This window comes from Epinephelus lanceolatus, chromosome 4 (genome assembly GCF_041903045.1).
Source record: "Epinephelus lanceolatus isolate andai-2023 chromosome 4, ASM4190304v1, whole genome shotgun sequence".
Lineage (NCBI taxonomy): Eukaryota > Metazoa > Chordata > Actinopteri > Perciformes > Serranidae > Epinephelus > Epinephelus lanceolatus.
The window spans coordinates 26,203,346-26,275,434 of NC_135737.1; the positions used below are offsets into that span (position 1 = coordinate 26,203,346).

The following is a 72,089-nucleotide window of genomic DNA, read 5'->3' on the forward strand; positions in this document are numbered from 1 at the left end:
CTTTAAAGAACTGTTGGTGTTTTTTATATATAATTCAAAGTGAAAAGGCCACATGTTCCTTCATTTGCTCCTCTAACCCTTCTCCATTAATCATGATGCAAACAGTTTGAAACAGCATCTGTCACAGCTACACACTGCTGCCCCCTGCTTTTCACTGCTGCACAGGCCTCACTTCCCATTGTAGAAAAAAAGAAGAAGCTTTGAGTCTGTACATTATTTATACTGCAGCTTTTATGATTAATTTAGCTGTGGTTTGTTTTTATAGTTAAATACTAATTTCTTACAGCCTGTGTGAAACTGGAATGTGATGCTTAATTAAACACAGTAAAGCTGATAAACCTTACATGCTGGTAAGCTTTGAACCTGACTGTGGCTTCAGCCTTTCCTGCCAGCTTCACATGCATCCTTCTCTGTGTAGGTTATGTATATGCTCATGTTATACATTATTAATGACTTATTACTCCTTCTCTTGCAGCCTGCCCCTATGAGATCCTGAGATGAAATCACATGATGAGGGAGAGACACACCGATAAGCTATGAATGGGGGATGGCAGCCGGCTCAGACTGACTCAGGGACACACTCCTGCTTCTCTAGCGTACCTCACTACAGCTGCAGTCAAAGCGATGCAAGAGGAGATGACGAGAGGAGAGAGCATGGTGGAGGGAGGCAGGCAGGGCGGGGCTGCTGAGTGACAGCAGCAGGAGGCAGGAGAGTGAGGAAGCTGCTCAGCAGACGACCAAGAACCAGAGAGAGGAGGAGGAGGAGGAGGAGAGAGAGAGTCTATCCACAGGACGTGAGTGCCGGCAGCAGAGGAGGGGGGGGGGCTTCCAGACTGGATGGGCCCAGCGATGCCTTGATGGAGTATGGGCCAGGTTTTAGGATTCTCCCACTGCCGTGAGTCTGCTTTTGTTCTGCTGTTTCCATCTGTGTTTTCCTTGCAGGAGGTCTTCATATGTTTATCTCACTGTGCCATCGTTGTGTTCCAGCTCAGCATCTTTTTTTTTTTGCTAACTGCTATAAGCATCGTATGTGTTAGCTCAGCCCCTCTCCCCTCCCTGCCTGCTCTCCATTCCTCTCTCCTACCTTTAATAAACACATGGCTGAATGGACGGATGCGGTGCAAAGGGAGACCTATTCTGTTGTCGCTGCCTCCAGTTGATTTACAGATGTTTATGTGGTTATGTACGAGGAGGCTTTGCAGGCAGGCATGCCAAGAATCCAAGTTATTTCTTCCCTAAAAGCTTCTGCTAAGCTATCATATCTGTGTTTTATTTTATCTTTCTGTCACACCTGATATTCTTACAATAGAATTAAAGTAGTGTATGAGTATTTGCACATGTTCGTACATGCGTAGAAGAGAGCGTGGTGCATTCGTTGCTCTGCTTGGACTGATTTATTAGCTAATGTCATGCTGGCTGACTAGTGTAGTGAAGGCCTTTACTGCTGCCAGTTTAGCTCTGTGAGGACATAAGTCTGTATTCACTGACCTACAGTATGACGAGTGTCTGTGTTCTTGAATCACAGAAAGCAAAGTTCACTGTGCAAACTTTAAAATATGACTCATAACAAAGCACTGCAGTGTTTGTCGGGGCTTCTGTGGCATTAGTCATTTCATGTTCATGCACACTTGTGTTGAATGTTTGGAGAGGTAAACTGGTAAGATGAATGTGAGGTGGTTTAAGCAGAGGTATGGACTCGAGTTGCAATTTGACTTGGACGTAAACACCAATGACTCGTGACTTCCCAGGACTCGAGCCTTGAGTATGTTATTTAAATAGTGTGACACAAATTAATTGGTTTCCTTTAATTTCTTGAATCAACTACGACTATTCATTCCCAGTGAGTTGATACTTTATTCGCCACATCCATTTCGTTTGAACTGTTGTATAACTGAGCACCATTTGGAGCAAAAAAAAAATACCATAGATAACTTTGTTCACATGCAAAAACTACAGTGGACAACAAAAAACAAATTAGAGTATGCAAAATATCCGGTTGGAAATTACAGACACAACAACTTCCAACATACTTCAAACAACTTAGCTTTTGTATATTCAGTATACTGTTATTCTGTTGTTAAAAGAGCATTACATTTGGTGAGGAGCACATTATGACTTGTTTAGTACCCAAAACTCAAAGTTTAGGACCTGGGACTTGTTTCAGAACTCACCTGTCTTAGCTTAGGACTTGAGTGCCAAGACTTGCAAAACAATGACATGGTCCCACCTCTGGTTAACAGCATGTAAAAACAGTAACAACACATTTATATTTCTGACAGTCTTTTGCGACGACATGTTAAGATTTATGTAAAATTGTGTCTTTTCTCTTCCAGAGGAATATGGCTCTGTGGCATCCACTCCGGACTCAACTCCTCCATGCACCGATGGTATGAAGCAGACGTCTGACACACATTCTGTCTCACAATATTTATAAGAATGAGAGATTCCTACTTCCTGAATCCTTTTCTTTTGAACTTAACATTAGAGGAAAACATCTGAACATCTCTCTCACCTCTAAAACACCAGCGGGGGTAGACACAGAGATACAGTTTGATCACAGCCACATTTTGGAAAGGAGTGATGTTTATGCACTTATCAAAGAGGGTTTCATTCACTTTAGATGTCACACCTTTTTCTCCCAGGCATCAAATGACACACCTGGCTGCTTTCATCTGGCAGAGCTATTTATTAAAGGGAAAATCACTCTCTGTGATTGACACTAATATACACACTCTTAGCAGCAGTCTCTATAATTTAATAAACGGCTAAGTGTGTATTGTTTGTCTATATTTAGTCTCTCTCTGTGTTACAGTGACCACATTTTTTTATTTTTGTCTCCATTCAGGCGGAAACGAGGAGTCCGAGATGTGCGAGCTGCAGACAGCCAGGGAGTGGTCTGACGACGACGTGGGGGGAGATGGAGATCCAGATGATGACGAGGGACTGGCTTCATCCCCGTCCATTTGGGGCACGCCGCGCCAGCACTCCTACGAGCTGACTTTCTCTTACATCGCCATCGCCGAGGCCGAAGCGGTGGGAGCCTCGAGACACATCCGTGACAGACGCAGGGGCGGATCTCGGGGAAGTCGCACCCCTTTGATCCGCACGGACACCCTGGAAACGCTGCTGGACTCCCCCGATGTAGATTGGGACCCTCAGGCCTTTGTCAATCAAGAGGAAGAAGAGGAAGAAAGGAGAGAGCAAGGGAGGGCTGAGGCAGCAGAGAGGAGGGAGCAGCACAGACAAACTGAGACTATTACAATTCAGCCCTCTCCCCAAAATCTGGACCCAGAAACTCAGGAGAGAGACGCAGGAATCCAAAGAGAGGAGTCTCCGAGCAGTCTGACCCAGATTGCCCAGCATCCCTCCCAGTCTTCCCAGCATCAAAGCCCCTCACCGATACATCAGGGTGAGAATCAGGAATGTGTGAAGAGGTTGTTTTATTTTGTGTAATGGAAGACTGAAAGATGCAGTGTCTTTGAATGCTCGTGATGGCCCAGCATCATCTCCCAGCTTAAATCAAAGTTACAGAGTCAGATTGAGAGAGACCCCCCTCTCTCTGTCTCCAATCCACATCACATACCCAACAGCTCATCTGTTGCTTTGACAGGTACTTCAGAGGATGCTTCCCAGATTTACGTCTGGTTTTCACTTCACCAAATAATGGTGTGCAGAGTGATCGTCTGCTAATTCTTTCTAATTCCAATCTGCTGTCTGTGATAATGAATATCAGAAGCTGATTATAAAGTCTGACCTCTGAAGAATTTAAATGTCTTTTCTTGAGGCAGACTTGATGTGATGTGGCACAGAGGCAGACGTTATGACAAGACATTGGCATTTTATAATGTTTTTGTGAGAATGTGATAGATATTCAGGTCACATATCATCAGAGTGGTTATATTTTCCACTTCCTGTACCAGCCTTTGTCACACCAGGCATATGACGTGTGATTTTTGGAAAAGTTTACATTTATAAGAAGGCCACATTTTTTTTCAGTCCAGTTTTTCTTCATTCATTTTGACATGAAATGATTCGCTGATCAATATCAGGTGCAGACAGCTTTCATTTTAGGGTATTTTAGCTGTATAATGAGAATAAAACAAGCCCAATGTATTTATCACCAACCTTTTTAGAGTGACAGAATTTATTTGGACATATTATTTCACTCCTAAAAGGCACTTTTATTGTGTTGCTAGAAATGCTGACTGAGGCATCACCAGACTCTGAACATTTTATGGACAGTTTAATGTCTAAATTGCTCCACAGCAATATGTAGTTCTTTAAAATGGTGAAAATGTAAAACAAAACAAAAGATTTACAATATCAAATCAGCCAGAAACTGTCAGTCACCTGCTACAGACATGATGGATTGCCAGTAATAAGATGATTTTATTTCCCAGATTGCTATTTCCTGAAAAGTTTGTATAAAAGTTGTAAATATGGAAATACTGAGCTAAATCTGTAACCACAGCACAAATGTTTCAGTCCAAATACTGTGGCACACTGTGGATTTAAAAATGGAGTTTTGTCAGGTAGTTTTAGCTCAAGCTGAGCATGTGCAATGATGTCATCATGATAGTGACATCATCTTTTGTTTCCTGGCAGCAGCAGCCTCACCGACCCCCGAGCCAGAGTCTCCCGTCACCAGGGAGAGCATTTCAGTCAAGCTCCTTACATCTGTGCGACCCAGAGGCCCGGCGTCCTCGTCGCCAGCTGCTATTGGTCGAAACTCTCAGGAACAGCTGGTCAGCGATCACTGGTTTTCAGCACTTAACCTATCAGAGGACCCGACAGTATGCACTCACATAGCAGGTACAAGATTCACATCTGTGTCTGTCCTTCCTCCCTCCCTCCCTCCCTCCCACCTCTCTGTCTCTGTCTTGATGATGAGCAAGATCCTCTCCCTCAGCTCCTGAGTCGATACTTTAAATAAGGAAAATCTCAGATTTCGCTCTGGACCTCCGAGAGCAGGCAGACAAAGATAGACCCCCTCCCCCGGAAGTCCTGCCTGTTCATTGTGTCTCCATAGTAACCCTCTCCTGGGGATTGCGGGAATGATTGGCTAATTGTGGGGATGGCATTCTTGGCATTGGCTGACTTTTTGGACTCGCACACCAACACTGCTGATGTCAGAGTGTATCACTGTTTCACACACAAACACACACACACAAACACACACACACACACACACACACAGAAAAACATCAGGTGTGTGTCTTCATATGCAGATTTATGGGAATCTGTTGGTTATTTACGAGTGTTTGAGACACAGAAAGAGAAAGGTAGAAAGAGAAAGCAAGAGATAACGTCCTATCCTGCAGCATGGAGGTATTTTAAGTGGACAGTCAGTCAGGGGAGAGCTCAGTCTTATTTTAGTGGATGTGGAGGGGCGGTGAACCCTCGGACCGTTGATGAATGTGTGGTCAGGCTGATGACAGAGTTTAAGGTTTCCTGAATAAATAGCACACATGATGCATCTATTGAAGCCTCACATTGCTCCTGGTTTTATAACTATAACTTTAAGGGCTGCATATAAACCTGGATGCTTTTTTGGCACCTTCTCCAGCACTGAGTAACTGTCATATATAAAAAGCCTGCCAATTTCAGGACCCTTGTTATAAAGGTGAAGAGCTTGTGCAGCTGATTGTGTTTAGACAACATTAAACATTTGAAAAGCTGCTTTTATTAAGTGAAAAAGGTATGTAAAGTATCGAAAATAACTAAACCACTCAAAACATTTTAACATGCAGGATGGGAGGAGAACAAAACATGCATGATGATGTGTTGCAATGGTGATGACAATATTCTGGTATTGTCCAGTAATAGTCCAGATTGCCTGTGTTTTCTCCTTGTGTGAAGGAGCTATGTAATATTCAGTTGTAATCTCTGTCGTTGAGGACGGCAAAAAGTTGAACACAATGCCGTCCACTGTTACTGTTGCTGGTGTTCTCTGCTGGCATGCCCAATTTTACAATCCTGCTCTTGTCCACTAAAATGACATCCGGTTTGACATTGCCGTCAGTCTGATTCCGTGTGAATGCAGCATAAGTCTTGTCCAAATCAGACTGCTGAATCACTCTGCATCTCAAATAGATGAATCACACACTGACATGAAATTCTGTCAGATTATCAGGCTGTTTGTCATCAGGCATACTGACCTTCTCCTCAGAGATTTTACAATCAAACAAGATTTGTTTTTAACCACATTTACAATAATCAACTATGGAGTGAATTCATCCCCAGAAAATCATTGCGTCTATTTGTTATCTGTAGTGGCGGCACAGAAAGGTCTGGCTTGGTGACATAACAGAAAATAAACCCTGGTTCTCGTGTTACAGGTGTTAGATGACACATGAATATGAACACAACTCGATATAATTTTATCTGGGATCAAATGAATATCTTAAATTCCTTCTGCTTCAGAGTGAACTTTTGTACTAAGAAGGAAGATCCAGTGATTTTGAGAGTATCGTGTGATTGTCGTGAATCATCTCTTTCTGTGCGAAGCTCTTGGAGTCTTGATGGGAGGTGGGCGGTGCTGTGAACAAGATTATTTTTGGGCTGCCAGGCCTTTGGACTGCTGAGCGAGCAGGGGGTGGCCAAAAACAGCTCAGAGGAGCGAGGGGGACGCAGTGGGACACAGTGAGGGACAGAGGGTGTGAGAGAAGCACTGGAGCGGCAGCCAACATGGCCAGTAAAGGTGAGAACACAGGCTCGAAGCGAAATGAAGATAATTTGAGATCCTAGATGATGATTTTGCTTACAGTGTCAGCTGATAGGTATCTGCTGTAGATAGTGTTTCCTTTCAGAGGGAAGGCAGAGGATAGCGATAGTCTCAATTGTGAAGGGGTAGAAACCTTTTCTAGTCTTTAGTATTGGATTGTCTGTGACTGTGGTGTAGTGGTGTGAGGCTGGACTATCACGGGACTGAAGGTGGGATTTGAGCGGATTTCTTGCTTCTCTTTGATCATTTTACAAGCAGAGTCTCTGGAGGTGTGCTTGGCTTTTCACTGATGAGCTGTTCAGATGTAGCAGGGTAGTCTCCATATCAGAAGCCGTCATTTAAATTAGCAGTCACCATTCAAATGAGTGTAAACTGTCCTGTTGTGGTATGCTTTTGGCAGATAAGTTAATTTGCCAGCTGGGCACTCTTACATTTTAGTGTTTCCGCTTTAGGGTGAGGAGCTGGCACGAGCAGAGACACTTCAGTGTGTAGTACTACAGTGTGAGATTTCCTGGACACGTGGTTTAGGTGGCACGAACTGGGTCAAATACAAAGGATGTGGATGTTGAAATGAGATGACGTCAGGCTGCGTTGACATTAAGTATACGTGAGCCGTGTGATTTCTGCTCTAGTTGGTTAATTGATTGATTTCCTTTTATGCTTATTTATATAATAAGGGTCCCTTAGGATAAGTACACAAAGATAAATTCTGCTGGTTTGGGTTGCATGATTGTGGTTCAAATAATGTCCCATTTGATTGGAGGTAATTACTACTCATCGATTACTGAGTCATCGCGGCTGCTGACTCTACAGCTGCACATGAAGTCCACTTGAAGTATATTAATGCTGGTACAACAGGCTTAGTTGGGGTGAATTAATAGTGGCAGTATAAAGAATAAGGAAGCTTTAAGTCCCCCCAATGGCTCATTTATACTCCCTTTATGTACAGAAATAGATACATTTGTTACAAACCTTGTGATTGTCACCGCCCACATACCCATGCATCCTTTATGTTGGCATAGATGCATCCACTAGATGGCACTAGAGGGCGGAGTCAAAAGTTTCTGACAAAAGGATGTCGTAATAATGTACCTTTTAACAACATCAATGTGTTGTAGACGGTGGTGGTCTTTGAGGCCATTAAATATATTGCAACACACTGTATCGGAAATATTACTGATTTGTTTCATACCGCCACTTTTTAAATATCTTTGTTGTATCCTTCGGTCATGTCTTGCCTAAAGCATGCTATACTCTGTCCCTATATGTTAGCTTTCAGAAGACATCCACAAATATTGAGTAACAGAGGACAAAGGGCTCCGTCCTGTGTCTGTGTTTAGCATAAATGTGCCTTAAAGAAGCAGTTTACTGGCATCTAGTGGTGAGGACTATATATTGCAACCAGCTGAAACTTCTCCCATGTGCCAAGCATGATCTTCTGGTTAGGATTCCTTCAGTGGTCTTTGTTCAGGAGGTTTCTTTTCAGGAGATAATTAATTATCCACAGAGTTCTTCTCCTCTCCAAAACAAAAAACGGTCCAGGTGATTAAAACCAGTAAAAAAAAAAAAATCCGGAATAAAGCAGTTTCACGTTACAAATCAATCTTTCTCTGATGCTCATTGGCTCACCGAGACAGGCTGCTAGCCCAGCACCAGCTAATGTGTGCTTAACTTTTTTCTCTGATAACTTAAGATCCAGATGTTCAGGAGGTTTCCTCCTCTCCAAAACAAACTGACCCGGTCATTTAAACCAGTAAAGCAGTTTCACACTAAAAAAATCTCTTTTTCCGACCCTGTATGCTGCAGAGAGGCTGCTAACTACAGTGACTACTGCGAAAACGCAGATGTCCCTTTCTAGAGCCAGTGTTTGGTTTGTCTGTTCTGGGCTCCTGTTGAAACATGACAGTGCATCATGACAGACATGGACGAGGTTCTGTTCCCTATGTAGATGTACAGCTCGTTAAACGGCAACCCATCATAATGAGAATGTCATGCCTCCTGTAGTGCGGATGCATAGGTGCTTTCTATAGACATTGTCTTCAGAAGCTTTCAGTACTCCGGTATGAGTTTCTTTCTGTTGTTCTTATTTAATTAGTCGCCGTCTGTGCTGAGCAGCTCTGTCCCAGAATGACAGCGGCACAAACAAACATGTTGGACAGGTGTGTTCCAGGAGCATCATGGGTATTAATATTGTGCAGTGATGCTTATAAATAACCCACCTGCTGTCAGTGCACTCTATTCAAAGAGGCTTCCCTTTATTCTAATGCTGAGGCTTAGCGTTTCACTGAATGACAGGCACAAAGAGCCGTGCCTGTCTGACAGCGCTGCTGCACCGTAACACCAACCCTGTAATTACACATCACTGACACACTTTTGTGACGCATCACACATAAAGGTAAATTTATGTAAAGAGAAACATGTGTTGTTTGAAATCACGTATTCTACTGTACATACTGAAGTTGTCATGACTCTACAGACACCACAGTATCCAGAGCAGCTGTTGCTGGGTGACAAAGCGGGACACCAACAGGGTGTGGACAAGGGGGCTGCTGACTGCCTGATGTCTGTCAGCAGGTGCTGCGAAAGGCTGCATTTAAATTCTCCTCGAGCACTCGCTTCCCTCTTTCATCTGAGGGCTAAATTTAGCCGGAGCAGGAGCCGGAGCCTGATGTGTCCTCGAAGCTACTGTGTGTGTTCTCTCATGCTGGAGGCTGGAAATCCTTTTCTGCCTCATGGCCCCCGTGTTGTCCACTTCTCTAGCCTCTCTTCCACATCCTCCCCTCCTATCCCTGTGTCACGACTGCATCTTCCTGACACTTTTACTCTCAGTAGGCCCCTGAAAAATGAAAACATGTCTTGATGGGTCTAAGGGCTGGAAGATGATTGATGTTGCTGTCAGCTGCTCTGTTAAAACCAGGAAGGAAGCAGTAACTCACAATGATGTCAGCTGTGTGCAGCTAGAAAATATCTGTTTGAATTGTACAAACCAGCCATGTAAATACATTTCTATAAATTTAATCAGTCTATTCTATCAGTGTATTCTGCCTCAAAAGCTACCTGTACATTGTTTACATCACATCACCCTCTTCACCTTCCTGTCGTAACCTTTCTCTTCTCTTCCCCTTCATTTCACATCCTCCGCTCTCCTTGTCTTTCAGTAATGGACCTGATCTACTGGAAGGACACGGAGCGAACAGGCATGATCCTAACGGGCTTAGTGGTCGGCCTGCTGTCCCTGTTCCAGCTCAGCATCATCACCGTCATCTCCACAGTCTCACTGGCTGTCATGTGCTTCACCATCTCTGTGCGCATCTACTACCAAGTCCTCTACATCCTGAACTGGGGTGACGGAGAGCACCCCTTCAAGTAAGATGCTAGGCTTTTATTTATTCTTTAAGGTCAGTGGACATTTCATCCAGCTTCTCCAAAAAGAATAAAGAGAGTGGTCAAATTACACAACACACAGAGGCGGATTAACCCCATTCAGTCACAGTGCATGAGTGTTTTCCAAAACAAGCGCCTGAGTTGATTTGGCCCTGAGCCTATCCTCTCAAATTTTTATTTTCTTTCCTGGGTGAAGCAGACTTCCTGCATTCTAAAATTCACCTATAAAATACTGTGCTTACACCCAGTAAATAAATATTTAGTAGCTCCAGTTATGGTTATTAAATGGTGGGATACCAGGTTCAGGTAGTTAAGTCAGGCTCGTAGTAAAAAGCATCATGCTGTGTCATTGTGTGCTCTTACGCAAATATGTGTTTTACTGCATTTTTAACCTTCTTTTTATCAAAACTAAAGTATAAATGACAGTCATATATAATTTTTCAGAGACAATAGATACAATCCATCCCATCCCACCTAATCCCAGGGCATCCCAAACCAAAATAAATGAAATTAGATAAATAAGAACAACAATAATGATAATGGAAATAGCAAGTAATTTAACAAAAAGAAAATGAAAGCTGGAGAGTTACGTCCTGCATTAGGTGTCAGAAATAATAATTGAAAAATTTATGACAAGATTGTGTGTCACCGCATGCCATCACTGAGCATTTCACACTCATAGGTCATCAGGAAGGGATTTTAGTTTCGTTGAGGTAAGACATAACACTGTTCCAGGTGGAGTAAAATAATCCCTGGATGTCCTAAGTGTGTATTTAATCTTTTCAAGACTTAAGTGGAGCATAAGATCACTCATCCATCAAGACATGTTCTGTAGCTTAGGAGATTTCCAGTGCAACAGAATCCTTCTATAGGCATGGAAAGTGGTGAATAATAACAGTTTTCTGTATAGTTTTCTGTGATAAATAGCCAACATAAGCACTTTCACCAATTATGGATCAGTGATACCCCTTCCTAGGTATGATTTGACAGCTGCATAGATTATATTAATTATTAAAGCTCAGTGGTGAGTGGTGACAAAGCAAATTGAAAAGCTTTGACAGGGGGATATTTATATGTGGACTTGAAGGATTGCAGCCAAAGAACATGAAGCACAGGATGGATGATGTTTCTGTTTGTTTGTTTGTCAGTACGTCAGTAATGATTTTCAGCCTCCTTTATAATGCATCTCATATCTTCTGTTGTTGTCTCATTCTCTCTCAGGTCATACCTGGGCCTGGACATCAGTTTCAGTGGAGAGGAGGCTGATGGTTATATGCAGAAAGCCATCGTCATGGTTCTGTCTGCTCTCGACTCTCTGAAGGGACTCTTTTTTGTTAGAAACCTCGTTGAGTCCATCAAGGTGAGTTTAGCTGGCATATTAAGTTAGTCTTAAGTGTGTGTGTGTGTGTGTGTGTGTGTGTGCGGAATGTTCAGACTCTCATTAAAACTCCTAATAACCTGTCCTCAAAGATATGTCTCCCCCTGTTTGAACCTCTCCTCCTCATTAACCCAGACAGGTCAGTCTGACACTACGTTCTTTCATTTTTTCTCCATTATTTTTCATCATCCCAAGTGCCCTCCATCACTGGAGATGAGGGCATTACCATGCCACCCGCCTCTCTCATTATGCCAGCTCAGAGCTGAAGACCGCTCCTAAATTAGGGCAATATCACTGACGGCAACTGTCAGCCCCAATGACATATTTTTGGTAATCATGTGGAAAGCAATCGGTCCCTTTGGAAAAATCCTTTCAAATTAATTTGAATTGGTACTAACAGCATAAAAAAGAAGCAGTCTGCCTTGCCTTTCTCATCTGTGCTTTTTAACGGCCTCTGGGTAGGCTATGCCTCCCTCGCTGGCAGAGCCAAAGCACTGACTTTATCAACTCTACATGTAAACAAATCTGTCAGTATCACTTGTCATCACCTGAGGTATGTTGCCACAGTCTTTATACATTCTCGGCTTTTTACTTTGTTTCGTTGCAAATCTTTAAAGTGTGCTTAGATGACTTAGGGCCCTATTCAAATGATCTATAATAGATGGTCTAAAGTGTATGATGCAAGTGAGTTTGTGCGTCCACTGTTGCTAGTTTAATGGCACATAATTTAGGTGCAAAGTATGGCACAAGGTATGTTGTTGTTGTATTTAGTCCCTTAATTAATCATAGGGGTGTTTTAAACTTAACATGAATTCAGCCAATCAGTGGCAAATGGCCCTGTCTAGAGCCATTGTTTGGTTTGTCCATTCTGGGCTACTGTAGAAACAACATGGCGGACCCCATGGAAGAGGACCCACTCCATATGTAGATATAAACAGCTCATTCTATGGTAACAAAAACACAATTCTTCATGATTATACACTGATGAAAACATAATTATGGGTATTATATTCCATTCCTTCCAATCTGTCCGCCTAGATCCTACGCATTGGACCTTTGAGCCCTTACGCCCATGGCACACAGATGGGCGCAAGTACATTTGCTACTTAAACTCGTGGGCGCTGGCTGTGAAAGTGACGACTGTGTCAGTCTGAAACTAGCAGTGACAGTTGTGCTGCACTGTGCACCACTTTGCATCTGGTGTAAAGACAGGGCCCTTCAAGTTAAAGCATGGCAGCTAGTGATCATAGTATAGCTTGTTCCATCTGTGGTTCTACATGTCTACATGTTGAAGTCGACAAACGTAACGTCAAATTGAACAAAAGCTTTAAATGCAAACCCCATAGAAGGTATACAATGATGCCAAGTACATACACTGCCGTCACTATAGAAATATCTGTATCAATAGAAACCATATTTCTTCACATAAATGCTCTGTACATTAATTAGTACATTATAATATATACGTTTCATTTTAACTATGTGATCTATTTAATTGCCAGCTTTGTAATGGATAAGGATTCTGAGCATTTCTAGATTAAAAATAAGTGTTGTTTGAAGGTTTACTCCTGTTGATAATTATAAAAAAAATACTTTCTCAGTTGACAGTGTGAGTGGTAAAAAATCTTACAGGAAAACCTGCAAAGAAACCTTCCATAATAAATTAAAAAATGACAAATTACTTAATGTGACGTGACAAATTAGGACAAGTGCTACTGACACAGCATTCACTGCACATCATTGTTACAGTATGTTAAGTATGAAATGTCCATATAAATTATAGCACATCAAATGTCAGCAACCAGTTGAAATGGTCCCCGACATCATTATGTCATTTCAGTGATTAACAGCAGCAGTTTGTGACCAGACAGACTTTACACATTTGCAGTAAATGTTGAGTCAGTGTGAGCTGACTGAGCTCCCTAAGTCCCTGCACCTACCAGTCTCAACCCTGACCTGGCCGGTATGTGACATGACACACAGGAGGAGGTACGCAGAGACGCCCTGGGTTAAGCTGGATTCCCTTTCCATCTGAGACAGGGGTGTCCCATATCAGGGCAGCACTGGATCCCATACACAGTGCTGTGACACTGTGAGATATAAGGGGACACACAGAGACCCATATTGGGAGTCCCATACTTGGAGCACTTTCATTTCTTCATCAGGGAGAAAATGATGTCAGTATGGATCCTTCTGCAGGGAATTATGCCGTACTGAAGCATGATTTACTATCATGAATGGCATTTAAACTAACTTACCTTTCTCCTGATTGTAGTTCCTGGTTCTGATGTACCTTGTGACGTACCTGGGAGAGCTGTGCAATGGCCTTACTCTGCTCATCATCAGTAAGACACAGATATCACCATTTGAAATATAGAATCTATTAACAGGCTGTATGGCTGCTGTGTTAACTACTCTGCTTTTGTCTTCTTCCCTCTCCAGGTGTGATCGCTCTCTTTTCTCTGCCACTTTTCTACAGACAACGCCAGGTAATAACACTTAATTAATTCTTTATACTGTCTGTCACTTTATTTCATATCTAAACATGCATTTCTCGGTGTTTCTGTTATTTAACAGGAGCAGGTGGATGCGTTCATTGCAAAAATCCAGGCCAACATTGACAACGTCAAGGACACGTGAGTATGGCGTCACCTTCTGGCAAAATGTTGCCATCAACACTGGTATCTTGCTACTGAAGCAGTTACTGCTTGACTGCTTGACTGATCTTAAATGTTTATTATGCAGGATTGTCAGTTATGGTTTATAAAAACTCTTGCCAGTGAAAGTGAAAGGAAAAAGGCAACCCCGGATTCACTCTCATTCTGTGTTTTACCTGACTATATTTGTATTTTTTCATCTCTGTGTCTCTTGGATGCCTGCTGCTTACAGTCTGGCACCTGGTCGCTACCTTTTTATAAAGCCCCAACCTCACCTGAGTGCTGTGGAGGAACATGTCCATAAACATCCTGAACACAGACAATAAAAAAATACAGGCAGAGGGCAGAGTCTCTGCAGAAAAATACACCGCCACCCACTTTTGATGGTTCATAAGTGATGATTGAGAGGACTTACTGTATGAGTCTAATCTATACATTGTTTTCTAAGAAAATGCTGCATAATATATCTTTAAGGTTCTGTCCAGGATTAAGATACATGTGGGTTAAGTGTACTGTTAATGAAATTGATGTACACACAAGCCCTGTTTCCACCAAACACTTTCAGTTTAGTACCTTTGGAACCAAAATTAACCCTTCAGACATGGTACCTAGACCCCAGCATTTCCACTGCAAACAGTACCCTTAAATGTGGGTGGGGTTGTTGTCACTCACTGCTCCATCCTGCACTCACTGTATTTCCTCATTACTGGTGACACAGAGGGAAGTCTGCACCGCTGACATTTTCGGAACAAAATAGAACAGGCTGCAGTGAGAGTCTCTCTCTATGGGATATTTAAAAATAGCGGGTTTGTGCATTTAGTCCTTCTCAGGCAAGCTCAGGGGGTTAGTGTTGCCGGAGCCCACAGGAATAACGCTTCTTTTTCTCCAAATGAGGATTAGAATATATGCTGTCCCGGTTGACATAAACGCTTGAAGATCCACCCATTACTAAAGGTGTATGCCATATAAAAACTAAAGTGATGGTCAGAGTTGTCACAGTGAAATTAAAGGTGTGTTGATTGATTCACGTCATCAGCTCATGCACTGAGTAACATCACAAGTAAACATTCCATCTCAAAGGTTACAGGCAGTCGGCCCAGTGAATTCTTTTTTTCTCCGACTCCCAACTGCTGTGAGAGGCAGCAAAACATCCTTACCGTCTACAAATAAAACTCTTCACAGTATGAACAGTGGTTACATGAGCTTCAAAACCAGCCACAACTCAGCCCTGAGCAGAGTGACCGTCCGCTACTGACCAATCAACAGACTGCAGTGTTCACAGCTCCACCTTTTAGTACCAGATCTGTGTGCTAGGTACCCCAACAGAGGGGGGACCAAAAATGGGGACGTATGGAATGGTTCCATTGGTACCATCCACAACTTTTAAAAGTGGAAATGGAAAAAAAGTGTACCAAACTGAACTGTACTGTACTGCTCGGTGGAAACAGGGCTATAAGTACTTGGAGTCACAATGTAGGTACTACAGACCCTAAATTTGTTCACCTGTGTAAGTCTTACCTTCTGTTGTATTTCTCTTCCACAGCTTTCAAAGACTTGCCCATGGTGGTGGCCCTCCTCCTGACCCAACTCCTGGTGGCGCCAAACCCAAAACCCAGTAAACACTGATGGACAAGGACTTAAAGAAAAGCTCCCAGAGTTGCAGGCTGTCACTCAGATGTCTTACCCAGCAGTCTGTGCTCACGGCTCCAGAGAACGGAGCTCCAGAGACTGGGGAAGGGAAGGGAGGTTACTTAAACGGACAATGACGAGGATCACGCATGGTACTTTATACTCTTACTGTATCTAAGTTATGGGGGTTGGAGGTTGGGGATGGGGTTAAAACTTAAGGTGAAATCAAGGTGTATGAATCCTGGATGAGACTCTTGCTGCTGATGTCAGAGGCGGAAAGATTCAGTGACACAGCTTGTCGTATGTGACCATCCTTGGAAGTACTCACTGTTTTTAATATGTACCAATGACTCAAGAAGTGTCTTAGATTGTTGAGAGATGTAGTCCAAATGAGGTACTAAGACCAGGAGTGGGAAGTGCCCACACGACAGCTACTCGCCTGAGAAGAGGGAGGTCAGTTGTTGAGGTAAAAACAGGGGTCATCATTACTCATGGCAGCATCAAACTGGCAATTAAAGATGCATGTGTCAGCACATGTACTTTTTCTGATTGCGTAATCATCGTCATGACTGTATCTGTGTGTGTGTGCAAGGATGAGCGTGTGTGTGCGTGTGTATGTGTATGTGTGTGCACGTGTAATTCCTGACATACAGCTTGCTGAAATGAAAATGTTACCTACAAGCAATTAAAGTCACATTTCTTCTTCATTTTCCAAAACTTTGTTTCTTCTCACAAATATTCACATTCATTCACACTATTATTTTATTTATTTATTTTCCTGGTCATGTTTTCTCATGCTCACTGCACTGGGAAGTTGTGAAGTTGTAACATATATTCAGAGGGATAAAGATGGATTCTTCTGCTAAGTTCAACAATTAGGTTGTATCATAAACAGAGTGAAATTACTCGACAGGAAGTCCCCCACTGACAGTGCGTCAGAAGTACTTAAGGTATCAGTGTTAATGTTAGGATTGGTTGAACTGATGATACAAGATTTCAGATGGATATCCTCCCTGAGGAATGTGATTATTTTCAGCCTTGTGAAGAAACGTGGGAGTGAAATACAGCAGGTGCCTTTCTAACTGCAGGTTACAGTGCATGATCTGATCCACAGTATTTACACCCGCTGACAGCAGCTTCCAGCAACCTCTCCTCCCATTACCAACCACTTCTCATCACCTCACCATTGCCTTCCTGAGAATGGTGTTCTGTACGTGTACAATACTTGTGTGACGTGCACCATGACAAGGTATCTTATACAGAATTGTAAGCAGATCCATTTTAGGAATAATAAAATTATTCAGGATATGCTGCAGCTCCACGTTTCCCTTTAGCAGTTGCTTTCAAGACTCACCAAAATGTGTCTGTTACTCTGCCTTATTATTGCATCATTTACCTGTGTGCTGCAGTGAAAGCGCTGTTATGTTGATACATGATCCATTAAACCCAAACGTGATGGCCTGCCAGCCTCGGGCATCATGTGCTGCTTAGTGTTGGACCTGCAGTAGTTGCGTACACACACACACACACACGGGCCTTCTGTAGCAGTTCTTTGTACTAATACAAATAAAGTTGGAGATAGCAGTGAAACAACTTCCCTTATCGTGGCATATACAAAAAAATTCTGAGGTCTGTCTTGTCAAACTATATTAAAACAAAACTGATGTTACTATCGTCAAACTCACTAATAATTTGTAGATGAGTAGAACTGTCTCACTGAGTCTAGACCACCAGTTGTTTAGGTTTTTCTATTTACAGTGTGAATGAATGATGGATAAATACAAACAGGTCAGTGATTTCAGTTCATTTAAAAAGAAGTCAGAGTCAGCCATTACATGCATTATAGTAGTACACTGATTATTTTGTATTCTTGAAAATAACTACATTTCAACATTGGAAAAATAAACACTCTGGAAAAATAAACACAAGTGTATACTGTGACTTTTTTAGATAGCTTTGTATTATGTCAGAGACTGGACACAACACAAACGAAGACCTTGTGTTAGCTAAACAGTGGATATTATCGTATTAATGTAGAATTCCCAGCATTAAAGGTAAAGGGACTTTGACATCAGCAGGTCTTAAAAAAAAGTGAGACCAGAAAATGTACATTACGTAGTTACTAATTTCTAAATTATGCAGGTTATGGATGTTTCTGGAACTTGGTGCCCTGTATGTTTCTGATTAATTCATGTTTATCATACCTGCATGGGCATAGATGATGTACAGTTAAAGGGACAGTTCACCCCAAATAAAAAAACAAATGTATTTTTCCTCTTACCTATAGTGCTATTTGCCAATTTAGATCAGCGGTTCCCAACCGCTGGGTCGCAGTCCAAAAGTGGGTCGCGAATCCAATGTGAACAGACTGTAGGTGACTCACAAAGTGTCAAGGTTGTATTTTCGACACAGAGCTTTTATTTTGAAGTGCAGTGCCCTGATGTAGAGTGAGCAACTAATGGACAACTACTTGACAGAAACAGCAAATTAGCTTGACAATATGGCCAAATGCAAATATGATGCTGAATGTATTAAACTGTGTGAACCATGAACTAATGTGCGAGGAGAAATCCAGACCCTGTGGCACCACAACTTGAGTACCATCAAGTTCCTTTATATTCAAGAGAAGGCAGACATCTCAACAGCTGATATCTCCAACACTCTGCAACTCACACCAAAACAATCTACGCTGATTAACAGCACTACAGGTAAGAGGAAAAATATGTAGTTTTGATTTTAGGGTGAACTGTCCCTTTAAGATGTTGCTGCATATGCATTTACCTGTGAAATATGTGAAACTGTCTTGAGAACACCTTGATGTGTTCCACTCACCGCGTGTATATTCAGACATGTCAGTTTCTGTTTGCTGCTGCACCCAACCACAAGGAGGCGACACAAGCCAAGACATCACTTTCACTACATTTAACAAGGTTTCCAGTGTGTCTGACAGTTTGGGAGTGGGAAGCAAGATCACCTCATATCACCACTGGACAGTTTAAAAAACTACCCAATCAGAGGAAGAGTTTACGTTTAATTTGTCAGTTTCTTTTTCAGATATCCCCTGGGTGAACTATATTTTGGCTTTGAGTTGTGCATTCTGCAGTTACCACAGTGTGAGTCCACTGGTTGCTCCCTGTAGTTTCAACTGGCTACAAATGAATAAAGTAGGTCAGGTGGTGACTCTGAGTAGGTTTGAAATTTCAGACCTTTATGTGTCATGTTCAAAATGGACATCAAGGTTGGCCTCTGCCTTCTGGTGGGGACAAGTCTGAACATGCCTGCACAGGTTCAACCTCAGTGAGTTCATGGCAACTTCATAGTTAGTTGGACCTTGAAAATGACAGAGTTGGTTGTGCTGTGAAATATAGAGTAGCTGATTAAAGTAAGAAAAATAAAACAGAGTAAATTTGGAGTGTTTTTTTAATTCAATCCTTTTTTTCCGGTAGATTCATTTTTAAAAGAATACGAAAACTGTATTCAGACTCCTCAACCTCAACCTGTCTGTTCAGCCTTCTCTGCCGCTGGGAGGAGAAGTGGGTGGGATTAGTCAAATCAATCTGAAGATATAATGCCTTAGACCCGCCCTCGGATTGTAAAACTGCAGGCTGTAGTCCTGATGCTGACCTGACACAGTGGATTTGGCAGCGCTCAAGACAGGAGGCGAGGTTTTACGCACGAGTCCCGCTCGCGATTACAAGCAACTGACAAACCCGTAGTAGAGAAGGATTCCTGTTCTCATGGTGGGTGCCTCATCTGCCCGACGAGGAGAGCAAGGTGAAGTGCTGGCCAATTGAATGTTACCTTCAATCACCATGGATTACGGACGGACCATGGCCCCTCCGGTGCCCCCGCACAATCCCAAACAAATCCGGCCAGGACAGGCGCAGGAGCGGCTGCTGAAGTGCGTACTGCTCGGCGACGGAGCGGTGGGCAAAACCAGTCTGGTGGTCAGCTACACAACGAATGGCTACCCAACCAAATACGTCCCCACTGCATTTGATGATTTCTCAGGTAAAATCAAAATACTGCTGTTTATTATTTTGGAATATTTAATGCATTAAGGGTCCAAAAGACAGAAATGATATAGATGGGATACCTCCCCTCATTTTCCTAGATTAGAGGGTGGCACAGACACTGCTTGTTTAGCACAGATAATATATGAATGTATAACCTAAGTCCAATGAAAATTAGTGTGTTGAGATTTGAGCCTGAAGTCCAGTTGAGATCTCTAATAACATTTATTCCACCTGCCTGCCTGTCCCACTCAGTTTCACTGAACTCTTCTTCAACTTTGCATGTTCTTGTTTGACAGCATCCACCCTCCCTCCCCTTCTGTTTATTCCATTGTTATGATAGATGTGTTTCCAATAATCTGCCTTCCATATCAGTATTAATGCACACGAGTTATCCTCCCTGATGTAGCCAGGTTTCCATTTGGCACGGTTCCACTTTCCATACTGTCTCACTTGTCCCAGCAAGCTTTGTTTACTGCAAAATAGAGGGGAGAACACAATCCTTCAAAGGTGAAACCTGTTTTAAAGTGATCAGTGTCAGCATGAAAAAATACACCTGTGACCTGTTGATCACCTTCATGATCACGTCTTAAGATAGTTGCAGAAACTGTGTAAACCTTACTCTGTTAGGTGTATTATTATATTGTCCATGATGGACACAAGAGTATAAACTTGTGTTATTGATTAAAAAAAAATCACACAAACAAATGTTTATGCCTTTTTAGAACTAAGGAATGAATGCACGACATTGTATGCTGTAAATTTATTTGTAAACTTAATTTTTGTCATTAATCTTAGTCCATTTTCTGGCATTACACCGACGACCAATAAAACTAACAACTTGGCCAGCACACATCCTATAAAACACTCTATGAGAACACACACCGCCCTCAGACATACGCTGGCTCAACCCTCCCGTACAGAGCACAGAGCGTCTCTGGTTCAGGGGTTTTGTATTGCACAACTCTGCCTATTGTTGTCAGCCTTGACCCGCGAGCCCTCTCCTCTATACTGGAATGGGCACATCTGTTGCAGTGGCTCAGAGGCAGAGATTGTCTTTCGCCTCGGCCTGACAGAGAGTGATTGTGCACTTGGAGCCCCTAATAGTGATGTCATTTCTCGGTGCCCTGGAATCAGAGCGTCCCCTTGAAAGCTGACTTCTGAGCAGTTACGCAATGCCACAGGTGGCAGAGACACAGAGGATCGGGAGCCTGGGAGAGGGGACGATAAGAGGGAGTTTTGGTCCAGAAAAATCAAAGGAGTATCATATGTCAGGGATTAAGAAATGATTACACAATGGCAGCTCCCCTCTCACTTTCCTGTCTTTCTCTCCTCCCGCTCTTTCTCCTTGCTTTTGTAATGCTATGATGCCTGTCCTACATGAGTAGTTCCAGCAAACTCTTTGATCAGGTGGTATGACCGACCACACACTCCAGGCGTATTGTAAATGTTTCCATGTGCCTGCTGCTCTGCATTGTGCTCGCTCTCCTGAAAAGAATAAACGGCCCTATAATGAAACTGTAAGATGACTCATCCACTTTTCCAATCTGGAAATGAGGCTTATTGAAAGAGAGTCACTGAACAAACCCCCTATTAGAGAGCCTTGGAATGGCCTCTGTCAAAACATAGCAGAGAACAAAGCTCAAAGAGTGGTCCGAGCAACAGTAAAGTGTTATGATACGACAGTAACTGGCAGAGTGGGTGGGCGAGACAGAGCAGGCCGTCTGTGAGCGGGAAGAGCAGAGCAGGGGGTCTTTGTGTTTTCAACTGGCAGGCTTTTGTTTATTTCAGAGAAAATTCTGGTGGTTAGTTACGTCTTTGTGCGTGTGTGTGTGTGTGTGTGTGTGTTAACTTCTGAAGTGTCAGGTGGGGGCTTTATATCCCACACAGTCTTAAAGCCATGTTGACAGCTGTGACTTATTATCTCTGTCTGTCTGTTTCTGTGTCCACAGCTGTGGTTCAGGTGGATGGAAACCCAGTGAGACTACAATTGTGTGACACTGCAGGACAGGTGAGTTTTCTTCACACACTAACACATGTTGCACCACACCTTTGGCACACTGTCCAGATCATGCATTCATGCTACATACCTCTCAATTTTTGGTATACATAAATGTCACATTTAAGCCATGCTAGTGGCATCACTCTGTGGGTGGTAATGTCAGTGGGTCGGTCAGTCCAGACTGAAAGATCTCAGTTATAGTATGAGTTACAATGACATTTTGTACAGACATTCCTGGCCCCCAGAGGATGACACCATGCAGTTGACTTTCGTGATCCCGTAACGTTTTATTTAACGCCATCATTAGACCAGAATTTTAATCTGTCCATTACTTTGGACAAATCAGCCAAAGTCCATCAGCCTCAGCTGTACTTTAGTGCTAATGAGCAAATGCTTGCATGTTAACACACTGAAATCTGATTGTGAAACTGGTGAATATTATACCTGTTTAACATCATCATATAAGCCTAGTCATTGTGAGAATATTAGCATGCTGACATGCCTGAGTACAGCGTCACAAGGCTGCTAGCATGGCTGGTTGTTGTTATATTACTATTTATGAAATTTTTAAACTAATAAATAAGCACAAATGTAAAACATCCACCCCTTCCAGCTTCTCACATGTGAAGATTTGTTGCCTTTCTTGTTTTTACATCATTATAAATCAAACACCTTTTAAATGTGGGAGCTTTGATCTGATGAAATTAAGCAATAAGCTCCGAGAGGCTGATTTCAGAACAGCTAAGGTGTGTTGTTAGGCATGACGCAGAACGAGGGCACAGTGGGTTCCCTGGCTGCTCACACGTAAATCCCTGTAGGCTCTCTGTGTTCCTTTTGCTGCATATTTGTGGTTTCTTACGCATTCATCGGATGACAGCGCTGCGCATTTCTGACCGTTCTTGTCCTGGTGGATGATGATTGATTCGGGGTTCAGCTGGCGGATATCGTCTGTAGCGCTGCGCCCCGTATGACAACAGGTGACTAATTGGCACAGTAATACTGAAATTGTAATGCTGTCACTTTGAGTTCTCGGACGTTTTGAGGGTCATTTCCATGATTTCTTAGACATTTGATAGATTACACAAATAAAGACCAATTGAAAAATAAATCCAATACTTTTAGGCGTACTGTTTTTGTGGTCTGTCCATGTTGCTTTTACTTCACATTGGCCTCTTGCGTGTTATTTCAGATAGCTCATCTGTATAGAAATGGCAGAATTCCTGGGCTCTGCTGTCAGTCTTCATCTGGAATGAAATAACATTGCTCCATAGAGTAGGTATAGCTTTATGGTGCAGTGACAGGGTGCTGAGGGAGAAGAGAGAAGCCTGCAGGTTAAATTGGAGGTGATGATGCAAAAAAAAAAAACCAACAGAAAACTATCTCCTGTCTGTCTCCCTGTTGTTAAGGACACGGTGGTGCAGGGTGCTTGCCAGGCAAAAGTTATTGACTCCTTATTATGTTGATACTTAAGAGCAATCTTGGAAGGAACAGGTTGTGAAAGAGTGTTTTTATTTCCCTGGAGCATGGGTGGTTGTTTCATAATCAAACTCAAAAGAACCCTGCCCTGGAGCAGCATATTTGACATTCATAAATGCTGCGAGGGCACTGCCAGTGCTAAACACAATCAAAGACGACTTGGCTGTAAAGTGGAACGAGGCATTTGTACAAGCTCCTAATACATGTAAAACCTCACAGCATGTTGCAAGCTGCACACACGCACATATGCACACAGACACACACACACGCAGACAAGCTTGGGCAAATATGGGCAGATAAAAGACAGCAAACACTTACTGCACTTATGCAATTTCATAAGGGGGGCGTGCAAGCGCCAGAAACAGGTTGGGGTGTGCCAAAAAAAAAGAGACAAGAGAGAGGTAGAAAGTGAGTGAGAGCCCAGACAGAGAGAGAGAAACGGTCTGGAGAAAAATGATAACAGCTGCCACCAAAGCTGATAAACAAAGTTGCTCCTTACGCTGAGATGTTGATGTCTGTGTATTCTGCAGATGGACCTACGTCATCAGATCGCAAAGTACAGCCAAAGACTTGCATGGGAAACTCACATGTTGATAAGTGTCCACTGCAGTTGTTGAGCGTCAGATGTTAACTGTTTAAATTAGGGATTGTTTGTGCAGATTGGGTCGTGTTTTTAAAGCAGGAGGAGCCAGCACAGAGCATTGTGTAGGCGAAGAGGGATTAGGAGATGCATAGTGGAGAGCAGAGGGTTAAAAGAAAGAAGGAGAGGTGTGTAAAGTTCCTGGCAACATTAATCAGTGTATTCAAGGGTGTGGGAGGTCCTTAAAAGTCAAAGCTGTGTGTCTCCAAAGTGTTAATTTACTGTAGCTGATATAAATGAGTGAGCAGGGCTTGTGTAGACCTATACTGTTTATTAGCACAATATAAACACTGTTTAGACTGTTTTCTTATTGAGAGATTGTTGGCACACTTCCCATTATTCCCTTCCCCTATGTTGTATTACCAGTGAAGCATTAACTAAAAGTGCATTAACGTGTGGTCAGTCTGGGTGAGAAGTTAAATAATAATAATATCGTTATTTGTATAGCACCTTTTATACATAAAATGCAGCTTTACAGTATGGAGTTAAACAAAAAAAAAAAAAATCAAAAAACTGAAATAGATAAGTTCATAAAAATAGTAGTCGAAAAAGATAAACACACACCACATTAACAAAAGCCTGCCTGAACAGTTGGGTCTTCAATTGATTTTTAAAGACGTAGATAAAGCTTGCAGAGGGCCTTCCAAAGTCTTGGGCCACAGTAGCTAAAAGCAGTTTCTCCACTTGTTTTGTTGACTACTTCAAGGGCAGTTAAAATACCAGCATCAGAGGACCTAAAACTGCTTTCACGTTGCCACACAGTAACCGCCCTGACAACCGCCATGACAGGCAGGTGCTTCAGTAAACACTGGCAAAAGTGTAAACTAGCTTGTAGCTGCATACTTCAGCAAGACAATGGAAATAACTGAAGTTACCAAAGATTTCTATGTATTTGGACAATTAAACAGGCAGCTGTAGTTTGGTAGAAATGTTATCCCAGGTCCAGTTTTTCTTCTGGTTGTCAGTGTTGCTAGCACCGTAACTCTTGGTATTCAGACACCAACATTATCAGCTCCTCCATCTTGTCCTCCTTCTGCCTCCGCAGTGCACACTATTTGATCGGCCAAAGCCAGGTAGCAACTGCTAGAAGTTCAACACCACGAACTCTGTGTGGCAAAGCGAAATCTGAGCGCATTCACATTGGCAGCAATCACTTCATACCTCTACCTCCGTGTTTGAAACTGCTTCAACTCTCCACCTTCCCTTCATTAGAATAAGAAGACTATGAGTGACCATATGGCGATGTGAAAGCCCCGTAAGGGCTCTTGTAGGTTGATGAGGACTTTAAAGTCAGAATAGTAATAAGGTGCTATACCATTGAGAGCTTTGTATGTGAGTAAAAGGACCCTTTAGAGTCTGAAATGACACCAAGACACTTTTCTGGTGAGCCAGGTTCTTGCATTTATGCCCAAGGAGCAATATCTCTGTTTTATTGTTGTTAAGTTTTAACAGATTGTCACTCATCTATTGTTTTATTGAGGCCAAGCTAGCAGTCAGAGACAATAGACCATTTGGGTGTGTTGGCTAAACAGAAATGTATAATTGTGTGTCATCTGCGTAGCTGAAAATTTGTATTTAATTTGTTGATTATACAACCTAATGGAAACATAGAAGGTGGTTCAGTGTGACAACCAACCCAAAACGTTGATATCTGATGATCTGGCAAAGAGACTTAACAATTAACTATCTCTCTTCAGTGTTACACACAGCACCTTCAAGGGAAATGATTCATCATAAATTAAAGATTTTGGGACAAATTGAAATTGCAATTTCTGTTTCTGTCTCCACTAGGATGAGTTTGACAAACTCCGCCACTTCTGCTACAGCCGGACAGACGCCTTGCTGCTGTGCTTCAGCGTGGTCAGCCCGGCCTCCTTTCAAAATGTCTGGGAAAAGTGGGTCCCCGAGATCCGCCGGCGCTGCCCCCTCACACCCATCCTCCTTGTGGGCACACAGTGCGACCTGCGGCAGGATGTCAAAGTGCTGATCGAGCTGGCGAGGCGGAGGGAGAGGCCAGTGTTGGAGGAAGATGCCAGGGCGCTGGCGGAAAAAATTGGGGCAGTGACGTACATTGAGTGCTCGGCGCTGACGCAAAAGAATCTGAAGGAGGTGTTTGATGCGGCCATCGCTGTTGGGCTGAGGCAGTCTGACAGGAGGGTGAGGCGGGAGAGGAAGGTCCGCAGCACAGCCGATAAGATGAAGATGCTCTCAAAGTCGTGGTGGAAGAAGTACGTGTGTGTCCAGTAGGGAGGGAGGAGACTATTTTCCTGTGACTGATGATAAAACTGGAACTGCTGACTTGTTGGAGGGGACTGAGTTTGATGTAAGGTTTATTTCTATGTTCACCTGGACGACCCCATGTGTGGTGGCCAGAATGACATTAATTCAGTGGAGCAATAACTCAACAGTGGCAGCAAGTGCCTGCCTGCGCTGTAGAGTCATTGCAGAAAACATCTCAGAGAGGATGAAGCTGTGACCACTGTCTGCTCCTCAGAGCCAGTCTGAACTGTTAAATATGACTGTGACCAGCATATGACCAAAAATAATAGAGCTAATAAAGCTTTATGGCACGTGGACTGCGTATCATACTGGACACGTCCAAAGGAAATGTGAGCCAATTTGGAGGGGATGTGTTCAGACAGTGATGTAATGTACTAAAAGTGTACTCCTCCTATGTGTCTGATTTGATGGCCTTCTATAACAAAGTATATTATTTTATGTGCTCTACACTGTAATTCAGCCCCCAACACTTCTGATAGATTTATTTCACTGAAATCAGAACGCAGCGTTAATATAAACTAGCTTAAATCAAAGATGCAATAATTCTACTGTTAACAGCCAAAGCCAATCTTGCACCTTGTTTCCTAAATCAGAAGCAACTCCACTGAGTCAGATGTGTAACTGATCACGTTTATTTTAACTCATTCCCTTTTGGATTACAATCAAATGTAAATGAGTATAATTTTTTATTAAATCTATGAGTTCTTGGAGAATATTATAGTCCAACCATTCAGTTCTGTATTACTGCGAGCTTGTGCAGGGATTTCTCTAAACCAGCTTGTGTGTGTGCCACATTTTGAAGTGTTGATACAGCTGTCACACTGTTAATCGACCACACAGTTAGAGGTCTGTAAGCTCCTCACCAGCACACACCTGCTTCAGTAGATTGATGCCACTAAACATTAACAGAGTAAACTGAACGACCGTTGATGTCATAGTTTTCCGAAATTACAAGGTTGCAGCAATACATTGGGTGGTGCCACTGTACATTGCACTTATCACACACAGTCCAAACACATCACTGAAGTCTTGCCATGCAATGGCCTTTGGAGCAGTGGTGTGAATTAGATACGGAGCAGGTAAATGGCATCCGTGGTGCTTGAGATGTACTCAGTGTCTCTGAAACAGACGCAGCTGATCTGCATGTTCCCTGCACTACCCACTGGTTTGGATGATCTTTCTATGTTATTGCAGTCAGGGCCTTAAACAGATAATTATTGGTCTTTGGAGATCAGTATATTGGAGCTCTCTCCTCTTCTGAAATTATACAGTGAATGAGGTGAAATCACCAAAGAGACTGCTTCTATGTTTGCTTCTCATTTTTCAGAAGCCTGTCATTCAGCTCTGTCTATTTATCTGTTCCGTCTGGGCCAATAACTGATCAACAGCACTACAGAGCAGATGTATGAGATGTCATTATATGTCATTATGTATGTTACATAGTACTCATTTATGATGTTTGTAATGTCATCAGGATAAATCTGTGTATACATACAGTAAGGTGACTCAGTCATTGTCTGTGCTGTCCAACTCTAAATGGTACTTAACAGTATGAGTGTTTCAGTTGGTGTCTGATTTTTGACATAAGAGCAGTTTGTTGAGCTGTATGAGTGGAACAAAATAAAATGTGAAATATTTAACCTGCTTTCACTGTCGACTCTTCCATGGAGATATGTTATCTCTACTGTTGCACTGAAGAGAAAATTGTGATGATAAGAGTGGAGCACGGTTTGTTACACGCTTGCTTTCTGGGGTCGAAGGTTAGTATGTAACTATAAGTGTAGACACACCTCATTTGTTTTGCATGTGCTCCAGTAAGAAATTTGCCATCAGGAAATTGCCAAAAAGAAAAAGGGATCTGATTTAAATGCAGATATTTCCAACTAAAATGTAGGTTAATTTGTAATCACTAAATTTACAACATTTTACAAGTTTGAATGGTCCCGTGTAGGATTTAGAGTCATCTACTGGCAGTAAAGGTAAATAATATTCATAACTATGTTTTCATTAGCTTAACAGATAATAGTAATCGTTGTATTTTGTAACCTGAGTACGAGCTGTTTATAGGTACATATGGAACGAGTCATATTCCACGTAGTCTGCCATACTGTTCTACAAGTGATTCCCACACATTCATTTATGTGTGGTGGCCTGCCATGATAAAATCTGCTGCCATGTTTCTATTTTTTATTTTTAATTTTTTTGCGGGCTGGACTGTTCATTAGGGGGCTAATGGAATATATATATATATATATACCATTCGGTTATTTGTTGCACCACCCTCTCAGAGCACAGAGCATACTCTGGACACAGACAGAGCAGCAGAACACAAGGCGCAGTGAAAGTGAAACTTTGTTGCACTGGGTCTAAAAGTTTGCATTCACTCCCTCTGCAGCAGCTGCTCCTCTCATCCACTGATCCGATCAGCCCTGATTGGACAGAGTGATCAGTTATCCACCCCATGACTCAAAATTCTGCTGAGGAAAAAAAAGAAACTCATAAAGAGTTTCAAAATCACATCACGGCAGACCTATCAGCAATTATCTTATAATTGTCCAAGAATTAATATAATATTGTATTGTAAAGAAATTTGTGATGTACACATTGACACCCCAACCAATCAAACACTAGCTCTAGATAGGGCCATTTACACTTTCACTTCAGCCACTGTAGTTCTTACACACGCTTGGCACACGAGAAATTTTGAGCTCTGCATCCTCATTGCTAAATGCCACTAATCCTACACACTGGACCTTTAAGTGGAAAAACACTGTGAATGAAATTGTGCTATTATTAGCCTGAGGTTGACATCGAAAATCATTCACTATTAAATGTAGATTAGTTTATTTGATATTATGAGAAGGGAGAACATAGATCTCACACAACTACAATAATGTCAAGGATGGCCAGCACGCTTTTCTACTGTGGTCCTTGATCAATTATTCACTATGTAGTCCTCATATAGCATTAGGGCTGCGCTGAATAGTTTAATGCTTTGAAGCTTTAATGTTGGCATTCAAATTCTAAATCAACATTTAATCTGGTCTGGTGATTCTGTTTATACCAGGTTTTTCTGCACATTTACAGACAGGGCAAGGCTTACCAGTGAGGGCTCCCGACCCGGATATAGCCTAGTGCTAATAACACCATAAATTACATTTATTCATCAAAGAAAGTTGATTTAATGAAAAAAGACTTTTCACATTTTTAATCCTGTGAATCATATTCAAATTGAGGATTTTTTTCATTTGTTTTTTTGGTACAGCCCCATATAACATATTTGCTATTTTTACGGTTTGAATGTCTGTTACTGATTATTATACCCTATATAGTTGACTTGTATTATCTCATAATGCAACAGAAAAAGTGGAGTACAATTGAGGGCCTTTAACCATGAGCTAACTACCAACAAAAGTGCTGGACGAGTGACGACCTGAGTCATTTTTTAATTTTGCCATGTGATTCACTACATAGTCCCTTACATGCATAATTTCCTTTATAGTGAGTAGTAACCATGTCAGCCGCAGCCAGTCTCTAAAATTAACTTAAAACTACTAAGTTCCAAAGTTGGGAAAGAGTTAAATGTGACTTCAAAGATTTAACCTCAGAGGTTTTGTCGGCACCAAGACTTCTAACTATGCAGGATCAGATGATTATAATTGCCTGAAATAGGCCTTTTCTCCTATTCATAGCTATGTGTCTGCACCACAGTATACAACAATGGGCAGAGAAAGACAGCGAGGTAGGTATCTTGTACTTGTTTAGAAGCGCTAATGATAGGGTAGGCAGCTAAAAGAGAGTTTGTGTCGTCTGGCAGACTGCAGATGAGTATGTTGTCCAGCCTCACAGTGGGTGAATCTGAGGTAGAAGTGGTGCCAAGTGTTCTAATTATGATAGTCAGGATGGCTCCACTTTCCACCAATATTTTAGCAGGAAACCCAATTGTTGTGTTCTAGCGAGGCTGCCGTCTTGCGAAACGTCCTGTGATTTAGCACCGGCGCTTATGTGTTTGACGGTAATATCTACCTGTCTGCTGGAAGTACAAGTTATTGTCTGTGGTGGGAATATTGAGCTGTCAATCATGAAACTAACAGACAGGAAACACATCAGAGGTGAGGTTTACACGTCTCTTAAATTTCACTGTAAAATTGTTAGATTGTGTATCCATGTGTGGGTGTCTCTCAGACTGCTCCTCTTAATCCAAATTCCAAACAGTCCCTGAGGTAGAAAAGTGAATAAATACTCTTCTTCATAAAACAAGACAGCTCAGTTAAGCAAACATACGTGGGGGTATTTAACCATATGTAAGCGTAAAACACATCAAGGAGCCAACATCACCAAACCCTCAAAGACTATAGAACTGACAAAATATTATCATACAGTGGTAATCTGACTATTTGCACTGGAGCCATTTCATGGTCACGGGCGCACAAAGGCAACACTTTGTGGCTCAATTTGATGGTATTCACTGTGGGTTTAGTCCAACAGAGCTGCTCGGTTTCTCTCAGGGTGCAGCTGGAGTATCTGTCGTCGGTTTAAAGATAACTATATCTGCTTTTAGGAACAAGGCTGTATGCAGGATTGTAGAAATACTGAGGTAATGAGGGCAAATTCCTCAAGCACAACCTCACCCACCGAAGAAAGTTTTTGACTATCCTGTTGCTACCAACCAAACTCTGTCTAATCAATATTATCTAAATGATATCATGGTGGGGAATGTGATTGTTCAAATCCTGAGGGAATATTACAACATTTTGGGAAATATGCTTAATCAGTGTCTAGCCAAGAATTAGATCAATACCACTTTCATATCTGTGCAATTCAACATGAAGCTGGAGCCAGCAGCCAGTTATCTTAGCTTAGCATAAAGATTAGGAGAAATAGCTTGCTGGTAATAGGGCTGTACCTGATTAAGAATTTTGTGTTGGGTTGTTCAATATGAATATTCCACTATTCATTCCTTTTTCCACAGAGAGTTTGAGAGGTTCAGTGGGACATTAAGGGTGACAGCAACATTTACGTAACACGGTAAACAAACCAAGTTAGCCCTGCAGATAAACAAAAGCCAGACACTGTATCCTATCAAAGGTCCAGTGAATAGAATTAACTGGCATCCAGCAGTGAGGTTGAAGAGCTGAAATTTATCCTATGTCACAAGCATGTAGGAGAACTACAGTGATCAACGTGAAAATGCAAATGGCCCTATCTAAAGTCAGTGTTTGATTTGTCCCTTCTGGCCTACTGTAGAACAGTATGGCAGACTCTGTAGCCCTTTCTAGATAGGAATTGTGCAAATTTGCAGGAAAGCCCAATCGGTCTTTTTTCAGCATTGGCAGTATAAAAACAAAATCAAAAAAATTTTGTTTATACAGAATGCACCTTTTTCAGGGCAATGGGGGGCGTGAGCAAGGAGCTCAGTGGGTGAGGTAAACAGTGACGTGGGAGGGAAGCCGCGGCTGGTCAGTCCTTCGGCGATTCTCTCATAAGTCGGCCCGTCCTTCACCGTTCCTGTCATCTGACGGTTAATGGCCTCTTTGTTTGCAAGGGCAAGGAGGGCACGCAATTCCTTGTCTCCCCAGTTGCTCATCTTTACAGTGTCTGTCAGGTTTGCATTTCCCTCTTGCTACTAGCTGCTCACTAATTCCTGCTATCAGCTGTTTCCTGTTTATCCACCGCCAGTGGCTCATCATCAACAGCTCCTCCCACAAGTCTTCAACAGCCCCTCCCATTGCGGAAGGGCGCCTTGTTCTGTTTAAACTAAAAGGGTTCTGCCAATATGACTACCCTACGAGGCGGAAAATTGGGCACCTCGGATCAACCCAATCCGGCTCTGTGTGTCTAAACGCTCGCAGCTTGACGGCAAAATGGCCCAACATTCGTGGAAAATCTGGCAGTGTAAAAGGGGCTTGTGACAGATGACCCCCTCTGTACATAAATTTACACAGCTCATTCAAATGTAACAAAAACACAATAATTCTTAGTTTCAGGTGATTATACACCAATGAAAGTTAGTAGTTCTGAATATTATAAACCATTTCTACATTCAGATGCACCTAAATCTTACACACTGAACCTTCAAGTTGCTTTGAGCTGTAAAATCATGACTTCTAAGTAGAAGGCAGAAGATAATGTTATTTCAAAGCCTTTTCAGACAAAGCCTCTCTTTCTCCAAGCAGCTGCCTCCAGCTTACTCAGACTCACCTTGGGTCTGGGTCTGCAGCTGCCTGTACCCGAGAGCACTGAGTAGCTAAGGAGTGTTCACTCTGCAGCTACCAAACAGCCGGGACCGAACAATGCATTCTCATCCCAACTCGTCAAATTTTGGTATTTCATCAATGGAGTTTTACGTCTACATATTATGTGCTAGGTGTCCTGTATCTGTTGTTGACGTTCTGGGATGCCATGTCAATTTACAATTGTTACATGCATTGTGTGGGTTTCACAGGGCATATATGGTTCTGCTTGTTAGATGCACACAATCTTTTTCAAGATGGACGTACAACATTTTTTTCATTGTGCAACAAAAGCATGTGGTTAGTTTTAGGGAAAAAAAAAACATCATGGTTTGGCTCAACATTCACACTGGAAGTGAACAGGTGGCTCCAGTTTGAAAGTCCAGGCTTGTTGGACCCATCCACCTCCCCTCCTGCATGCGCTATTGGGACTTTCCAGCTCATTATGTAATGTTGTTACCGGCAGTGTGTCAAAGTGATGCTGCAACGTTGTTACCGGCGGCATTTCTAACTGATGCCAGTAGAAAAGACTGCTCTCTTATCTACCTTGGCAAGAAAGCAAGTAAAGGTATGTTTTTAAATGTTCAACTATTCCTTTGAGATACAGAGTCAGCCTAAAATAAAACCAGCATGTGTAATATGTGCCTAATTGTAGAATGTAAACTCTTCCTCATGTCATCCAACCCCACTAAATGTCCACAGTTGTTACTGAACTGTAAGTGGTTGCCTCAGCCCTGGATGGAAACTGTTGTATATAGCCCTTTTAAATGAATGTTGGGTGAGATAATAGTGTTAAATGGGTGGCCCAGTCAGCTGTAACCTGCTTCAGCTGTAAAAGTTTAGCTGGCCATTGAACTTTCCCGTCCTGTAAACCCAATTTCTTACATAACTTCTGAGAATCTTTTAGGTAAGATGTGAACTCTGACTCCACATGAAAGAGCGGCTCTGTAATCAGTTTTGATGTCTTAAAGTTGGTGAAGGATTTCTCCGGCACCCCTCAGATAATTGCCCTCATAATGACTCAAGCTCAGCCCGTGGGGCGGGATTATCGTGGGACATTAACAATGTCGATCAGGTCTTAGGAGTGGGAAGGGATTCAGCCAGTAGACTGTGGTCCACTTTGTACATTGTCTTTAGGATTAGCTGTTGCCCAAGCTCTTGTAATGCGATGCAATATGTCTGGGGCGTTGATTAAAAGACACCCACACATAGATTTAACCAATTGAGTACATTCGTGACACAAAACTATTGTCAAAGTATGTTGAGGACCTCAGTCTCTCTCCTGTACAAGTTATTTAAGTGACCTGTGCTCATGTTCTCATATGTTCACAGGACTCTAAGTGTTGAGTGTCTCATTTTGATACAGACTTTTATTATAAATACTTATTACATTATATTGGATAACATAAGTGCCCTTATTTAAAACTCTGACTTTCCCTCCTTTCACCATCACCTGACTGTCCCACTCATCAACACACCTGTTTCCACTTCCCTCATCAGCCCTGCAGTTACCTGACCTTCCCTGCTCACCTGCATCTCATTCCCTCATCAGCCTTTCATGTAGGAAGCTTCAGTGTTGGTACAACAGGCTCATTTGAGATGAGCTGGGTCTCGCTTGCTGCAGCTCTACAAAGCGTTTTGGCATCTTTCAGGTCATTGTTATGGTTTCACGGCTCACTGTCACGGCTCTCAGTTATGAAGAGAGACACAGATTACAAAATGCAAAGAGGACTGAAAATGAAACTAAAATGCAGATGCTTAGCTTTCTTTGAGGGTTTTGTAGCTACATCCAACATCAGATCATTACATGCACAATTTGTCCTCTGAGACACTTTATCATCAAACAGTACATGATGTAAAACCAAGTTTCTGCTGTGTGGGAGACAGTGGCCAAGGTCACGTCCACATTATATTTAGACAAAAAGAGAGCGAATCTCTTCACTTATACAAGGCATAAATCATTTTTAACCCTTAAATATGTCTCTGTGTCTTTGCTGGTCTTGTGTAACAGTAGTGTGAGACAGTTATATCCTGCATTGCTGCAGTGCTGCACTGTCCTGTAACCTGGATTGCACTGCACCAGCTGTGGGAGATACAGACCTTCTGTACCAATAAACTAAAGCACAGTAAAAGGCACAGCAAAACAGAAGGTCAAACAAGTAATTAAGATAAAATACATATACTGAAAATTTTCAAACATAAGTGAACAGAGATTACTGGAGAGAGAAATGGAGTTTAGTTTTATCCCCCCCAAAAAAGGAGTTTGATTTGAGACGTTGATTTATGACTACAAATATTTTGTCTGAGCCCTCTTTTCATTTCTTCTGAGGACTAAAGCCACCAGCCTGCTGTTAGCTAACACTGCGGTTACAGGAGTGGCCTGTCTGGCATGCTACAGTATGGCCTTGCTTGCAGGATTATGTTTTAATAAGCTTATATAAACACCCCCCACAGTGTGGTCTCATTATGGGAAGCTAATTGAGTCGCTCTGTCCCGGGGTCAGCAGGGCCTCTTTGAACAGCTCAGTGTTTTGCTATAAAGAGGCCCATCTCTGCCTCCACAACATCTGTCCAGTGGTCTGTGGAACATGTGTCTTTTTTCAACTGCTTTTTGTACCTTTGTGCTCGCATATGTACAGTGTATTCATGTAAATGTGTTTTAGCCTTTAGGTTCTTTGTAAAGCAATTTAATCATTTGTCAGCCTGTCGTAGTTCTGTCTCCAACTCTTTAGTTTCCCAGGGCATTGCTTGTGTTGTGGGCAGTCTGTGTGCTTCTAATTTTAATTCTCATTCTTATTTTTAGCCATGCTAGCGACATGTAAACCCACACTGAAATATTTAGGACAATCATGTCCCCCTCAAGATGAATTTTAATAACTTTGGTGGTCCTCTGACTTTTCAGTGCAACATTTTGATTTGTCAGGTACTTTGGTTTATGACCAGATACCTGCAAAACTTAAGACATTTCCATCACTGACCTCAATTTTAAAAGTTACGTCTTGAGGAAACCAGGCACAGCTCATCGCCTGCCCAATACCATCCCAACAGTGAAACATGGTGATGGCAGCATCATGCTGTGAGGGTATTTTTCAGCAGCAGGGACTTGGAGACTGGTCAGGATTGAGGGAAAGCTGAATGGAGCAAAGTACAGAGAGATCCTCAATGAAAGTCTGCTCCACAGTGCTCAGGACTCCAGACTGGGCCGAAGGTTCACCTTCCAACATGACAATGACCCTAAGTACACAGCCAAGACAACACAGGAGTGGCTTAGGGACAACTCTGTGAATGTTCTGGAGTGGCCCATTCAAAGCCCTGACTTGAACACTATTGAACATCTCTGGAGAGACCTGAAAATAGCTGTCCACCAACAGTCCCCATCCAGCCTGACTGGGCTTGAGAGGATTTGCAAAGAAGAATGGCAGAAAATCCCCCAATCCAGGTGTGCAAAGCTTGTTGCGTCATACCCAAAAAGGCTCGAGGCCGTAATTGCTGCCAAAGGTGCTTCAACTAAGTACTGAGTAAAGGGTCTGAATACTTATGCCAATGTGACATTTCAGTTTTTCCTTTTTAATACATTTGCAGAAATATCTAAAATTCTGTTTTCACTTTGTCATTATGGAGTACTGAGTGTTGATTAATGTAAAAAAAAAAAAAGAATTTAAATGATTGTAGCATCAGGCTGCAACATAATAAAAGTGAAAAAAGTGAAGGGGGCCTGAATACTTTCTGAATGCACTGTATGTTCTACTGTACATCTGTGATAGTAGGCTTCAGTCTCTTTTTTTCCACTGTTTTTTTTTTGTTTTGTTTTTTTATAATCAAAACATTTATTCATTCATTTTTGCATAACTGCTTATCCTGGTACAGGGTTGCATTGGGCTGGATCCCAGCTGACATTGGACAAAAGGCGGAGTTCGAGGGACACCCTGATCAGGTCACCAAACTATCACAGGGCTGACACATAAAAGACAGACAACCATTCACAGTCACTTTCACACCTACGGGCAATTTCAGAGTCACCAATTAACCTGACATTCATGTCTTTGGACTGTGGGGGGAAACCAGAGAAGCTGGAGAAAACACATGGGGAGAAAATGCAAACACACACACACACACACACACACCTGTGTTCTTGTCACGTGTGGCCTTTACAACACTGGTTTTAAAAGGTAAACACAGAAGAAGGTTGTGTAATTTCATTCTGTTTATGGTTGAGAACACAGCTGAAAAGATAATTAACTTGTCTCAGATAAGATGAGGTGACAGAAGTGGCTCCATATCTGTTCCTTATCAGCAGCTCTGCTGCACAATAGAAACTCCTCTCCATTCAGGATTGTGGTTAATAACTGACTCATGTTAAGAGTTATGTCAGAGTTTCACATGTTGTCTCGAAGGTTCAGCTGTAAACATTTTGGATTTCTATTCCCTGGTGTTTAGATCCTATCCAGATGTTGCATGCTTCTTGATAAGGAGAACATCTGCTGTTTGTAGAGTGTCTCAAGTTGCCTGTACTGTATGTGGTTTCGGTGTTTAGTGCCAAATTGTATCTGGAGCATGAAAAGTAGTTCTTCCCTATCTTTGGAAAGTGATGTCTCTGAGGAAACTGGAGCACAGGGGTAGAGACTTTGGGGTCTATTTCAATAAGATTTGGATTTCCAAGAGGACCCACCCTTTTAAAGTCTTTCTTTCCATAGAAGATCATATTCCCTGGTTTGAATCCAACTGTACGTCTGATGTCACTAAGAGTGATTATGACTGGCTCACAGCTGCAGCCCACTTGGCTGATGTTATCTGATTGGCCTCCAGAGACATACATTGTTCTCTGTGTTGAAATGGCTCATGGGTATAGTGACCTCATTTACTCTGGGACATATGTGGATATTTTCTTCTCTTTTCTTTCTCGTCTCTCTCTCTCTCTGTCTGTATTTTGCTCATGTTTGTATCTCTTCATCCTGTGCTTCCCCTTTCTTCCTGCTGCCTATATCACTTGCTCTTTTTTATCAGTTTATTTTGCTGGCGTTCCCTCATTCTCTGTTTGATTGCTGACAGCCTGTGGTTCTTTGATCTCTCATATGGGACAGATAAGGGGTGTGTGTGTGTGTGTGTGTGTGTGTCCTGATTTTCCTGGCCTTGATGACGTCCTGTGGTTTACCACTATTTGGACTGCAAATCCAATAGCCTTCAGTTTGACTGATTTACACAGGACAAAGACACCTCAGATAACATAGGTGACTCACTGGGTTTAATATCGATCACACCCTGACTGTGAGTGTTTCCAAACATCTGCACAGAACTGATATTATCAACAAAAGTGCAATTTTATTCCTAGAGTAAACAAATGTCAATGGAATCAGTCCACGGGTTTAGTGGTCACTGATAAGGTCAGAGGTGGAAGCTGATTATTTACCCACCCCTGTGACTCATTAGTCGCCTGACCAGCTCAACAGGAATGATGGACCAAAGTTTCCCTTGTTGCAAAAGTAAACACTGATAATTTTGTTCCACACATGCAACATTGATTGAGCAGGTGGTCATCAGTTCTAAAGAGAAATGCCGAAACTGTCCGTCCAAAAAAGGACAGGGTCAGTCGTTTCAGTAAATGTGTTCAACTGACAAAGTCATCTAGCAGCTGTAGGAATCAGACTCTTGTCCATCTGGAGCAAGGAGGAAATAGTGTGACATTACTCTGGAGCCACGAAGTCCACAAAGGGAGGAGGTCAACTCAACGGATGGGTCAGCTAAACGTGTGTATATGACATGGGAAACCATGAGAGAACAATCAGCATTGTTAGGTTTTTTTTAACCGTGACCATGATTGGTCCCTTACCTTAACACAGTAGGTATATTTAGCCATGCTGGCGGCAAGGCTCTAGACAGTGTTGGTCATAGTGTCTTCCAGTCAGTTGATCCACTACTTTGGTCAAGATCGAAATGTCTTAACAACTATCAGATGGATTGTCATGACAGTTTGGTACAGATACTCATGTACCCCTCAGGATAAATTGTAAAAATTTTCATTATCTTTTATCTTTCAACTTCTAATCTAGTCCTGCCATCTGGTCAAAATCTTGCTAAACTATGATGGTGAACAAGATAACCATGATTGCTCAACATCAGCATGTGCAGGCTGCTCTCAGGGACTGTTTGTACGTACACCTACGAAATGTAATGTACCACAATTTGTATATAACCCACAAAATCGGGAAGACTGTGATCACATGACCGGTATAGTAGTATATATAGTAAAGAGATGGAAAGTCTGTGTAAGGATGCAGGTTGAGTGCTGGATGGGTCAAACAACACAGGACTTTCCACCAGGAGACTGGTGTTTGGGACCAAGCAAGTTTTGAGTTGTTGTCATCACCATGCTTCTTTTTCTTTCTTTTTTTAAAGATATTTTTTGGGGCATTTTTGGCCTTTAATGGATAGGACAGAGAGAGAGAGAGAGATAGAGAGATAGAGATAGGAGAGAGAGAGAGAGGGAGTGACATGCAGCAAAGTGCGGCAACAGCCTTGTACACGGGGCGCCTGCTCTACCACTAAGCCACCGACACCCCCATGCTTCTTTTTCTAAACCTAACCTACGTAACTTAACGTTAAGTATGTAATGTCATTCATCCAGCGCTAATTTGTTAGATATCAAACAAACCATATGTTTATTTTCATAAGGTATCATAGGAACCGTTCCATAAAGATACGTTGGCATGCGTCATTCTGAGCATGTACGCAACGTGCCAACATAAGCATTTGGCTCAAAGCACAGCCTCACAGGGCTGCTAAACTGGTTGTGGACCCTAAATCAAGCAGTCATTTTAACACAAACCAGTTGCCCTCGCTTCCAAAAGTCATTGTGCCTAAACCTAACCAAACCTTATCCATGGCGGTGTTTGATCAGAACACACTTTTATTAGTGCAACAGTGATTTGTAACACTGTTGGCAGGCAAATTACTAAAAGGTTCACACCAGACCATAAATTGCATATTCTGTTAATTAATTTGGAAGACTTTTTGGAAATGTTTGTAGTTGAAACTGTATATCTTGTGGAAACACTTATTAAATATTGCAGATTTAATGGAATCATTTTTCTTCCCTCCTGTTCCTCATCTTCATCTCGCAATGACGCATTGAAGATATACAGTTTACCTCATGTTGCTTCATTTTAATAAACTGTCGGGGCCTGAAGCTGGGGAGTTCTATGTTGCCTCACCATGTGTTTCAAACTGTTTGAAATGAGTAAGTGGATCATTGTATTAAAGTGATGGAGTGACCTCTTTCTCAGTTCTTGGCACCTCGTCAACACATATGCTCCTCTGCTCAGACTGAGGAGATGCATCTTGACAGGAAACAGAACCGCTCAGGCCAGGCTCTCTGTTCTCCTCTGCTCTGATGTATTTACTGATGGACACAAGAAATCTGGATCTGGACCCGTAGAGGCTTTAGCGCTGCAAGCCCAGAGCAAGCCAGCTGTTGGCAGATATGGGGCCAGTGTGTCCCTCTCTCCCCATGAGGCTCAGCTCCTTGCCTCACGCCACACTGTGCATAAAGCTCTTTATCAGTAACTGAGATAAAACCTGCAGAAGCATTCCACTTCTCTGTCCCTCTACAGTGGAGCAATTTTACAGCTGGATGGAAAACAACAAGGTTCAACTTGTACTTCTGACGCACTTCTAGTTCTTCACTGCTTTTTCCTTTTGAACATTTTGTTGCAGGTTCTTTGATTTGTGCTCATCTGCACTCTCTTTCACCCTCTTTATCATCCTCACTCTTGGCAGTCTTTCTCTTGTCTTCTTTTGTTTCTTCCACACCCACACTCACTCCCATTTCAACCCCCCACTTCTCTCTCTTTTCTAAAGTTGCCCTTTATCCCACTTCTGAAAATCTGCATTCACTTTCCCATTGGAATACCAAAAACAATGACTTATTCTTCAGGCCTTGGTCAGCAGAATGACCTTTACCTTCTCCTCCCTTTGCCTTCCCAGTCACTTTCTTTTATATCTTTTTAATTCGCTCTCCACCTCGAAGTTTTAGGGTCAGTTCACAAACATATGCTCTTCTTCATTTTTCGTAACACTTTGTTTTCATCCTAGTATACTTATTAGTCACTCTCTGTTGTCCTATACTTCCTAGCCCCACTCCTCTATACACCAAAAATGTATACCAATCCATTCTTCATAACCACCACCAAAACTATTAAAGGCTGAGTTGTTCATAGGCTCTACACAGAACCTACGCTGTAGCCTACACAAGTGACCAATGCCATTGTGAGCATTACATGGGGTAGTGTGCCTGTATCTCTCTGCAATACAGGGGTCTACACCACAAGGTTTCTATAAAGACCGTTTCCATGAAGCTGTAAAGTTTGATTAATTTAAAGCACACATAAAACATGGCTTCATAGCAACAATATTAAACACAAGTACAAAATTTGTCTCCTTTATAACTCGCAAGGTTCACAGACAAAACACTTGTCTTATGTTAGACACATTTCCCCCACAAATACAACATGCTAACGTTATTAGCATAAGCCTATAACATTTTACATTGCATAAATAAGCCTCATATGTACTCATATGAAGCCAGGAACAACAGCAACATTTAACAAAAGATAACTGTACAAAATTAGTCCATTAAAACTCAGAAGGTCACCAACAAAACAACTGTTTTATACAAGAAATATTTTCCACACACATACGACATGCTAACATTATTAGCATAAGCCTATGACATTTTACATTGCATACATTAGCCTAGCAGCTAGCAGACTTCCCTCTGCTCATATGAAGCCAGGATAAATCACACAGAAGACTTCAATGCTATTTTTGTAGAGGCTTTATTGTCTTCACAACTTATTGTTTCTTATCTGTGAAATACAAGTAAATTAATGCTTTGTTACCACCGAGGGAAATGGATTCAACTTACAAAAACAAACAGGAAGTGTGTATCTCCCAGACATGTAGTCACATTTCTGTGGAGGTGCATGTCAGGCTATGTTGGGTATACTTCCATGCAGAGCCTATACGCTGTAGGTATGGTGTTGCTTCAACCCAGAAGTATAAATCCCACTTAACACACACACACACACACACACATGCACACACCCCTGAATCTGTCAGACCTTGCAGCCTTACATCCCCAACAGTAAGCTCACAGTGAGGCTGTGTTTGTCCACTGAAGTCAGAAGCAGAGCTGCCCTCAGTGATTGATTACTCAGGTTACAACACAACACACACTAAAATCACTGTTGCAGCAGCACATCAGGTAACAAGCAGCCAGAGACAGATCACATGATTGGCTGAAAACAGCCTGACGGTCATTGCCATCCCCTTCTTTCACCAGAGGATATAAATGCTTCCATTTTTAGTGTTTAATTGCGGAAACCATTACCGTGATCCACAAAAACACAGCAGCCCTAACTAGAGCTGAACTGCCCAGTGTGACCCTGTGACCTCAGCCCCCAGCAAGCTTTGAAACCTGAGAAAGCAGCCCTGACCTCTGACCTCCAGCCTCCCGCCTCCCACGGTAAGAGGAGCCCCCTCTTTCTCCCCCTTCGGACAGGATGTGACCTATGAGAGGAGCTCTGTAGGAGGGCCTTGACCCCAGACGATGTCCAGACTAAGTGTCTGGACCAACCTGATCCGAGAAGACAACAAGATGCAAGAGGTTCAGATAAGTGTTACAATAACAATCAATGTTTATATAAGGCAGGTTATTTGCTATCAATTATGTATACTTCAAATCACTACTGATCATTTAACAGGGTATTCTTGTAGTTTTAAGATGAACATGTTTCTCATATTATTCCAGCCACTGGTTACCATTCATTTTCATAATGCTGCTTGAAAATCGGTTAAGTTATGTAACCTATCACAAAGAACACTACATGTCCATTCATTCTGGTAAAAGCTATGTTATTGTTACAAAGTCAAGGAGCAGAAAGTGAGTGATGTGAAATCTCCACACTGTACCACCAGGCAATGATAGCTTATCTCTAACAATAGACAGACATGTTGTTAACTGTGATGGATTACTGATCTCAAGCAGGTTTAAAGTGACTGCAAGCTTATGTTCATAATATACTGAAACTAATGGCTGTCCTGCGTGTTGGAGAAATGTATTAGAATATCTAAAACACTGTGGTATGTATAATTTTTTTTTACAATGATTGTAATTTGTCGTTTAATTATTTATACTGTGTAGCTGTTTATCTAGTGTCAGAGTGAGTGTGCCAGTTTTGCTTTTAATAAGATGTCTTGATGTAACATTTCTCCAGGTGCTTCTTTTTGTCCTAACAAAGTTTTATTCTCTTTGTGTATTAAAACCTTTATTCATATTCTTACATCATTGTTTTCAGTTCTTTTCAGCGTCCTGTCCGACCCATTCTTCACCCTTTTCCTCCTCCACTTAACATTATGAATGTATCCAGTCACTTCCAGTGAAGTTTATAAGAGCAAAGTCTCTTTGTGTTGCCACAGGGCAATATGAATTCACATCATTTATTTGCTCCCATCCCTGTATTTAGCTAAGGCTTATCTCAGGGCGCACCACTGAAAGGTAGGTAAAACCACCATCCAAGCTTCTCTATTCAGTTCAGAAAATGGCTTTGATGCTTTTGACTGAGGTGTTTTTGTCCGACTCCTTTTCATTTTGGACCGTTAATTCTTTCCTTTGTTGGTCTGCAGAGCGTCAGCCAACAAAACATCAGGAAGAGCTGAGTTGTTAAGAACAGGGAGAGGGTTTGGACGTGTTGGGAACGGGGTCATGAAGTCTGGTGTGTGTCAGCAGCAAAGCTGCTTTCACCACCAGAAGAATGAGAACAAAGACCAAAGGATTTCACTGAGTCTAAATACTTACAGTTTAATAATGTGATGTGTTGTTCTGGTAAATGAAAATTTACCGGTTCAGTGGTTTGGTAGTTTGGTGCAACACTGCAACACAATGAAACTTCTACAAAGCTGACTGTGGTCTGAAGTTGTCTGGTTTGTGAGCAGTTTTTCATCCATAAAATTTTTAGATTTTGGACAGCTCGAAAGAATAAATAAATAAAGCGGCAGAGATCCTAAATCTTAGTCCCCAGTCGGGCCAAGACACACCAAACCATCAAAAAACTAGCGGTGATGAACGCTGAGAGTTGCATTGCCTCGCGTTGCCTGTGTGTCGGCCAAATGTTGCACTTGAACACACCGCAAAGTCTACAGCCAATGGCCTCAACTAGCACGTACATTCTGTGCCTGCATGAGAGAAAATAACTCTCCATACCAGCAGGGAGCTGCAGTCTGTATTCTTCATTCAAAGAAAGGGAAACTGGAGCACCGACAGGACGGATTCATGATGCTAGTTAGCCCGTTAGCACATTAACAACACAAACGCCATGTTGATAGAACAAATGATATTTATTGTGTGCTAATGAACAATAACCTCACTGAGCTGAACTGCCAATCACTGATTTCACTCACTGATTGGCCCCACCATCTCTGACGCAGACTCAACAGCCTGACTAAAGGCCGACTAGTCCCAACAGTGCAGCACACACCGCACAAACCAGGGTGACAGACACTCATGGATGGCCTGACATTGAGCAACCGATCATCAGCATGGTGTGTCAGGGCCTGTTTGCTCCAAGCTCCAAATAGCTCCTCCACTTCCCACAATGCAACACATTGGCATGTTTCATTAGACCTTTTCTGCCTCCTAAACACCCACGTCTTTCAAATACCACAGTTTGTAATACAGAGATTTTGAAGTCTCAATCCCACGCCAAGATAACTCTATTATTGTAATACATTGTCATTCTGCTGCATAATGCATAATAATTACTCCTACTCTGAATTACATTTTGCCTTTGCATTTTTACTTAACCTAAAAGTTTAAACCAACTACTTTACTACTAGAGTTTTACTTTTGTCACCACTGGTTGATGAAGTGAGTCACTGAGTCACAGAGGTTCATTGTCTCAGTCAAGGTTAAACAGCACAGATGGTTGTTCCTGGATACACGCTGGCCACTATGGGGCTCAACCAGTGTGTGTGTGTGTGATCTCTCATTTGGGACACTGGGCTGATGGGAGTGAACCACAGAGACAGTCGAAGGGAGGGAGAGCTAGGGAGAGAATTAGATACACAAAGTTTGGGAAAGACAGTGGGAGGAGGAGATGGAGGCGAGCAGACAGTGAGGGAGTGTGATGTGACATCAAACAAATGCGACGCCATTTTGCCCAGCTGTGAGAAAAAGATTCAAATGACAACTGCAGCCAAATTCAAAGAGTTGCTGTATTTATTGTTTTCAGGGTTTTTGTATAAATGTGGATCATTTCCAAGGACAAAGTGAGGCTTTATCCCTGAGGGACAGAGAGGGGGAGACAGAGAAAGAGGGAGATTGAATACCTCCTTGCGGCAGCCTCCTAATTGGTCTCATTACTGTGTAACTTCCTGGTGAATGCAGGCCGCTCTGACCTTGGCCTTTGAAATGTAGACCCATGGCGTCTCAGAGCTGCTGGCTGAGGGAGGACTTGGAGGAACAACCACTCTCTCTGTCAGCCAGTGCATGCCTCTGCGTGTGTGTGGATATATGTGAATGAGCATAATGTGTGTGTTCAAGGGTGCTTCTGTGTTTCTATGTGCTTGAGTGAGTGCCCAAGAAAGACTGGAGCATGTGTGGGAGTTAGTGGTGATCTGTCTGAGGTGAACTTGGTACACTGACATAGAATATATTTCCACCACCAGTCTGCTGCTGTAAATACTACTGAATACTACGTTGGGACTCAGCCAGCAGCAACAGTTTGTATCTGTCACTCATGTTTCCACGCTGACTGAGGCTAACGACTGTTGACACACGCTGTGTTCGGACCTGTAACTTGTACATTTTCCTGCACTCTAGGGGATAAAACCCCCCAAATGCACATTCCTCCTCATTTTCACCATAGCAGCTCCAACTGTAGCAGTGTGTGCACGGTGCAGTTTTATGGTGTTCTCTCTGCTGTCACACACAGTGGATGCCTGTCACTTGCTCGATTGAAGAGCTGGGAAATGTCCCTCAGGCCAGTTAGTGTCGTGGCTCTTACACAACTCTGCCTGCTTTAACCCAGCATGAACAACTGGTCTGTAATCATACATCATTCACGACATTCTTCTGGATCAAAAAATCCATCCATCTTTTCAATCTTCACGGTTCTTTCTCTTTCTTTCTCTCTTTCTCTGTCTTGTTCTGGCTTCCTCTAAATTGAAGACATTCTGTCTTCTCCACCAGCCTACCATTATCTCTGTCCTTGGGCATAGTTGCGGTGAATGTGAAGTGATGTCTGATGACTTCTCAGTAGAAGATGGAAGTAGAAGATACTGACATTGAAACTGAATGTTTGTGTAGTTTATGTTTATCAGAGTGCATCTCTTGTAGTACAACCAACTCTGTTTCCTAGAAATCTTAAAGGAAGCTGGTGAACACATCATGTCTGGTGCTTCAAACCACTATTATGGCCACTTTCCCTCACTTTAGCCAAGTGTTTTGAGTGCTTAAACAAAACCATGAAAAACATAATCTTGCTTTAGTTGCTACGAGCTGATATTTTATTGGAAGAGCACATATTTAAGGAAAAACACATGAAATATGTTGTCCATGAGCATGGGTGGAAAATGAGACAATGGGCCCCTGGGAACAGATATGCAAAAGGCCTGAAGCCTCTCCTACATACTGGCATGACTCAAAGACTTTGTGGTTTTGCCTCTTTTTTGTTGTTATTTTGCATTTCTTTGTAGCCATTAAGCATCTCTTTGTGGTTTTGTGTCTCCGACAGACCATCTTTTTCTGTTGATTATTTGTGTTTTGAGAGAAGGGCAGGTAAAATAAGATTGTTTTCTTCTTCTTGCTCCTTTTTGGTCGTGGAATGTGTATTAGAAGTTTTTGATTGTGACTTTGATTGCTGCGTATGATGAGAACAAATACAAAAATAAAATGAAATTGGGACATCGATAGTGTAGTGGGTCGTGCAGGCGCCCCATGTGCAGAGGCGATGCCTCGCCGCAGTGGTTGCGGGTTCGACTCTGGCTTGTGACCATTTGCTGAGTGTCACCCCCCCACTCTCTCTCTCTCACCCCGTTTCACTCTGTCCTGTACATTAAAGGCAAAAAAAAAGCCCGTAGTTTCTTTGCATCTCTTTTTGGCCATTTTTAGTCTCCTCCTGGTCGGTAAGTGTAACAGTAATTTGAGTTGATTTGTAGATAAAGACCAGGGACATCATGTGCAGCATTAAATAAGATCACAGTTGCAATTATAGCTGACTGACTTCTTGAAGATACACTATGCAGGATTGTCGGTCACCGTCAACACATTCGCCAGCCAAAGTAAAAGTAAAAGCCAACCCCAGATTCACTATCTTATGGCATTTTGCCTTGTTATATTTACATTTTTTTGGCACTGTATCCCTTGGATGCCTGCTGCTACGGTCTGGCATCTGGTCGCTACCTTTTTATAAAGCTTCCACCTCACCTCGGCACTGTGGCGGTACATGCCTACAAACGTCCCAAACACAGAGAATAGGAAGAAAATGCAGTCAGGGGGTGGAGTCTTTACAGAAAAATACACCTCCATACACTTCTAGTGGATCATAAGTGACGATTAAATGATTACCTCTGTATTTTTTATCAGGAAAATCCTGCATAGTATAGCTTTAGTAAAACAGCATGCATTTGTTTGGCTGCATTGTAAACAAATACACGAGTGGCTCTTCTGTTTCTGACAAAGTAGTTGCCGTTACCACCACTAACAACAAGTGTTGTTCAGATACGGGGACTGAAATCTTAAGGATTATACTGTAATTAAAAAAAAAAAAAAGGTTTCCTTGAAAGGTTGACAAAAACATAATTCAGCTGGCGTTACCTTTCTCTCAAGACGCTGTTGCAAATTAGCACTATATAAATGTATAAATGTAATTTGAGGGTTGCTTCAGCAACGCGTCCTGTCTGTCCTCTGCACTGCTTCAGCTCTCTTTAATTTACATAAATCCATTATTTATTGCAGAGTAACAGAAAGGTTAACAGACCTCCTGTCATTGTGGGCAGCCTTTCTGTTTGCTTAATCATGATGAATCATGCAGTTTGTGGCTCATTACATAGTCATACTCATATTCCTGTTTGCCTTAACAACAGGTTACTCTTCCCCACATATTTCATATCTCCCCTGTCATTCACTGGGAACAACACACTATTCTGTTCATTCCCTGTCTCTCATTTAGACGGCCTGCTCCCCTGTGTAGCCGTCTGTGGCCTAAAATGAATGTTTGCCCGGTGACTGCGTTGGCCAGCTGCTGCAGATGTCTCAGCGGGCCTATAGATAGAATCACTCTAGACTGGAAGGCCAAACTCCAGGCTGAAATCACCTCGTCTAACTACATAAACACACACACTGTGGAAATCAGTCAGACAGCAAAATCCAGGCGGTTTTAAAACATGCATGAGTGCATGCTAACGTGGCCTGACACCTGATATTTTGTAACTCTACTGTACAGTGCATAAAATCACCTTTTACGTGGTAGTATATCAAATGCCATAGTAACCTGATTTTACATTAGTATTATGTTACTGCTGAGTGAGTTAAGGTTGAGCTGGCATACTGTTATCCACGGAAAACCTGAGTCCAAGTGACACCTGACATCTGTTTAAACAGTGCTGTCATCAGGGTGTCTGTCTGCTGTTGCACCTGGGGTCTGTGTGATAACAATGTGTCTTTATTGTACCAAACTGGCTCATAAGCTCTTATCTAAAACAACACAAGCCGCGGGAAATGCTGACTTATAACAGGACACTCCTACATGTTGTTTAAGAAAAATGGGTGGGATGCTGTTTATGGAAATATATATATATATACTCGGTATAGGTTCATGTTTTTGAATGTATGTTTTGTTTTGTTTAATGGAGGTGGGACGCAAATCAGGGCGTTCAGGGCATTAGGGGTCAGCACACACAGCGTATCTGTGTCTCTGTCAAAGAGCCTTATTGATGATTTGTGGAGCGGAGACACAGAAAAACAAGAGGTGGCATTCTCTCGTCCCGACATGTCACAGCATGGAAAGATTGTGTACTGTATGTCCGCCCTAATGATGCATTACACTGTTCTTCCATCAACCCCCCCCCCAAATGTTACATAACCCATCCCAAACCCTACTGTTATGTACTATTCACCCACACGCACACGCTCCAATGAATAGACTGACAGACGCAAACAACCCACAGACGTGCCATACTCACTGTACTCATTTTGAGCATTTGCACACGATTCAAAATGTACTCTGTGTTTTCCAGTCGAAACGAACTGTACGTGACAGACTTTGCTCAGACACTGACCCAACTACAGCGCTCGCAGCTGCTTCAGACCCCACTGAGTGGAGGGTGAATCAGACACTAGAAACACCCAGTAACATAAATATAGTAAGATAAACAGACCCGACAACCTGCTGGATGAGGCTGCTGCGTTATATAAAGCCAGTGACCTATTTAAGACATGCTGGCTAATGCAAATGCTGTCTCATCCCTGCACCTGGAGTTAGACGGGCAACCACAGCACCTTACAACTCAGGCTACTACTAAAGAAAATACAGAAAAGAAAAACAGAGTGGTGACATTTTGTGATCGTTTATGGGCTGATGGAAAGTGGGCAGGGTGGGATGAGTGCTGTTTTATTGCCTGTTGATTGACAGCAGCCCCGGGCTGCAGACAGAGGGTATGACATAACAAGGGGATGTAGAAAAAGTAAATGGTGGGCACAATGGTGCAACTTCAGGCGAGACAAACTGAGCTCTGGGGTGAAAAGGGGCGTTAAGAGACAGGAGACGGAGGAGGACACAATGGGGGAGGGAAACAGAGGGGGGCAGAGGGAACAGATAAGGAGGTGGGAGGTGAGATAGAGTTAAAAACAAAGTGTGGAAAGTCGGGGGGAGAGAGTTGAGAAGAAGAAGATGAAGAGTGGGGGAGGGACATTGTCCTAAATCTTCTGTTAGCGAAACAGGTACAGGCTGTAAAAACTGTCTCCAGAATGAATTGCTGTGAAATACACACTGCAGCCTCGTCAGTATCTCTGCAGCACTGACGTCAGAGTCTTTCACTAAGAGGGGGAACAGTAAATATCAGGCCGGTTTTGAAAGAGGTTTGTGAGGATTAGGCCTAACAAAGGACACCTGCTTACTATGACTGCTGCTGCGAAAAAGCTCTAAGGCCATTTACTGGAAGTCAAACACACACACACACACACACACACACACACACACACACACACACACACTCTCTCTCTTTCTCTTTCTGTCTCACTCTTTGAAGGGTTATTATGACGAAACCAGTGAACTTTTATCTCCAGTGGAACAAAGGGAGCCCCTTCCAGTAGTATAGATAAGACCGCAGAGGTATGTGTGTCAGTCTGATCATGGGAGCGTGTAATAAAAACAGCTCTGGAATGCCTGTACATGTCCATTTGTTTGTTCAAGCCCACTCACACACACACACACACCTGAGCTACCTCAGAGGATGCTCAGGTGTGGTGACACAATTCAACTTGACCTGATTAGTGCACTCAGCTGTCTTTGACAATAAAAATTAACACTGTACTGGATGAGTTTGCAGTGGCATCTCCAGAAGTTTTTCACAGGGGTTGCCGAATGGGGACACCATAACTGAATTTCGAACTTGAAGTGTATAGACTAGTTGAAAACTATGTCAGTATAAAGAGGGATTTATACTCTTGCGTCGAATCGAGGCCGTACCTACAGCGTAGGCTCTGCGACATAGAGCCTACAACATGGCCTGATGCCACCTCCCCAGAAATGTAACAACATGTCCCGGAGTACAGACCTCCTGTCTATTTTTGTAAGCTGAAACCATTTCCCTCAGTGTAAAGGGAGCTTTTACTAACTTAAATTTCACAGATAAGCAACAATAAATTGTGAAGACAATAAAGCCTCCACAAAATAACATTTTAGGCTTGCGTCTGATTTATCCTGGCTTCATATGAGTAGAGGAAATCTCTGTTAGTCGCTAGGCTAATTTATACAATGTAAAAAAATTTAATTGTATACTTTATTAATCCCTGAGGGGAAATTCAATTTTTCACTCTGTCAGTTACACACAGGTCCGAACACACACATGCACAAACTGGACCTATACATGCACTAAGTGGAGAGATGTCAGAGTGGGCTGCCCATGACAGGCGCTCCGAGCGGTTGGGGGGGTTTGGTGCCTTGCTCATGGGCACCTCAGCAGTGCCCAGGAGGTGAACTGGCACCTCTCCAGCTACCAGTCCACGCTCCATATTTTGGTCCGGACGGGGACTTGAACAGCCGGTTCCCAACTCAAGTCCCTATGGACTGAGCTACTGCCGCCACTGCCATAGGCTTGTGCTAATAACGTTAGTGTGTTTTATTTGTTTGGAAAATGTGTTAAGTATAAGACAGCTGTTTTGTCAGTGAACCTTGTGAGTTGTAATGGAGCTGAATTTTCTAACGTTACCTTCGATAAATGTTGCTGTTGTCCCTGGCTTCTAGGCTAATTTGTACAATGTAAAATGCCATAGGCTTGTGCTAATAACGTTAGCATGTTGTATTTGTGGGGAAAATATGTCCAGCAAAAGACAAATGCTTCGTCTGTGAATGCTACAAGTTATAGTGAAGCTGATTTGTGTACTTTGGTTTGAAATTGTTGTTATTAAGCCATGTTTAATGTGTGTTTAATGTGTGTTTGGGTGTATTTTGAATCAACTAAACTTTACAGCACATCACAGAAACCCTGCTAGCGACTAGTGTTTTGGACGTGTAACTGCAAAGTGACAAAGAGACACCACTGCACGGGTAAAAATGCTCACAACGGTGTAGGCCATGTGCATAGGCTACAGCGTAGGCTGTGCATAGAGCTGATGCACAAGTATAAGTCCTGCTTAAGAGTTACAGAATCACATACTGATAAACTTTGGATTCTTGTTTCACAGTTAATGTTGTTAATATTACTAATTATCTGATGTACACATACTATTACTGGTACATTTAACATTTTGAGTTCCACAACAATCCTGTTTTAATGTGTTATGTATCAGTACATACCTGTGTTAGGCAATTCATTCTTCTTCTCTAAAAAGACAAATCTATAGCTTTAATTTCAAAGAGTTCATTGATTGTAAGGATCAAAATATTATATATATATATATATATATGTATATATATATATATATATATATATATATATATACACATACATGGGCTAAGAGTTGACACTGGGCTAACTAAGCCCCTTTCCACACACACATTATTATCTCTGTGTTAACTCAAGCCCAGGGCTGTACAATTTACACTGCACTTCTACTAGCCCTGGGTTAAACATCAGTTAGAACATGTAACTCATGTTAACACTGTAAAATGGTATGGTTTACTTAGCCTCGTTTCACAATGGCAGCTTTAAGCCCTGGGTTAAAGTTGGGGTTAGCCCACTTGGAATGTGTGAAGATTGTGCCAGTGTGAATGCTTTCTTGGCCCCAGGCTAACAGCCCCCTTAGCCTGGGCTAAGAGCAGTATGAAAAGTGAGGGGGGAGCAGTGATTGTATCAGAGTGGCTGTGGCCCTCCCTGGCCAGCCCTTAGCATTGCTTCTCTGTGTGTCCATACATGCAAAACCTCGAGCTAGAGTGACACTGTGGTGACCTATTAGAGTGTGAGGTGACCAAGTCCCTATTATGATCACAAAGTCATGCATGTGACATTATAACACAATGAGAATGAGCCTCCAAACAAAGGGGGGATGGATCGTGATGAAGAGACTGTGATGATTATTTCAGCGACATGATGCTGCTCGCTGATCTTAGTTCAGGCTAAAAAAAGTCTGGATGCAGATTTACACACAAACATTTGGTGGATATCACCCTTTCACACTTGTCCCCCCGACTCCCAGAGGAGAAGAGTATGGGCGAGGAGGACTGGAGAGAGATTACACACCCCTGCAGGGCCATTGAGGGCAAATAAGGGGCATGTCACACTGCTGAGAGCAGAGCCCCTTTAAGCCCAATCTCAAGGGTTTATCCCACAGCTCAGGGCTTTAAACCACATATCAATCCTCACGCCAAATATCAGATTTAAGGCTATATAGGGCATACATATTACTGAGCACAATTTTTAATGTTTCTGGCTCTGTGCTCTTATCTCTCTGAAATGTCACAGTGGTAACTGGGTGAAGTCGTGTCAACATGTTACGGTCCTTTGGAAGTTTTGATATCGCGTGATAAGAGCTCAACGTGGGAAACGTGTTGCTATATTTGGTGTTTAGGAAATAATTGCACTATAATATCAATAATGCTCCACATTGCCTTCTGTCTGATGTTTGGCATAAACACTGACACGTGCCTGTTATGAGCCAAAAGAGTCTCTCTGTTCAAATATGGTTTGAGTTCACTGAATATCAACAGGAGGATGTCCTGTATTTCTCCATCCCACTCTCAGCATTATCTCCCTAAAACAAATAATCTCAACAGGCATATTATTTGCTCTGTCAGTGCACTGTTTGGAAAATAAGGATTTCGTCAGCACCTTCCTGTTTGCAACGTGACCTTCTCTTACAGGACACAGACTTTGCATTCGGGGAAACACACAAACACAGGCATGTGATGACGGGTGCACGCACAAACAAGGAGATGGGGAGAGACAGATGCAGGAGTGTAATTTCATGTTTGTAGTCAAGCAGTGGGCTCGGAGCAGCGTGAATCAGCATTGTTGTGCTTGGAGACCACCTACAGGACCATCAGTGTTATCTAAGATGTAAAGTTTCCTCCATCATTTCATTCACATTCCTGAGATTTAATTGGTGCTCACGAAGACACCAGTGCAGTGATGATCCATTTGCGAGACTCTAATTCGTTGAGCTGCTTGCACCTGATTCAAGCGCAGTGCAGGCTTATACGCATGTCCATCATCCTCACAGATTTAGCGTGGGAATCCTCCGACAACTGGCTATCTTTGCCTCAGACATCTGCCCTGTGCGCTATCATATGTCACACATGTTTGCAACACACATAACATATGCACATATATGAATCAACAGACACATACCACGTTCCTTCAGCTGCTGTTGGTCACTTGTTTTTGTCACTGTGACCCATGTCTTCTGTTGCTTGGGAGAAACCCGGAGCTTGTCTCAGGTTGCGCTCCAACATCTGCCACCCTCAGCGCACATCTCTCCCTGTTTCTCTCTCACACCCACGTATCCCCAATTTGTCCCTATTAGGGATGGAAAACACACTCGGATCCTTTGATCAAGTAGAAGTAAAAAACAACCAGGAAAAAAGCATATGGACACCCAGACATTATGTCATTATGTGGTTGTTGAACATCTTCATCATATCATTGTATGGAAAGGCTCTCCACAAGATCGTGGAGCTTGGCTGGAGAGGTGTGCTCCCACTCAGCCATAGAAGCATTACTGAGGTCAGACATGGATGTGGGGCGATAAGGCCTGGTTCACCCCTCATCCAAGAGGTACTGGCTGAGGTTGAGGTCAGGGCTCTGTGCAGTGAAGTTCTTCTACACTGAACTGGGAAAAACATTTAATTATGTATGTGGCTTTGTGCTCGGAAGTGTTGTGATGTTGAAACAGGAAGGGGCCTTCCCCAAATCATGTCGGAAGCACACTCTGTCCAAATACCTTTGGCCACACAGTGCTAAGAATCAAAATTAAAATTTGACATCTTGAGAAATATGCTCATTTGCTTTTTTGTCAATCAAGGTACAAACGTTTCTTTTATGTTGCGTTATTATATGTTTTGGGTCATAGTCATTGATACATTAATATGTAGACAGCATTTTAATGTAGCTGGTAGAGATGGACCTAATTTTAACAATCTTTTCTTACTATATAATGACAAAAACTCTGTCTGTGTGTCTGTCTGTGTGTCTGTTCCACGTTTTTTTTCTCACTGACTTGGACAATCCATGTGAAATTTGGCACAGTGGTAGAGCGTCATGGGAGGATGCAAATGAAGCAATATTACACTTTCATCATGTTTTAACCTTTTCTATATGAAACAGCCATTTTTTTTAAATAAAGGCTTTCTATACATTTAAAGAAGAGTGCCTTGGATTTCCCTTTTTTTTCAATATTACATCAATTGGCCAAAGGGGGGTGCAATAGCAATCGATTGAAATTGCAAACTTTGAATGGGCATATCTCATGCCCCGTATGTCGTAGAGACATGAAACTTTGCACAGAGATGCCTCTCCTCGTGAGGAACAAATTTGCCTTAGAACCCATAACTTCCGGTTATACAGATTTTCTGCCATTTTGAATTTTTTGAAAAACACTTAAAATCGATCTCTTCCTAGGAAGTTTGACCGATCTGCATGAAACTCGGTGAACATAATCTAGGGACCAATATCTAAAGTTCCCTCTTGGCAAAAGTTGGAAAACTTACTAAAACTGAGCTTCTATAAGGCAATGAATATTGTGGAGGGCGTGGCTCATCACATAAAGGTGTATAACATCTCAAGGGTTTCACCGATCACCACGCAACTTTGTAGGCATATGACCACACATAATCTGAGGGGACCCCTCCATTATTGACCCCATCAAACAAAATGGGGGCGCTAGAGAGCTAATTTCTTATCTAGGCCTAATCACCATATCGATTTTTACTAAACTTGGTAGATATGTAGAACAGGACACCTCAAGGTGAGGAGAGAAATTGGAGAAATTTAACTCTAATTGGCAACTGGGTGGCGCTATAACAACAGAAAAATGGCTAAAATGCGACCGATCGCTGTGGCTGCAATCGTACTATCAAATTCACAAAACTCTGTCTGAATACATTGCTCTTCTTAATGGGCTCAGATGACTATTTAATTTGCAGTTTCCGATGACCTGTATCCCAAACACACACCATATGAAACTGTACGTGGGCAACTGTGCACTCAATGGGTATGGACTTGTTTTGTTCTTTAATTTATAGCGGTGCACTACAAAACTAAAATTTGCAAAATAATAACTATAGCTGCCAAATAAGAATTGTGGGGCAAATAGCACTATTTGAAATGTAGTAGAATAGAAGTATAACGTAGAATAAAACAGAAACACCCATTTACCAGTGCCTCCAGACTGTCCTAAAGTACAGCAATTGACATTGTTACTTTCCCAGTCTGGTTGTAAGGATGAAATCTAAGCTCTATGTCTTTTTTTGTGAGTTGGAGAGTTTACAAGCACAGTTTACAAGGCCAAAACATTTGTTTAGAGGGATTTTGAGGCTCAGTATATTTACATTATACAAGCCATCCTCATATAGGAAAATCTAAATCAACTCTGCCTTAAATTTAAGGGAGAAAAATAATTCAAACAAAATATCTGTCCACCAAAACCCTCCTTATGCTGAGCCCCTGAAACAACCCCCCACTCTCCCTCTTAATTGTCTGAAGCCAAATGTTTTGCTCACGGGGATTCATGTGATATTAGCTATTTAACCTTGTACACAATCACCATTACCTTTGTGTCTAAATGAGATGTTTGTGTGCAATGAAAAAGTCCAGCACACATTCTTACATAATCTTCTCTCTGTGTCGGTGCCAGAAAATGTGTTAATCCACTCGGTGATTTTGTGTAATTAAAGAGCAGCGAGAGCAGCTCATTTGAAGGAGTCAGTGCGCAGCGGGAATCATATGTTTTTAGACCTTTACCCAGAGTTCTTAGAAACCACACAGGTAGCACAGACATCTGCTCATTACCTCCGACAAGGACATTATGTTTTCGGTTCGGGTTGTTTGTCTGTTGATCAGCAGGATTTCGGAAAAACTAATAGCCTGATTTTTAGGAAATTTGATGGAAAGGTGTAGCATGGGCCAAAGAAGAAACCATTACATTTTGTAGCACATCAAAATCATGGCATGAATGCACAAGTTATTTTTAGATTTAGTAAATGTTAGACAGGGCATTTGGCCTTAGCAAAATGATAAAATCCAGCAGACCGTATTAAAGCTCAGAAGTGACAAAATATAGCCGATTGTAGAAATGCAATGACTCTATATCACAAACCACATTCACACAGGTTCGTGTAATCCTCTGGGGTAGCCATCCCGCGTCACTGTTCAAACTTTAATTGTAACGTGCCACAAATGTAACAACACTTTTTTCTTAAATTAAGGTGTTACTATACTGGTTTTCACTTAACTATGTTTATATTTCCAGTTTAAATGTACATTATAAATGCACTGCTAAGACATTGAGGCTTCATCTAAGCACAACTATATTTTGACATAATTTTTTGACAAAAATCCAGACACATTGATTGATTGATTTTTATTTATGTCATGCACACTTACATGTGCCCAACCCTCATGGGTTTACAAGACACCATTACAATGACGTTGCAGTAACAGTCAAAAGTACATATTTAACTACTCAGTCCAGAAACAGAATACTCTGCCTTCTATCCCAGGCCTAGCAAAGAAATTCAGCCACAAAAAAAGTTCCCTTTCTGAAACAAAAAAATATTTTTTCATGATCATCCAGTCAAAAGAAATCAACATAGATAGAGGTCATCTTACCAAAAAGTGCATTCCATATGTCTTCATATACAGGACAGTAAAACAAAAAGTAAACCTCCTACTCAGCTGTTTAGATTATCCTTCACGTAAGGTTCCACGCTGTAAATATTCTTTATGAGATAGTAAGTTCATAGTTTTGGTTTATACCATATGTCAACAGACCATTTTTCTCTAAACATGCGAAATATCCTACTCCTAATCTCCTGAATATCACAGGTTAACCTGTTCTGGAAAATAAATGACAAATTGTTGAAATTAAATAATGTTTTTAACTTGTTAGCCCGGAGATGACAGTGGGAGGTGTCCCAGTTAAAAATCTTTTTAGTGAGACTCTGATCCAACATCTTCACAAGACTGTTCCATTTGACATTTATGCCTGATGTTTGGAGGCTCCCATCCCATATCTCAACTAACGGCCAAAACTGAAGTGAATTTATCGACACCCAGGAAAGATCGAATCGCTCTATAATGCAGTGTGTTACAACTTGTACGTGCTTGGAAACCCCAAACACCAGAGGCATAGTCAGATAAGGACACACACATGAATTATTGAGTTGTGTACAAGTATGAAATCCTAGATTGCCACACTGTGTAACTTTGTTCAGCACAGATCCCAGTGCTCTAACTGCTGACCAGCGTCAGGTTTAGGTATTCATACTGGTTTACAGTGGTTCCACTTGCAGATTTCCATATCACAGGAGACTGGACAACTGGTCTTGGTGGATGTCTGCGCTCTCCAAGTCCCTCTCTAGTTCTAGATTGCAATTGACAAAAGTCTGAAAGATTTCCTCCCCACCTTATCTTTGCATCAATTAATCAACAGCTCATGTCTGTTGCAGACATGCACACACATAAACACACACATACACAGTCATGCGCCAATATGAATAGCTGCCATTGATGCGTTTTCCTTTGAGGCCTGCTCCCAGCGTGAGTGCTGCGCTGAGCAGGTAAGTGGTGGGTAAACCGATCTTCCCCTGGGCTCTGCTACACCCCACCTTCCACCCAACCACTGACACACACACACACACACACACACACACACACCACTATTGTTCCCCCCTCCATGTTTTCCTATGTCTCCCTGCTTCCTGGGCCCCTGCACTATACCTGCCGGCACATTCCTGTCCCGGTCCTGTCAAATCTCTTTGTGTTCACACTCTTTGTTGCTCTGTTTCCACTGTTACTATTTCTTTATTGCCCTGTTTGCCTGCTCCTCTCTTACCTTCTGCATGTGTTATCTGTTATGGTCTGTCCACCACTGACCTGCTGCACTCACACCAAACACAGCATGGCACATGGTTAGGACATCGTAACAGTAACTGTATGCAGGCTCTGATCAAGATCATTGCAGCTCATCTGAAAACATAATAATTTCGGCACTTTCTGAAATCTTTATTGTATATTTGAGGGTTGTAAAGGGCTTCTACAGCTCACTCATTCTCCATATGTAGCTTTGAGAAATACTGCCAATATCAACTACATCATCTGATATAACGTGAATGGAGTGGCACACTGAAATGCCAAAACGGTCAAATACATCATGCTCGACTTCACTACACCGCAGACTGTTTGGGTTTTAGCTCCTGCTGCAGGAGTGTTAGCTCACCGGCCACACAAACACAGTGACTGTGCTAACTGTTAGCATCACATAGCAGACATTACCTTACAGTTATTGTTGGGTTTAAAGAGAGATGAGCCATTTTGGTGTCAATGTCAGTTTGTTGGGACTATTCAACAGTTTGGTGTTGGACGTGAGCCGCTGCTGCTGTGTAGCAGACATTTAATTGACCGTTCCTGGGAAAGAGAGAAAGATTGCTAATCCAGCAGGGAGTCGGGGCAGTCCAGTATCAGACCCCAGGCGCAAAAAGGATCACATGCAGGTGTTTTTTGACTGGAGATGTCTCAATACTACTTAGTACTGGGTTATTTGAGTTGATACCTTAAAGGTATTGAGTACTGATTCCCTGCTCTAATACGACGAGCCTTATCTTTGAAGTGCCAAATGCTGTTAGTGGTGGTCTTTAAATGCTTTAAGCCATTTAAGCCAATACATTGCCAAAGCATGTACTCCTGGAAACATTTGATAAACAATATGTTTTCCAGATGATAAATCCAGAAGATAAAGTGATAAAATGCTGATGCCAAGAAAAATCTAAGGTGAATTTTGAGGTTTCTTGCATGAAATGATTGCTGGCTCCCAAATCCTAGATGCCAAGATAACCTGCTCATAACATTACCCCTGAAACAAAAAAAAAAAAACAATGGTAATGTGGTAATATGTGAATGTCTGTGGCAATGATGATGATGTGTCGGCACTTTAATGGGGCGCCTTGCTGCCCAAGTGAATGCCGTGGGACTATTATTTGGTTGGTGATAACGGAGAGATTTACAACCCAGGGACAGACTGAATCTATCTTCACTCCGTCAGTCCTACTCACTCCTGCAATAATGTTATCACTTCACCCTCAAGCACCGACAGTAATTGACTTCACTCAGTGAGGTTCTTCATCTCTCAGATAGAGTGTCAAAATCACACAAATCAAGTCAGGCCCCACCCTCAGGTGTGGTTAGAGAGATACAAGCGTTAGGACAAGCATTTTCCCAGATGTGAGTGTTTACTGTTTCTCTCTCTGTCCTCTGGTCATTTAGTGAAGCACTTAGTGACCCCCGACACCCATTCTCAAAGTTTAAAGCCCCTGTCACCCCTCCTCCACTGTTTCCCCCATCCTCTGCTCAACTCCAACCCATCCACCACCAAATACATGTCTCTGATCTTCTTCCCCTTCCTTAACCCACTAAAATGCTGTCCACTCAAGTCTTAGCCCCACACCCCTCAGCCGTCCCATCCCCAGGGGGCCCCCTAAGAGCCCGACTGGGTGGTCCCCCCCTAACCCAATCCAACCCCCCTCTGTAGGGTCAGAAGTCAGAGGTGAACCCCAACAGTGTGTGGGAAACGTGCTGCACCGTGTGCTGTGCTGCACAAGGCAGGGAGGAGAGGAAGGAGTTCAGGCTGCCCCGTTTCCTCCCTGGACCCTACCAGAGCCCTTTAATGGGGCTCCTGGGGTCAGCGGGACAGAGGAACACAGGCATGGAGCTGGTGTTGGTTACAGTTGTGATTTATTGGACCAATTTCTTCTCCAAACGTGAGCTTGTTTGGGTTGAGAGGGAGGCAGAGCAGACTGGCTTAGGCTGAGGGGATCAAGAGAGACGCCGTACAGGATGATGTGGGGAGATTGTGTGTGTACTTGTCTCTGCTCATGTGCTTATGTGTATAAATGTGTCTGATGTCTGTATATGTGTGTGTGGCAATCTAGATCCCTTGCTGAGTGTGCGTTAACTTGAAGCATTTATTAGGGACTGTCTAGCCAGTTCCGTGTCAGAGGAGCTTAAAGTGATTTATTTGAAGGGCTAGTAGAAGCTGGTTATTTTACTGGCAAATTGCTGTGTATTTTAGAAATGATGGCCTTGATTCTGTCCAGTGGAGGATAACAAGCCTGGCGGGCACTTGAAAATCTGTGATAATAACTGCTTCGGACAGCTAGCTGCGATGATATGAGGCCACCTTTAAAATATTTCTAAAAACACAAATAGACAGACTCCAGCTGGAGTCACAAATGTAAGGTTTAAATGTCCTACCCAAACTCCCTGACACACGCACCAACACTCAAATCCGTGCCTGTGAAAATGATATAATATTACAACAATATACATTAATAGAAAAAAACAGAAGAAAATTTTTCATGGTTAATTTTAAAGTTATTCAGGGTATTACAGAAGAGTGTCATATATTAGGCAGTTTGAATATTGACAGAGGTCCATTTTCTGGATTTTGCAGCCCAGTTGCCAGAGGAACATGTTTGCATTTGACAAACCACAAATACAGTAAATTTGCATGTCTAATGCTGACTTTGTCATTGTGAGGTGGAGGGGACGGTGAATGGCAGCCACTGTAGGTACTGTGATGTCATTGGTTTGTGGACTGCCTTTTTGAAGCATCAAGTTGGGATTTTGGAAGTCGCCATCTTGTTTTTTGGAGCCAGAAGTGACCAAATTTGGATGAGTGGAGGAGTGGATCTGACTCATAGACTATAGGCCTTTTCCTTAAATACTGATAACTTTAAGCCTTAATAAAATGTTAATCTGTGACTAATATAAAAATTCAGCCCCGTTGCAGTGGTCATGAAGAGGAAATTAGCTCTAGCGACCAAAAAGTTGGCCATTTCAATATGGGGGTCTATGGACATTGATTTGCTCTTGTAGCCAGCCTCAAGTGGCCATTCAAGGAACTGCAATTTTTGGCACTGTTGGTGTTGACTTCATTTTTCGGCTCTGGAAGTTGCCACTTGTGGATGGTGCATCATCATTTTTCAATCCAACTCTTAGCCTAACCCATCCCTGCTTTTCCAGCGGCTCTTTTCCTAACCATTTGGGGCTTTTGTGCCTAATCCTGACCACACCTTCAGCACAGCATTGTTGAGAAACATTGCAACATATCCTCAACAAAATAATGTACGAATGTAATGAATCCATGGTTTGCAGAAACGTACAATGCAGATACTTTTTTTTCGGGATTGGATTGCAATTTTGATTCAAAGTATTGTGTGCATTCACAGTTATGATACTATGGGGTAGCTGAAAAACAGTGAACTTAATACACGAGCAATAAACAAGACAGTGTGCTGAACTTTTTTCGCCCTTATTTGAGTAATACAATGAGACACTAATTGGGACTGAGATTGGGAATGTGGGAACATGGTGTTCTGTCTGATGTATATTTACAGTATGCTGTGTGTCTCAAGTTTGCATTCCAGTGCTGATCCTGAAAGAGGCCAATTTGCAACAAACCATGTATATTGATAAAGCCATACGAATTTTTAAAAAGCCAAACATAATAAATTAAAGTTCAATTAAGAATGTGTGAATTACATAACTACCTGTACTATCAAATTGTTTATTGTACGGCAGATTCCACTGAAAATCAAAACCCTCTTCAGCTCTGTGTTGCTTTCAGCCCCCTTTTAGATCATTGCTTTGATTTAATACGGTTGAGTAACTTCAGTTCTTGCATGTTGATTTGAAACATAAAACTGTGAGCAGTGGTTCTCAGGACAGAAGCTCAATACTCCAGGCAGTTTTGCTGCCATCCCAGGTAACTGCCTAACTTCAAGCATAGCCAAAAATTCAGATAATTGTCTTAACATTAGGCGTACCTGATGCAGCTACGATCAGAGTGAATATCAGACTTTTTTTTTTTAACTTGAAGAGTTGTTGTATCTAGCTGCACTATCATATTTTCATGGTAGTCTACGTTCTGCCCTCCAGCACTTACTGAACTTCAGAATACTGTCTCACACACACACACACACACACACACACACACACACACACACACACACTCTCAACCACACACACACATACAAGTATACCTATAAACATACTTATTATTGCAAAACACACGCCCTCATTCTAAATCCATACGTGCTGATAGATTTGTGCTTTGTTTCAGACACGCACACACAAAAGGAGCATTTATAGCAGCGAGCTCCACTCCTGCAGCTCTGCAGGTTTGTTTACAGGAGAACAGCCCTGCAGTGAAACCTTTCATTTATAGTGTTTCATCACCTCTCCCTGACATGTTAAAAATATGCATTGTGTTGAGAGGAGCTCTGTGTAATGTGTTGATGGATCAGAAAATATATAGGCTAGTTGTATTGTTTTGCAATGTTTTGTGGATGATGTAATGTTTCCATAAGAGTGCGTTGTTGATACTAATTACATTGTGGTAAACTAGTAAAGTTAAACAGGTGTCCCAGAGTGGGTGGTGTTCACTGTAATTTTACCCATGAACTAAAAACTTGAGCGAAAGATGAAACAATTCTGTTCAGCAATGTGTTCCTAAAACCCGTATAAAAATATTCTCGCATGGTTTCATATCTTGAACTATTATAAATCTTCACTGATGTCATCATAGGTATGACTTGTTTTGATTGGAGCATTAGAAAGAGGAAAGAAAAACAATAAAATGATGAATTAAAATTGATAAATGGATGTCTTAATAAAGGACTAAAAGTAGATCAGTAAAAGAGAATTTGCAAATTAAAACTGTTTCACAAATAAAAGGAAATTACATGGAGGAATCCTCTTTTTTTACTTTACAGTTTCATTTGCCAACTTGTGAACAACAAGGGCTGGCACAATATCAGGATTTTCACCACACGATTATTGTGGCCAAAAGAATATTATCATGATATCTACAGAAAATTTGAAAATACATAAAAACAAATAAATAAATTAATTGATTAATTAGTAAAATTAAATTAAATTAAATCAAATTAGATTAAAATACTGCTATCTTTCAAAATTATCTGTAATTCTTATTTTGCCTTTTGTCTCTTTTTGTTTAATGAATTACACTCATTATTTCATTTCTTAAATATCATGGTTATTGTCAATACCAGTATATTGCAACACCCCAACTGTGAACTATGTGAACTGTAATTTATTTCTACATGTTTCATCAGTGTGCACAAGGACAGGCATTGCCATTAACTACAGTCTCTTTAACACTTTTATCTAATTGAATTTGAAATAATAAAGTTATTTGTGACCTTTCCTGAGGCTCTTTAGGCCTTCCACATTTCTTTAGTTCTTGTGACCAATTGTCCAGTGGAGTTGAATCAACATAAAACCTCGGAGACAAACACAATCTGTGGAAGCCCAGAGTAAACTTCCTGAGTTTCTCTCACTATTCTCTTCTCTGCTGAAACCCACAACAACAAACATGTAAAAATAACGTGATGTTATTCGAGACTCTTGGCAGCTCTCCTCAGTCACGTGCGTGATGTTGTTGTGAAGGCTTGACTTTAGGTCACTTCAGGAAAATGCACGATTCAATTCCCGATTTCCTCCTTTGCAGATGCATGAAACTATGACTCACTACTTGCTAGTAAATGTCATTAATGTAGTTGACTCAATCAAAACAACACACAACACAGTCAAGAAAGTTTGAGTGTGAAGGACGGAGGTTTGAGATGTAGTAACTAGGTGTGTGTATGTGTGTGAGAGAGAGAGCGAGAGAGAGAGAAAGAGGGAGGAAGTGACATCATGGAAAATGAGTGCTGTGCAAACAGAGGCTGCAGCCCCCAGGTGGGCTCTATGATTAAGAGATTACAGAGGAAATGAAAAAGCTTCACACACACACACACACACACACACACACACATGCATACCCATGTGCACATGCAATAACCAACCCAAGCCTTAAGTGTGTATGGATGTCTAGAAAGTACTGGAAGTCGTGTGTGTTTATTAGTGAGTCAGTGTGTGTCTTAAAGGTAGAGGAAGTCACGGGGGTTGCCTGTCCTGGCCGGCAGCCACTCGCAGCTCTGAGTCAAGAATGGAGGGGAGCTGATTCAGCATGGCTACAGGCAAACAAACCCCAAATAAGCCTCCTCCTACATCCATTCATCCACACATCAAGAAAAGATGCTGTCTCTACCTGACTTTTCCTAAGACTTTAATTTCATTTTTCATCCATGACAGGTACATTTCACCTGAAAGCTCCACCCAGATCTGACATTTTCCACCTGAGCAACTTTCTTCCATTGTACAAAAATGAATCAGCTTCATGTGCTGTGTGTTCTGTTGCTATTAGTTACATGTGCGGTGATCAAAGCGAGGAGCTTACACAGTTTCCACTGCAATCACAACATCATAGCGATATTTGGCTTGGCATCTAATCAATACCACATTTACACGGGAAAGTAATTGAGCTCTTGTTGAAAGTCTTCACAGGCAAAGAAGCGGGCATCTTGTGAGGTACGCTGCACATGTTATCCATATGTTCTCATATTGTTTACTGTAAGGTAAAGTCACACTTCAGGCAGGGAAACACCAAAAGGCTCTCATCTCTTCAGCTGCTGGACGCGGGAACGTGATCAGGAGCTTTGCACCGCTGAGGCCTCCTGCTGAGGGATCCCAGAGGAGGTTATTTGTTTCTGCCTTGAGGAGGGGACTGGGGGAACGGGGAGAGGGTTTTTGGTGGGGTGGGGTGGTCGCTACTGAGAGTCTGTCATGGCTTAAAGGTCTGCCTTTGTCTCAAGTGATGAGCGGCTTAATCAGAAATGAAGTGTGTGAAACTCTGGAGAAAAGTGGATGAAAGTAGTTAAATCATAGCAGGGCTGAGTGGATTATAACAAGATGCATGTTTACACTCGTGTGTCTGTGTGTCCATGTGTGCGTGTAACAGACCTTGTTGTCATAGTAACTAAAAGGGATCAGCTAAATTGTCACTTTCCCAAGTGAGCTCAAAAGGACTCCTGACCCCCCTACTCAGCCTCAAAACTTTGTCACTTCCACAAAAGATAATCTGTGCCCTATTGTGTCCTGTTCAGCCACCATTCAAGCCCCTGGGGGCGAGCAGCTCACAGCAGTGTGGCCAGCTAATTTAACCTGGCTTCTAAAGGCCTTCTAAAACAGGGTTTAACTCTATTAACCGAGAGTCCTTTGAGGCAGCCAAGTCAGCCCCGGACCCTTGAAGGTAATGAGTCTTTATGAAATGATTCAGGAAAATGGTGACAGAGAGGCTAAAGGCAGAGGGGGCAAAAAGGGGTGGACAATTTTGGCCAAGTTTAGCCTTTTAATTAAGCCAAGATGACATGTGTGTGGCTAATGTTTGCAGTGGGGACACGAGGCAGAGAGAGACAAAGACAAGATGGTTAAAGAGAGGAGGTTCAGCAAACACACAGAGGCACACTCCTGCTGCAAATGAGAGACAGTTTTGTTTGCACACAGCCCGTCATTTGAGGTGAGCAGCAATTGGAAGTGAGAGGACATAAGGACAGAGCTGCAGCTGGACTCCTTCAAACGCAGGGGACAAACACATAATCACCATCTCACCACAATAAGGTGTCTTATCCTCAGCTGACCTCGGAGACGTGTTCCATGTCATTATACCGTTTTGTTTAGACTGTTTTAATTCTACAGACCTTCTTCTGTCCCCGTCTGAAGTCTCAGTCACTGTTAGAAACACATCAAGGCTAGACTAAAGTTTTAGCCTCAACACTGTTTAAGAGCGGATTTAAATAAATAAACACTTTACAAGTCATTTGTTGACCAAATTGAGTCTCAAGTTACTTTTAGTGTCTAGTGTGATGGAGTTGATGTGTGTGTTCTGTTTAACTACAGAGCTTTATAGTGACTTTCTGCAAACTGTTAAGGTTTTCCAGCCATAACTAAAAAGTAACTTACACCACCAGCATCACACAGGAGACAGATGCCCTGTACCTTTTTTTCCAACAGCATGTGTATGCACATTTTGCACAAGTCTAGGATTTGAGGACAATTGGGGGCTTAGCACAGACCTCTGAAGGGGGGTCAGGGGATGTTCCCCTGGGAAATTTTTATGAACATGCTCTGTTACGATGCTTTTTTAATGCACTCTGGCAGATTATTTATCCTTTTTTAAATTTTATTTTCCAAATTAATCATAAATTGTGATGTTAAAAATATTAGTAGCTGTTTGTAGAAACGATATACTGCCATTTTATGCTACATTACTTCTACTCCAGAGGTAAACATGGTACTTTTTACACCAAATATATAATAAACTAATAAAGGATGATGTAATTATAGATTAAACTACCCAGTAGCATATAAAGCATTTAAAATGAGCACCAACTTTACCAGCTGCAACATAAAAGTGATAACTGAGCTTTCTCTCCTGCATGCAATCACACGAAATCCGCAGCTTGATTGACACAAAGAACCCAAAACTTGCATTTCTGATTAACATTATCCTATTATTTTCGAGGGCTAATGCATGAACGAAATGACTCCTTATCAGATCCGGGGCTTTTTTATTGTTAGGCCTATTCTTATTTTTTTTAAATATGTATTCAACCTATTTAGATCTGGGACTATTCATATAACATTCGGGGGTAAAGCCCAACAATGCCACTAGTAGGAAAACCAGCTAAAAATCTGCAGTAGACTTCTTTCCCATTGCCAGTAGACGAGAGCTGCGTATGTGGCTCTGCAGCGACAAGGACCCGTTTCTGTTTCTGTATTATTTTTGTGTGTGTCGTATTCATCTCAGACATGCTAGGAAACAGGATAGTAAACAGTAGAAAGCAGCATGGAGGCCATTGAAAAATGTTACAGAGGTTACTTCTTTTTTAATTTCTCTGTCGCTATTCATTCAGTCTCTCTTTCAAACTTGCCACTGATTAAATTTTGAACATTGTTCTAGCATAGAGATGAACAGTATTTTCTGGTGGCCCATCATTGTATTGCACTGGCAAAGGGGCGACTGTTAGCACGTCTACCCAGGTTTTCCTTCTCCATCGCTGCTAATTGGAACTGGAACTGATAAATACCCATGACTACTGCAGAGTCATTTGTCCTGGGAGTGAATGCTGATTGTAGCCTTTCCCATTAGATACAAAAGCCAGCTGTTCAAGGGGGGGTTAGTGAGTTTTTTGTCCAGTGGGAAAGGGGCCTTACAACTGTTCAAGGTGGGAATGTTGAGCTGATATTCTGCTTTGCCATTCTGTATAAAACACACAAGCACAGACTGTGGGGGTGTTGTTGTTCTGTCTGAAAGCTGGCACCAAAGTCTCTGTAAAATGGGGGAGCCGGCAGGATGGGACAAACATTATGTCTGATGTGTAACACCGGCGTTACATTACACCTCTTTTGCTTCCGCAGCATCAACATGCTAACTTAAATGGCACACTGGGGTATCATTATGCAAGTGTTGTTTGGCTTTGTTTAAAAAAGCAATGCCGGCATAATGGTGGATCTCCTTTAAGGTAGTATTAACAAATCTCTGTTTAGAAAGGGCTTCATTAGCAACTAGCTTTAGCCACTAACGAGTCAGAGGTCACCCTCAGGATTTAGGGGAGACAAAAAAACAAAGTTAAAAGACATCACCAGGTGGACAAAAAAAAACACAACTCAAACTGAATGTCTATGTTGAATTGAATGTCTCTGTATCTGCTGTACGTATAAACAGGCAACACTAAACAGTCTACTGTTCTGTAAAATTACAGTGACACACAGAAGAAAAGAAAAAAGCAGAATAAAGAGAGCGACAGCGTGAGGCGGGGCTGAGTTTGTGTTTGGAGCTTTTCAAGGGGATGTGGGATGAGAACACAATTAGAGTAGCTTAAGGGAGGGCTGCGGGGGAAGCGGAGTAGCGGGGAGGGGATGAGGGTGAGCCACAGTCACCTGCACACGAGCGGTGCAACCAAAGCACAGGTGCTGCACACCTGGGCCTTTAGGTGTCCCCATTAGCCATATAGATTAACCCGCCTAACTGAGGTCATTGACCCTCTCTCTTGTTACAAATAGAAAGGGGATTCTGTGAGGTGGAATTAGGACACATTAGCAAGTTTGGGCTGCTGTCAGCACCTCTTTTAAGTTCACAGAAGTGTGTGTTACATCTACGGCTGGAAATAATGTTAATCATTCAGTGTTGTTGCTTTCTATTCATTGTGTAGTCTGTAAAGTTTATTCGAAATAGTGTAAAATAGCATCAAGGTGATGTCCTCAAGTTGCATGTTTGTCTGAACAACAGCCCCAAACCCCAAAATATTCCACTTAAAGGCAACAAATCCTCACCTCTAAATAGCTGGAACCAGCATTTAATTGGTGTTCTTGCTCATTAATAAGCTAATCTATTATCATTTCAGCACTAATTTCATTACAAATTGACTAAACCTTACTTTTCATGTTTAGTTGACTGTTTGATTTAATTATTTTGCAACGTGACAAAACCACATAGCTGTATATCTTTGCAGTGGTCTTGAATTACAATGGAAAGAGAGCCAGAAACTGAATCAAGAATACCTCTGAAGTGAGTAATTCTGGTAAAATTACTCAGTCACGGAGAGGATGTGCACAGACATCTCTTTGATTTGCGAATATATGGGTGTTGTGGTCAGTGATGTCATCCATCACGGCCCCTGACATCATCCTTAGAGGGCGACTGTTTTCTCTCACTGACACTTGGCTGCAGGGCCGGCCAAGGGCAAGCATGAACTTGTCAGAGCACACAAGTGAACGCCTTAACTTGGAAGAGGAGTCCTCTTCGCATTACAGTCTTTTGGATTTCATTAAGTTCCACTGACCTGGATTCTGCCTCTTATCCTAGGTTTTATTATATTTCTGTCAAGTTCAGTTTGGGGTCTGTTTTAACAACAGCTCTGTAACTATAAAAGAATTCTCTACATAATTATACCTTCACGCAGGGACTTGTGTATCATTTGTATTTATTTCATACAAATTATAGCTAACCAGCGTTGCAAGTTGTCTTTACATAACAAAATGAGAGAATGAAATGATTATGGGATTATATCTGTAAGGAGAGGATACATTCTCAGGCTTTCTGACAGGTGCCAGACAAAGGGGGGAGATAGGGAAGTGCTGGGCATATGTTTGTGCCTGGGAGGAGGTATATGAGAACGTGAGAGATAACCTCTGAGATGGTGGCAAAGAAAGCAATTCAGGGAAGGAAAAGATAACATCAAAAACAAATAGTGAGTAACCAATAATTAGGCTGTTTGTTTTTGTTCCACTTAGATACTATATATATATATTCAGGAGTGAGAGATAGTTGGTAATGGGGCTTTGTGGGCAGCAGGGATTTCCTCCCTCCTCTACACACACACACACACACACACACACACACACACACACACACACACACACACAGATACAATGTAAAGGAAAGAGCCTTTTCTTCCCAGCAAGCATCAGCCTTTGTGTACGTGCACTCTGGCATGTTCCTTGATGTTTTCTGAAGGGGTCTTTCCACTTAAGCGTGCGTTGAAAGATGACCTGACAGTCACATTTGCAGAATACCCCTAAATGAAGAAATATGAGTTCTTGTTATCTGCAGCGCTGGAACTGAAAAGAGAACAAGCACTGACAGTCAGCTACAGAGAAGCCGAGATGTGGCGCCTCTGGATACGCTTTCACGTTTTATCCCCCCGGGAACCTGCAAGATGATCTTCACAGCAGATCTGTGTGAATTCCACACATTGCAAATGACATCATGCAAAGATTCTTTAACATGTTTCATCCAGTGAGAGCAGATGATAAGACCTTCCATATGTCAATATGTGTCATAACACGAGGCGAGAGAGTGTGATTGATTATTTTAATGGAGTCAAGAAGAAGACAGGGACACATCAGGGCATGTTGCTGATTAAAATATTATGTGGTAATGTTTTTCCCCCTTTACGATTTCAGCAACAACCTTTGGATGATGATTCCAAGCTTTCACGCAACTGACTGATGCAACGTGTGAAACTAACAATTTGATGGGAGCTTCTGAGGTGAATGCATGTTTTGAACAATAAGAATATAGCCGTAGCATGCTGAGTAATTGCTGCATTCCCTTCGTTTAGCAAATAATTCTCTAACCCCAATTAAGGATTTGAACTTTCATACCTTATTTTGAAAGTTTATGAGTTTTAGCAGGAGTGAAATGCATCAATAAAAGGTATAGAGAGAGGACATATTGCCACAGAAGCTAAATGGAATTTAGCCATCATTAATTTTGTAATTTACTTCTGTGCTTAAAATGTCACTCATGAAAAAGAACTATTGTTTTCGTGTAATTTAGTCTGAATATGTTTCTTTGGTACATTTCACTTCCAAGTAAGAAACAAAATGGTCGCAGAGCACAAACAAACAACCACACAAAATCCTCCTTGCCAGCTCCAAACAGCTGACCACAAACAACATTTGGCTGCCCTCCCTTTCTCCTCCAGGCTGTGGTGTGGCAGTGTGAAAAACGGAAGGGGAGCACAATTGGTGGCGTGGAGGTGAAGAGAGGCGAGTTTGAACACTGACAGTAGAAGACGTATGGAGGGGGCTGCCGGGGATGAGATAGCAATCTGCCACTGGAGAGGTCAGCGGGATTCTTTCCACTAACACAGCCGCTCCAGTCCACGCTTGTAACCTCTGATCCATGACCACTTCTTCAAATTAAATGACCTCTTTCTCACTGAGAACTGAATCTGCTGAAGAGCCTAATAAACATGCACACGGTTAGAATATAAATAGGAGGGACAAAATATTAGAAATACAGATGAACAGCAGCTCAAATTTAAGCCTCAAAAATGACGTTAAATAAACACCTCTTTGAATTTTATAGCCTTTATTATGTTAAGATGAGTTGCAGAACTGATATATTAGGCTGCATAAGTTTTAGTTAGGTGAACCTAATGACCTGGCAAGTGTATTTCAAAAATGCAATTATGCTCAAATGTCTAACTGTCATTTTGCTGGTAAAGCAAACTCAGTATGGATAAAGTCAATGTGACTGTGACTAACAAGGGGTTGTAAATCCTCAGTTCAGTCAGCCAACTCATGTGGAATGGATTTACAATCCGAGTATCAAGTTGATATTTACCGTCTGGGCTCTGACCCCGTCACTTCCCCGAAGAATACAACAAGCTCAGAGGAGATTTGGAGTAACAATAATTAGTGATATTGCCAAGCACCCAAACAAGAGATCTACTCATGGTCTTCGTGTCAGCCCAAGTAACAAAAGCTTGTTGAACATTTCTGCAGTGAGTAAACTCTATGGGAAGAGTCACAGACACAAGCTGCCAACAACACAGACAGAAAATCTGTACCTTTAGCTGCTACTCATTGCTGGGCAGGACTGTGACATCTTAAAAAGGTCGCCTCATTGCAGAGGGTGTGTTGAATATCTGTTGCAACAGGCAGTGTATGCCGTGTGTGAATGTAACAATGCAACTGGCCTGCTCGATCTAGACTGTAGGTTTTGCTCCGTTTAATATTAACCCTTTAGCATCACCTCGGCGTCTAGAGCTGTGGTTGTTATGAGGTGCCTCGGGTGGTGCTGTTTTGGTTTTGCTTGGATCCTTGAACATCACTGACATTCTTATGTTCCTTTGTAACTTGGTCTCACTTCAGTACCTCTTCCCGGCCACCTACAGAGTGAACTTACAATGAGTGGATCAGTTGAGTCTGGAGTCGTTTTTACTGCTAAATCTGAAAGATGTGAATTTGTGTTTCCTTGTGTGCACCTGACAGATTCTAAGTAACATTAATCACATAGTAAAAATACTCCTGTAGTTATGAATGACCTTGTCTGC

The 72,089-nt window shown here is 42.1% G+C and overlaps 2 protein-coding genes across 6 annotated transcripts; both read left to right on the forward strand.

The window, feature by feature from the left end:
• The first annotated feature begins 678 nt into the window (after positions 1-678).
• Positions 679-16,489, forward strand: rtn2a (reticulon 2a). Of its 4 annotated transcripts, none has more exons than XM_033631568.2 (10): positions 679-895; positions 2,334-2,387; positions 2,846-3,409; positions 4,606-4,812; positions 9,883-10,090; positions 11,330-11,468; positions 13,762-13,831; positions 13,929-13,975; positions 14,064-14,122; positions 15,687-16,489. In XM_033631568.2, the coding sequence occupies exons 1-10, from the start codon at positions 865-867 to the stop codon at positions 15,760-15,762; spliced, it is 1,455 nt and encodes a 484-aa protein (XP_033487459.2). In that variant the 5' UTR covers positions 679-864; the 3' UTR covers positions 15,763-16,489. The 4 variants fall into 4 exon arrangements, with proteins under 4 accessions (XP_033487459.2, XP_033487460.2, XP_033487461.2 ...); XM_033631569.2 differs by having other exon boundaries at positions 681-895; positions 4,609-4,812; XM_033631570.2 differs by lacking the exons at positions 679-895; positions 2,334-2,387; positions 2,846-3,409; positions 4,606-4,812 and adding an exon at positions 6,547-6,700.
• A 2,860-nt stretch (positions 16,490-19,349) lies between these two features.
• Positions 19,350-27,823, forward strand: rhoub (ras homolog family member Ub). 2 transcript variants are annotated; one of them, XR_013490963.1, is made up of 4 exons: positions 19,350-19,783; positions 21,738-21,796; positions 25,695-27,093; positions 27,211-27,823. XR_013490963.1 is itself a non-coding variant. In XM_033631451.2 (3 exons), exons 1-3 carry the CDS (start codon positions 19,567-19,569, stop codon positions 26,148-26,150), a joined length of 732 nt encoding a protein of 243 aa, XP_033487342.2. In that variant the 5' UTR covers positions 19,350-19,566; the 3' UTR covers positions 26,151-27,823. The 2 variants fall into 2 exon arrangements, 1 of the variants encoding a protein (XP_033487342.2); XM_033631451.2 differs by having other exon boundaries at positions 25,695-27,823.
• The last annotated feature ends 44,266 nt before the right edge of the window (positions 27,824-72,089 follow it).

Excerpts from the sequence above, each read along its gene's own strand:
- rtn2a (XM_033631568.2), top strand. The coding sequence starts at position 865 with ATGGGCCAGGTTTTAGGATTCTCCCACTGCC. Across the intron at positions 3,410-4,605 it reads CCCCTCACCGATACATCAGG|CAGCAGCCTCACCGACCCCC; the intron begins GTGAGAATCAGG and ends GTTTCCTGGCAG. Across the intron at positions 13,976-14,063 it reads TTTTCTACAGACAACGCCAG|GAGCAGGTGGATGCGTTCAT; the intron begins GTAATAACACTT and ends GTTATTTAACAG.
- rhoub (XM_033631451.2), top strand. The coding sequence starts at position 19,567 with ATGTTACCTTCAATCACCATGGATTACGGACGGACCATGGCCCCTCCG. Across the intron at positions 19,784-21,737 it reads TGCATTTGATGATTTCTCAG|CTGTGGTTCAGGTGGATGGA; the intron begins GTAAAATCAAAA and ends CTGTGTCCACAG. Across the intron at positions 21,797-25,694 it reads TGTGTGACACTGCAGGACAG|GATGAGTTTGACAAACTCCG; the intron begins GTGAGTTTTCTT and ends TGTCTCCACTAG.